This window comes from Hydra vulgaris, chromosome 15 (genome assembly GCF_038396675.1).
Source record: "Hydra vulgaris chromosome 15, alternate assembly HydraT2T_AEP".
Classification (NCBI taxonomy): Eukaryota; Metazoa; Cnidaria; class Hydrozoa; order Anthoathecata; family Hydridae; genus Hydra; species Hydra vulgaris.
The window spans coordinates 671,459-735,000 of record NC_088934.1 but is presented as its reverse complement, the minus strand read 5'-3'; the positions used below and the strand labels follow the sequence as shown (position 1 = coordinate 735,000).

General features: G+C 27.9%; 4 protein-coding genes across 5 annotated transcripts; 2 read left to right on the top strand and 2 right to left on the bottom strand.

The window, feature by feature from the left end:
* Positions 1-6,349: 6,349 nt before the first annotated feature.
* LOC136092358 (uncharacterized) lies at positions 6,350-33,377 on the bottom strand. Its single transcript, XM_065820418.1, has 3 exons — positions 33,263-33,377; positions 33,096-33,157; positions 6,350-9,799 (listed from the first exon to the last, which is right to left on the bottom strand). The coding sequence occupies exon 3, from the start codon at positions 9,419-9,421 to the stop codon at positions 6,473-6,475; it is 2,949 nt and encodes a 982-aa protein (XP_065676490.1). The 5' UTR covers positions 9,422-9,799; positions 33,096-33,157; positions 33,263-33,377; the 3' UTR covers positions 6,350-6,472.
* On the top strand, positions 11,048-14,044 carry LOC136092458 (zinc finger MYM-type protein 1-like). Its single transcript, XM_065820718.1, has one exon. The coding sequence runs from the start codon at positions 11,048-11,050 to the stop codon at positions 14,042-14,044; it is 2,997 nt and encodes a 998-aa protein (XP_065676790.1).
* On the top strand, positions 16,611-31,284 carry LOC136092359 (uncharacterized). Of its 2 annotated transcripts, XM_065820419.1 has the most exons (10): positions 16,612-16,712; positions 16,875-16,948; positions 27,622-27,849; positions 28,020-28,118; positions 28,323-28,499; positions 28,804-28,878; positions 29,181-29,380; positions 29,696-29,760; positions 30,719-30,813; positions 31,065-31,284. In XM_065820419.1, exons 3-10 carry the CDS (start codon positions 27,657-27,659, stop codon positions 31,196-31,198), a joined length of 1,038 nt encoding a protein of 345 aa, XP_065676491.1. In that variant the 5' UTR covers positions 16,612-16,712; positions 16,875-16,948; positions 27,622-27,656; the 3' UTR covers positions 31,199-31,284. The 2 variants fall into 2 exon arrangements, with proteins under 2 accessions (XP_065676492.1, XP_065676491.1); XM_065820420.1 differs by lacking the exons at positions 28,323-28,499; positions 28,804-28,878 and having other exon boundaries at positions 16,611-16,712.
* A 26,686-nt stretch (positions 33,378-60,063) lies between the features above and the next one.
* On the bottom strand, positions 60,064-60,985 carry LOC136092457 (uncharacterized). Its single transcript, XM_065820717.1, has 2 exons — positions 60,838-60,985; positions 60,064-60,554 (listed from the first exon to the last, which is right to left on the bottom strand). The coding sequence occupies exons 1-2, from the start codon at positions 60,983-60,985 to the stop codon at positions 60,064-60,066; spliced, it is 639 nt and encodes a 212-aa protein (XP_065676789.1).
* Positions 60,986-63,542: the final 2,557 nt, after the last annotated feature.

The window sequence follows — 63,542 nt, the reverse complement described above, 5'->3', positions numbered from 1 at the left end:
GGCAGTCTATCATTATTAAAAAAAAAAAATTCCGGTCTTGCATTTTAATTTTTACTTTTTGTCAACAAAATATATAAAAAACTTTCTGACAAAATCTAATGGTTATATATATATATATATATATATATATATATATATATATATAAATTAGTAAAAAACACTCATCTAACTTTTTTCTTCAACTTTAAGTTTCACCATTGCTGGATCATCAGGAAGAGTTACTAAATCTCAAAAAAAATTCAAATTATAAAAAAAAATTTTTTACAGGATGTTATAAATTATATATATATATATATATATATATATATATATATATATATATATATATATATATATATATATATATATATATATATATATATATATATTTATATATATATATACATATATGTATATATATATATATATATATATTTATATATATATATATATATATATATATATATATATATATATATATATATATATATATATATATATATATATATATATATATATATATATAAAGTTTATATATCATAACACTCGTATTAACTTATTTTTTATTTAAAAATAACTATTTTTGTCATGTTTCTGTTTTGTATTATATCTCAGTGAACGTGATAAAGATTTTAACTACCGTAATAAAACAACTACTGTGATAAAAAAGCAATCAATTATACCATCAGTTCTGTATTATCGGCACACCCAGCACCGGGTGCGCAATTTTATTATGGGGCCCCTTATGTTTGGTTGCCCTAAAGATATTAATTTATATTTATAGAATTTTGAAATTTGAAATATAATAAATATTCTTGACTTAAACAATGTTATTTCCCAAAATATACAAAGTGTTTGTTTTTTTGTTATAAATACAAAACGTATTAATATATATTCCTCTTGCTTTTTAAAATAAAATTATATTTAGAGCGTGTGTAACTCGCAGAAGGTATCGTAAAAATATTTTGAGTTTTAACATTTCACTTCCAACATTTTGAGTTTTAACATTTCACTTCCATAAAATATTTTGTTTTCACTTCCAACATTTTGAGTTTTAACATTTCACTTTCATAAAATATAAAATATTCCAATATTTTGAGTTTTAACATTTCACTTCCATAAAATTATATTTAGAGCGTGTGTAACTCGCAGAAGGTATCGCAAAAATATTTTGAGTTTTAACATTTTACTTCCAACCGCAGATTGTCGTGCGTTATTTACTGAATGAAAATATATAGAAATTTTTTATTTTTTTAATGAAACTATTTTTACTTATACTATATTATTATTAACTTTTATATTTGTAACTAAATATAAAACTTAGTATATAAATATAATAGCAATAACTACAAATATGAAAATAAGGTAACAAAAATAAATGTAGGGGAGACCGGGGCACGTTGGCCCGCTTTTTTTTCCTTGATTTGTAACTTTTTAGGTTTTTGTTTTTTAGTTTATTTTTTTTTTGGAAAAAGGTTGACTAGTCCTTCGACTATCCGGAAAAATTAATAAAAGTTCATAATAGCTTTTTAACACATTAAAAACTGTTTTTGTTAGGTCATATCGGCCAACCTACCCCAGGGCAGGTTGGCCCAAAGATTGGGGCAGGTTGGCCCACATACAACTTATGGCAGACTTTGAAGTGAGAAAACGCTCATTGAGCAAATACAACTTTACAATTTGATGAAACAAACAACTTTATAACTTGATAAAACGAAATTGAAACAACTTTTAAACAATAAACTACAAAAAAAAGAAGTAAAAACAAAATACAACAATAACATATAGTTAACAACAGTATAAACATTTATAATCTAATCCCTTTGCATCTTTTTCTCACATGGGCCCAACGCTGACAGCTTGAACACTGTATCCACACAGCACCTGGAAGGCTGTTTGAGAACGGTTTGAAGCAACTAAGACACAAGACATCTTCCTCATTACCATCTTTGTTTTTCTTGTTGCGTTTTTCTTTTACAGGTTGACGGGCAAAAATCCTCCTAGTTTTAGAGTTACTTGGACCGGCTTCTTTGATAGAAAATAGTTTTTTATTTTTTGAGCCCTTCTGTTTTGTTTTTTTTGCTGCTTTCTGTGCCTGTTGCAAGGCTTTTTTAACTGGCGTATCAGTTAATATAGCAGAAATTCGTTTCCGATTTCTGAGCTTATTTAAATTGTATTTTATAGGCTGAGCTTTTTCAAAAGGCCTCACTTCTTCAGGAGATGGTATAAGTGAAGAGTTTAGAGTAGCACCTGATGTGCTGTCTAAATCTGGTAAATTTCCTTTCTTAGATTTTGATTCACTTGAATTAAATTTTTTGAATTTTTGTTTACAATCCACAGATGAAACTTCGTTGCTAGGTGTTTGTTTACATTCCCCAGCTGAAACTTTGTTTCTAGGTGTTTGTTTAGTGATGCTAAAATCCACAGATGACATTTTAGTGCTAGGGTCTGGTCTATCTTTTAAATATGATGGCAAAAAGTCACTTTCTGGAAAAATATCTTTGTTAAATGGATAAATACCTGTTGCTTGGAAACCACTAATTATGTTCCTTGGAGTTATAGCATTAGGAAGTGCTGTTTTTACTATATCAGGTATGTCATAGATAGTCATAGGTCGTTTGTTTACAGTAACCCATGCATCACATGCTGAGTTCACAAATTTTTTAAAAGGACCATAAACACTTCTATCTAATGGTTGTAATTTATGACTACAGTGTGCTGGAAAAGATAAAAGTGTGATACCATTTTCTTTAAAAAAATCAAGTAATGCTGCATCAAGATGAGAGCTGTGGTTGTCAATCAATACTAGGCAAGGGCGATCATTGGAACAACGTGCATGGATAGAAAAATGTTTGATATATTTAAGAAAATTTGTCTCTGTCATCCATCCTAAAGAATGGACTGATCCATCACATCCTATTGGTCCATCACGAATAAAGTGAAATTTAAAATTAACTCTGGGAAAGATAAAATATGGAGGTATGCTATTGGCAATTGCACTAACCGCCAAAGCCATAGTCACTAATGCTCCTCTTTATGCTGATGTTACACGACCTATCTGGGGAAAGCCTCTACGTGCAACAACACAATCAGGCCGCTGCACTGTTGTGATTCCAGTCTCATCAATGTTCCAAATGTCTGAAGCACTTAATTTTAACCTATGCAAAACATTGCTTAAGCTGTCAAAAAACAAATTTACATTATGTTTATTAAAACTTGTGCACCGAGCTAAACTTGTTACTTGAGGAGAGCGAATAGAAAGCTTTGGATGCCTTTTTAAGAATCCGGAGAACCAATCACTACCAGCAGATTGAAGTTCTATCCATGAGTGAGGAATTTTCCTGCTACAAGCAACAGTCGGAGACTGTTGCTTGTAGCAGGAAAATTTTTTTGTAGCAGGAAAAGTTTTTAGGAGAAAAACCAAAGTAAATATCACTTGCTTTCATTAGGTATTCTTCAAGCAAAACTTCCTGCTCAGGTTCAAATACCTAAGGAAATATAAAATATGTATTACAATTAGTCGTAAACATTAAAATCATATTAAGTATCTGACTAAAAATTCAAATATATTTAAAAAAATTCAAAATTTTAAATATATCAAAGCAGTATTTTATATTGAAGTATCTTATTAAATGTTTAAATAAATTACAGTACTAAACTATATTCAAACTTGTTGGAGAAAATATAAATACCTGAAATCTTTTGGCATAGCCAAACTTGTGCCAGGGTTTTTTTATCTAATTTAGGTGATAAATCTCCCCCTATAGCTGCGTTATCAGGCGTATGTTCTGCATTAGGTTTATGTACTGTTGCAGTAACATCAAACTCAAGTTTGTTATCATTGTTAGAATTTGAAAGAATAACTGGCAATCAAGTTCTAATTCAGTTTGAACTGAAGTATTAGATGTAGATGGCAACCTTTTAGATATGTAAAATCTTCCTAGAGTCTTACGTGGTATTTTAAATTCTCTACTAACTGCTCTAATTGATCTTTTATATTTTGTAACTTGTATCACTGCCAATAACATTGTTTCTTCTGACACTTTTCCACGTTGTGACTTGCAAATATAATTTCGTACCATTTTTAGGTAGATCTAAAAAAAATGCAAAAACCAAAAGTACATTACTTTATTTCATGTTTTATATTTAACTATTTCTTTTTTATTTAATTATTTATATACCTGCATACTTTTTTTTTTTTTCAATTTTTATTTTAGGTGCCCCAAGAAGTCCTAACGGTCTTGTCACAGAGCACCGCGGAAGTGCATTTAACCAGGAAGTTCACGCCTCCTTCATTATACTTATATATTTAAAAAATTACATTTTATATTTTTCTTTTTTAAAATACTTATTTACTTTTAATCATTAATAATTTACATAACTCATGCCATATTAAACTTACATCATATACAAATTTAAGTGTTAAGCATGAAAAGTTAAGTGTATTATGTATGAAGTATTAAATGTAAGTATAACTAGTATGTAAATGTTTAAATATTAATTAAATTTACATATATAAGTTATATTATATGTTAAATAATATATATAATAAAAGTATATAAATATATACAATATTTAAGTTTAGACATATGTAAATCTAAGATAAAATTATATTTTATATTAAGATAATTTATTTAAATTTAAATCTTATGTATTCCAGTGATATTTCCTTATAATCGACGTATAAAACCCAAAAAAACGTATAAAAATAAATGCCAATTTGTTTATGAGGCTAATTTCTGATCTAATATGTTTTACAAGTTTTAATACTTTTATAACAAAAACAGTTTTTCCGTCACAAATTTACCCGAATTATTTAAAAATCTACGGGGCAAGTTGGCCACAAGGCCAACGTGCCCCGGTTGCATCGGGCAAATCTGCCCCATTGTCATGTTTAGAGAATGAACAACTTTCGCCTTAAACTGTCAACTAATTTTGTATAACATTATATACTAAAATAATCCTTACACTATAACCTTTAAATATGGTATTTGAATAATGCTGTACTGTCAAACGTCAGTGAGTATAAACACGTTGAACAAGTTTTTCAAAATTTACTTTGATGTATGAAAAATTATTAAAACGACATTACACACTCAAATATGGTCCAATAAATATGATTTTTTTTTGAAAAGGGATTGAATTACTAACAACCTTCACTTAGATTCCCAGCTAGTTAAAGCGTCTAGCCTTTGAATAAACTCGAATGGGCCAACGTACCCCGGTCTCCCCTATAGCATTTAATGTGAAAATTATAACTACCCAATTCATGTTACATACGTTAGCTAATGTAACAGGATAAAGTGGAGAAGTTTTGATGTATAAAGCTATTTTATTGTTTATAGACATTAATTTCCTAATTATCTTTTCTCTTCGGGACGCCACAGGCCGCTAATTACTGCATTTTCGCTAAGTGTACTGATTTCTGTTATCATATGTATATATATATATATATATATATATATATATATATATATATATACATATATATATATATATATATATATATATATATATATATATATATATATATATATATATATATATATATGTATATGTATATATATATATATATATATATATGTATATATATATATATATATATATATATATATATATATATATATATATATATACGCATATACGAAATTAACATACTGCAACACTTATTCAGAATAAATATAAATGTCAGCAAAATATGTCCATAAAATAATGATATTTTTTAAACGAAATCAATCTCAAAACACGGCATGTTTAATAAAGACTCTTCCCGCTTTGTAGGGACTATCTTATTCGTGTAACCAATCTATTAAGATCACAATATTTTTATTGTTATTAATTTTTTAAACGATCATAAATTTTATTTAACATCTAATTTAAACTAATAAGAATAGAAGAATTAAATCATCATCACTTACGTAAAGAAAATTATTATCATGAGAGTGTTCAAATGTATCATATACCGTTTTAAACATTCTATACTATAATTCCTATGGGAATCAAACTCTTTGGTTCACCTATTAAATATACTTTTAACAAATATATATATATATATATATATATATATATATATATATATATATATATATATATATATATATATATATATATATATATATATATATATATATATATCGCAATAACAAAATTTTTGCTTTTAAAATACTTTAGACTTTTATAAATTAACTAAACTAATTTAAATACTTTAATTATTTGAGTAAATAACTAAAATTAGTTAAAACCTTAAATTAGTTTCATTTTTTAATTTATAATCAATAATAAATACAATTTATAACATGTAAATGAAGGATAAAGTAAATGAGCTTTCGTTTAATTTTAAAAAAAAGCGCTATACGAATGATAACAAAAATTAAGAAAATTTTTATAAGAATTAAGAACGGAGTTCTACAACTTTTATTGAAAAATGTTTGTCAATTATAAGTTAAGAATCACTTTACATATATTAAAACTAAAGTAATAATCAAATAATTAATCAACTTGTTTGCTGTTTTTCTTTATTTTTCAAACAGTTTGCGATATTATTTTTAGTTCCCATTGTATTTGGATGGTTGATACCTAAAATTTCAGTTTGTATTTTATCAACAGAATAATAAATTTCTAAAGCTTCGTTATATTTTCCCATGTCGTTCAAACAGCTTGCGATATTATTTTTTGTTGACATTGTATATGGATGGTTGATACCTAAAATTTCAGTTCGTATTTTCTCAACAGAATAATAAATTTCTAAAGCTTCGTTATATTTTCCCATATCGTTCAAACAGTTTGCGATATTATTTTTTGTTGTCATTGTATCTGGATGGTTGATACCTAAAATTTCAGTTTGTATTTTATTAACAGAATAATAAATTTCTAAAGCTTCGTTATATTTTCCCATATTCTTCAAACAGATTGCGATATTATTTTTTGTTGTCATTGTATCTGGATGGTTGATACCTAAAATTTCAGCTCGTATTTTATCAACAGAATAATAAATTTCTAAAGCTTCGTTATATTTTCCCATAGCGTTTAAACAGCTTGCGATATTATGTTTTGTTGTCATTGTATCTGGATGGTTGATACCTAAAATTTCAGTTTGTATTTTATTAACAGAATAATAAATTTCTAAAGCTTCGTTATATTTTCCCATATTCTTCAAACAGATTGCGATATTATTTTTTGTTGTCATTGTATCTGGATGGTTGATACCTAAAATTTCAGTTAGTATTTTATCAACAGAATAATAAATTTCTAAAGCTTCGTTATATTTTCCCATAGCGTTTAAACAGCTTGCGATATTATGTTTTGTTCTCATTGTATCTGGATGGTTGATACCTAAAATTTCAGTTTGTATTTTATCAACAGAATAATAAATTTCTAAAGCTTCGTTATATTTTCCCACAGCGTTCAAACAGCTTGCGATATTATGTTTTGTTCTCATTGTATCTGGATGGTTGATACCTAAAATTTCAGTTTGTATTTTATCAACAGAATAATAAATTTCTAAAGCTTCGTTATATTTTCCCATAGCGTTTAAACAGCTTGCGATATTATGTTTTGTTCTCATTGTATCTGGATGGTTGATACCTAAAATTTCAGTTTGTATTTTATCAACAGAATAATAAATTTCTAAAGCTTCGTTATATTTTCCCATAGCGTTCAAACAGCTTGCGATATTATGTTTTGTTCTCATTGTATCTGGATGGTTGATACCTAATATTTCAGTTTGTATTTTATCAACAGAATAATAAATTTCTAAAGCTTCGTTATATTTTCCCATAGCGTTCAAACAGCTTGCGATATTATGTTTTGTTCTCATTGTATCTGGATGGTTGATACCTAAAATTTCAGTTTGTATTTTATCAACAGAATAATAAATTTCTAAAGCTTCGTTATATTTTCCCATAGCGTACAAACAGCTTGCGATATTATGTTTTGTTGACATTGTATACGGATGGTTGATACCTAAAATTTCAGTTTGTATTTTATCAACAGAATAATAAATTTCTAAAGCTTCGTTATATTTTCCCATAAAGTACAAACAGTTTGCGATATTATTTTTTGTTAACATTGTTTCTGGATGGTTGATACCTAAAATTTCAGTTTGTATTTTATCAACAGAATAATAAATTTCTAAAGCTTCATTATATTTTCCCATAGCTTTCAAACAGCTTGCGATATTATGTTTTGTTAACATTGTTTCTGGATGGTTGATACCTAAAATTTCAGTTTGTATTTTATCAACAGAATAATAAATTTCTAAAGCTTCGTTATATTTTCCCATAGCGTTCAAACAGCTTGCGATATTATGTTTTGTTCTCATTGTATCTGGATGGTTGATACCTAAAATTTCAGTTTGTATTTTATCAACAGAATAATAAATTTCTAAAGCTTCGTTATATTTTCCCATAGCGTTCAAACAGCTTGCGATATTATGTTTTGTTGTCATTGTATTTGGATGGTTGATACCTAAAATTTCAGCTCGTATTTTATCAACAGAATAATAAATTTCTAAAGCTTCGTTATATTTTCCCATATCGCTCAAACAGTTTGCGATATTATGTTTTGTATCAAGCGTAAATTCATTATTTTCGCCATAAGTTTCTGTATTAAAACTTTGAATACTTTTTAATATTTCGATTGCTTCTTCAAATAAACCTTTACATACTAATAATTTGTTAACAGATGTCGTCATATTATGGAATGTTTTTAAAATTTTTATTCCATTAGTGCGAAACATATAGATAAAATGGAAAACAAAATAGTTTCCGTAATCCACGTGATCTTTTACTTCATTCAATTCAAATATAAATAAATTTTCAATTAAACTAAGATACGTATTTGTCGTTGAGTTTCTATTTTGAAAACATCTACACGTCAGCTGTGTCAGTTCGTGCATTGAATATTTGTTATCATCAAAATTTAGTAAAGAATAACTCATTAGTAACCCAACGGCTTCATCTATTACATGTTCTTCGTTTATTTCCATTTGTTTTGAAATTTGGATTATAAACTGTTTACTTATGTTTTGATAGTCGCAATGAGATAAACAGTTTAATATTTTAAATGGAAAAGGTTTACTTTTTTCTAATTTTGTTAAAACTACGTTAATTGCTTTTATTGCAGACTTTGGTTCTTCTTCGGTTGGAAAGTTATTGTCTAATATTTCTGGTTTCGATCTATATCGATCTACGTATTTTTCTATCGAAATTTTATGAATATTTATATATTTTATTGCCTGAGTAATAGCGAACGGATGATAACCAAGTTCTTTAATTAGGTTTCTTATACTTTCATCGGCGTTTTCTTTAATATTATTTTTTACATAAGCGAATGCTTCTTCTGAAGTAAAAACATCAACTAGCATTTTGTTTACGTTATTCGACCACGCTCTCCATTGGGAGGTAATCAACGTAAATGAATCCGGTTTTCTTGAAATATACATGGTCAGGTTTCTAACACTTTCATCGTCGACATTGTCAAAAATATACAATTTTTTTTTTATTTTTATAATGGTTGTGAATTTTTTCAACAATCACTTCTATATTCAAATAATCACCTTTTGAGTCATGAACTTCGAATCCTAATATTTGACATTGGTTTCTCATTGAGGTTTGTAACTTTCCAAATGCTGCGTCTATCCAAACAAAGTTTTTGTAGAAGTTATAATAAATTTCGCAATACTTTTTCGCAATTTGTGTCTTCCCAACACCGGACATTCCATATAATATTAAAGTTGACTTGTTTGCTCCATGTAAAAAACGTCGAATTTCACAAAGTAGTTTTTCGCGTGAAAATAAATTTTCTGAAAACGGTTGAATTTCTAAAAATGAACGCATGGTTAGTTTATAAAAACTTATTCTCTCAATTAAAATAAATTTAATATCATTTATTTTAGTAAAAATTTTTTCAAACGTGACGCGTTATTTATTAGCGTATTAAGTCCAGTTTTAAAAAGTTTTAATATAAAAAAATTACAAAATTATACTACTTTTAAAAACGTTTTTATATAAATCATGTTACAGTATTTTTATATATTAAGAGAACGTTTTTGTGAACAAAACTTTGTAAACTTAACAATTTGAAAAACATCAAGTATAATTACTTGATGTTTCTCTAGAGAATTCAACCAAAAGAACGATGTTTTTTTTTAATTCAAATTTTACTAAATTTAAATTTTAACTGAGTTTTGGAGTTTCAAATTCATAAAAAAACCCACATTTTTTAAAGCTTGTTCTCTACCAACCAGGGGCGTCGCCTTGGAGGGGGTAGGGGGGGGAGTCTCCCCCTCCCAGAATCTAGAAAAGAGAAAAGTTGGGAGTTTCCTTGCCACGAGTTGGGACAGTTGGGAAATCGGTGATAAAATCAAAAAATATTTTCCAGTTAAATAAAGTTAAAATGTTTGCGAAAATCCATCAAAGATCTAATTTTTTTTTGACTTGGACAAATAAACTTTACGTTTATTAAACGGCTTAAGGCTGTTTTCCACAAGACGAAATAAATTGCTAAGTCATAACGGAACGCCCTTTTGATTTCCACGTTGTTGTTTTTTTTCGCGCAACTTTTTTTTGTTATCAACAATAAAAATGGCAGCTGCAAGTTTATGCAATAAAAATAACAGCTGCAATTTTATGTGTGACTAAAAGCAGTTATTCATTTTTTTCATACTTTCTACTTTGAAACGTGAATATTTATTTCCATGAATTGATTTTAACATTTCTGTCTTTGTATAAAAGATATGATAGCATTTAAAATAATATGATTCATTTTTTAATATAATAATTTTATATAAAGCTTTTTATCAGAAAGTATAATAAAATAAATGCTAAACTCTGATATGAACGTTTTGCGCCTGTTATTACTTCCAATTATCAGTATACTAAAGTAGGATCAGAATTAGGTTTGTAGGAGTAATAGGCCTAATTAGAATATATAATAGAATTATTAGTCTTATTCTATTATTTTAAGACTCTTATATCTTATCACATTTATTAAGATTGATAACTTTTATAAACATTGATTCCTTTAAAAATTACGGTAAATTATCTGCGTTTGTTTTCCAGCACTAAATATGAATAGCAAAAGATATAAATTACAATGTTGCGTATGCAAAGCAGTATTTAATAACGACTATAAAACCAGTCATGAAAGATCCGTTCATGGTGGTAGAAAGGTTCGTATACAAACAGTGGGAGCCCCAGAGAATCCTTTTGTAGCCTCCTTAGCTTCAAAAAAACAAAAAATGGAACCTCAGAATGCTGGTATTTATATCGAAGTGGATGATGAAACACAAAGTAGTGAACATACAAAGTTAGACTTGATAATAATTGAAACATCGACTTCAACATGTGGTATATCCATAGAAGAAGAAACAACATCTTTTAATAAAAAATTTGAAGAGGACGCAAGTTCAAAAATTCATAATAATGATGCAAAAGGGGAAAACCCGGGTTATGTTGTAGTCCAGGAACAAGCAGAGAAATTTACAGAATTAAATCCTAAATCAGATGATTTAACCCAGTTTCATGACCGAGATAAAAAGGATGACACGAATATTATTAACTTGGATACTACTGAAGTAAGCAGTGAAACAACAAATTGGACTTCGCTCATGGGGAATTTGGGTGTTTTAATAGATAATCTTAAAGATTGTAATGACATTTATAAAAAATATTGTAAAGAAGAATTAGTAAATGAAAAATTCGCTGCAATTGAAATTGTGAATGCAACAAGTTCTGTGGTGGAAATGTCAAAAAATGTTTTGAAAATGGGAAACGCTTTTATAAAAAAACTCGATACCAAAGCTCAAAATATTATAATTGACAAATCAGATTCATCAGCATTGATAAGCCATGACCCAGGTTTACGTCCACATACAATTACGGATAATCAAAAACTGTATTTAATCCAGTTAGGGCCACACCAACCAAAACTTGCTAGTTTCCCAAGTGACGGTAAAAATAGATTTAATCCCCAGTGGTACAAAGAGTTTGAACATTTAGAATACAGCACCCAGAAGGATGCCACATTTTGTTTTGTCTGCCGCCTTTTTCCCAAGGGTGTTGGAAAGAAGGGAAAAACTGAAGATGCTTGGATAAATGTTGGGGTGAGATCTTGGTCTAAGATGAAAAGCTATGGGAAAGACAAACTTGGAAAGCTTCAGGCGCACTTTACTTCTCAAGCACATAAAGTTGCATTAAGTGAATATTGTCACTTTCTTATGAAAAAAGGGCATATAGATCACTTTATAGATAAATCCAATAGAATTGCTTTAATAGAAGAGCAAAAAATAGAGGTGCAGAATAGAAAAATTGTCGAAATTCTTATCGATACATGCAAGACTTTGGGAAGCCAAGGGCTAGCGTTTAGAGAATCGGACAGTGCTAATCAAGGTAACTTTGTTGCAGTTGTTAATCTTATCTCTCGCCACAATCCCACATTAAAAGCCTGGATTGAAGATAGAGCCCTTCGTCCATATAGAGTTACATACACGAGTCCATCGTCTCAAAATGAAATGATTAGTTTAATTGCAACTGAATTAAAGAGTAAGATCATTGATGAAATTAACAGCTCCAATTTTTTTTCCGTGATGGCCGACACTACTCCCGATATGTCACATAAGGACATAATGAGTATAGTTGTGAGAACAGCCAGTGAAAATGGTGAGATTCGGGAAAGGCTTTTGAAATCCGTTGAATGCACTGATAAGACTGGAAAAGGGATGGCTGAGCTAATTTTATCTTCTTTACATAAAGAAGGCATTGACACATCAAAGATGGCTTTTCAGTCTTATGACTACGCGAGTTCAATGTCTGGACAATTTAAAGGAGTACAAAAGTATATAACAGAAGAAGTTGGCCATAATGTACCTTACATACCTTGTCAAGACCACAGAACAAACACTGCTCTTGAACATGCCTGCAATGTTAATGCTTTAATACGAGAATTGTTTAATGTCCTCGAACAGTTGCATGTTTTCTTCACATCAAGCACAAAAAGATTTAGTCATTTAAAAGAAAAACTTGAAGACATTGACATTGCAAAACAGCTTGTAAACCTGTCTAGAACAAGATGGACCGCACGAGCAAAATCTGTTAAGGCTTTAAATCAGTGTTTGGAGAAGGTTATTGATCTTCTTCAGAGCATCTCAAATAATAAGATTTTTGATACTAACACGAGAACTAAGGCAATGGGACTTTTGAAAAAAGTAACAACTTTTGATTTCATTATTACTCTTTTCTTCATGAAGAATATCATTGAGAAGATAAAAATATTAACTGAAATCTTAGAAAGTCCAAACTTCAATGTCATTGACAGTATTAATGTAATTGAAAGTACTGCCAAGAACATACAAAATATCAGTAACGATACAGATGCTATGAACAATTTGATTGAAAGTGCAGTAATATTTTCTAGGAAATTACACATTGATGCAGAAAACGATTATGAACGACACCATAGATTAATAGCAATGGAGATGAAAGCTTTTTACCGGAAAGAATTCAAAGAGGTCATTGACTCTCTAGCCATAGGTTTAACCGAAAACTCGGCAGCATTAAAGGAAATATTTGCCCCTATCACCAAAATTTTTAGTTTTCCGTTAAATAAGGATAATTTGAGTATTGAAAACTTAACAAAAGCAAGCAAACTTTTTCCTCCTGGATACAAGGATCATATTCCAGACGTTCATGTGCTGAAAGGCCAGATGGAAATTTTGATAGATATCTGTTTAGAAGTAGGTGATGGAGATTTTAACTCATCAAGAACACCAGCCAAGACGCTGCAAGACATTTTGTACCATGTTGTGAAGTTAAAGGGTATACTGAAACAAGCCCATAAACTATGCATTTTTGTAATCACAGCTGCTTATGGTGTAGCATCAAATGAGCGTTCTTTCAGTCAACTCAAGATTGTAAAATCACATCTGAGAACAACAATGAGTGACGAGAGATTGGATAGTCTCATGCTACTGAAGTGCGAAAAAGAACTTTGTAAAGGAGTTAACCCCGAACATCTTGTTAAACGATGGGTTCAGTTGAAGAAACGTCATATTAAAATCAAACAGTAGACAAAAAATGATAGGCTGATGATAAAATATTTTGCGTATAAGTTTTGTAATAAAATAATATTTTCCATATTCCTTTGTACTAACTCATTTCCGTTAAATTTTAAACTGCTATATATGCTGCCAGAATGGTTTGTAAAGTTTATTGAATTTGTAAATTGTAATATTTTTTTGGACTAATACAATTTCACTATGAATGGGTAAAACTTTTAGACGTTTTTTGAATTGAATACTTTGTATATATGTAAAGGAAGCTATGTTTTGTTAATAGAAGTTAATAAATACTGATAATTGGCAATTCATGAGAGTGAGTGCAGTGTAGTATAACAATCAGTAGATTTTGTAAATAGGACAGAAATTGATTTCTTGAATTCTTGAATTATAAAAAACAGTTGTGAAAACTATGTTAAGCAGTTGGGAAAAACAAGATCTCTTCCCCTCCCTCCCCCCCCTGGAATTTTCTCACGCAACGCCCCTGCTACCAACCCGTAATGCAAATGTTTGGACTTTCATAAAATTTCTATTTCTATTTTATGTTTGCTTGTTTATTTCATTTTCGAGTTCTAAAATTTTGTACAAATTAGTTAATTAATAAATGTAATATTTATTTTTGAATTAAATTAAGGAAAAATAACCAAAGTAGTAGTAGATTTAATTATCAGGTTAAAAGATTGCTTGCGCAGATTATGATAAATAACCTATAAGCTATAGTCAATATTTCTATAAAACTGCAGGTATAATACCCAAAAAAGGTTTCTCGATTTACTTTTTGATCATTGTTTATAATCATTTGGAAAATGAAGTACAGATAGCTGATGTATTAGAATGATATCTATTAGTTTCTTCTTTGAGACTCTAAATAGAGAACTTCGCAAATCAAAGTTGAATTATATATCCAACATATCTAGATAAATTTTTTTTGATGAACCTATTTCTTATAGTCATAAGTGATCACATACCCAACAAGCATTTTCCGTTTTTTCAATGTTAAAATTAGGTCAATATTTTGAAGCCATTTTTTTTAAAGTTCTACGTATTTTTCACGTCAAACCTCAGATGTTGATTAATTAACCTGATTTCAACCCAGGGCCGTGCACAGGATTTAGGGGCCCCGAGTATCCTTCAATTTGGTCCCCCTTCTTTTCAAAAAAAAAAAAATAAAAAAAAAAGCCTGCTAAAATATTTTGATTATACTGCTGGTATATAAGTATAATTAAGTAGTCCAGCTTTTGTGTCTGACAATGTTATTTTTCTTGCTTATTTTTAACAAATTTTTTTATCACATCATGAAGTCAATATTTTGAGCTAATTGAGACCTATTACTTAAAATAGCAAGATCATTAGTTCGTTCTTGCGCAAAAAGTTCTTGAAGAGCTTCAATTTATTGAATTAAAGAAACGCAGTCCAATCTCTACATTTTTTGAAAATTTCCCCCAGCCTTATTTCAGAAATTTCGTTTAAAAAGCCGAATGAGACAAGAGGTTTCTCTCCAAAGTTTGCCGAATGAATTTGCTTCATATGAAGCAATTCTTAAGTCAGTTCATTTTCAGTCTCGTCACATGAATATTTCTGCAAAAAATGGGAGCAGGCACTCTTGATTTCTGCTTCAAACAGTTTTTAATATTCCCACAAAAAAAAAGAATTTAGCAAAAATTTCTTGAATGGCTACGAGCAGTGAGTCCACCAATCACAGAATCAAAAATTTGAAAAACGAATCCTCGAAATGTTGCCTCCTCTCCTCATTCTGTCTCTGTTGATTATATTTTAAATTTTTTATATAAACTTTATATTTTAAATTTTTTATATAAACTTTATATTTTAAATTTTTTATATAAACTTTATATTTTAAATTTTTTATATAAACTTTATATTTTAAATTTTTTATATAAACTTTATATTTTAAATTTTTTATATAAACTTTATATTTTAAATTTTTTATATAAACTTTATATTTTAAATTTTTTATATAAACTTTATATTTTAAATTTTTTATATAAACTTTATATTTTAAATTTTTTATATAAACTTTATATTTTAAATTTTTTATATAAACTTTATATTTTAAATTTTTTATATAAACTTTATATTTTAAATTTTTTATATTAACTTTATATTTTAAATTTTTTATATAAACTTTATATTTTAAATTTTTTATATAAACTTTATATTTTAAATTTTTTATATAAACTTTATATTTTAAATTTTTTATATAAACTTTATATTTTAAATTTTTTATATAAACTTTATATTTTAAATTTTTTATATAAACTTTATATTTTAAATTTTTTATATAAACTTTATATTTTAAATTTTTTATATTAACTTTATATTTTAAATTTTTTATATAAACTTTATATTTTAAATTTTTTATATAAACTTTATATTTTAAATTTTTTATATAAACTTTATATTTTAAATTTTTTATATAAACTTTATATTTTAAATTTTTTATATAAACTTTATATTTTAAATTTTTTATATAAACTTTATATTTTAAATTTTTTATATAAACTTTATATTTTAAATTTTTTATATAAACTTTATATTTTAAATTTTTTATATAAACTTTATATAGAAAATTTAAAATAAGTTTAACAACCTTCAAAATTACAAATAACGGAGTGTAACTTAAACTGTATTTATCCATTTGCTTTATATGATAAACTAAGGGGTTAGTTCAACAATTGTTTCTATAATATAACCTATATGACTTGTATATATTCTTGTATATTCTTCTATTTTAAACGTGAAATGTTGTAGTTTAGGATATAAATTTAAATCAGTTGTAAAATTTAAAATATTAACATATCTTTTGATGGTTATCATTATTTAGGTTAGTTGCAGCTATGTTTACATAGAGCTAGATTTAGATATTAATTTTAGACACGTGGCATGCAATATCACACTGTAAGTTTCATCAGTTGTAAAATAAATCAGTTGTAAAATGTTTACTTGCATTTTTTTTATGTGTACTTATTTATGCTAGTTAGAGCAAAGTTTATATATTGATTATTATAATTTGTATATTTAAGTTTTATAATTTGCTGTTTCAGACACGTTTTTTTTTTTTTTTTTGAAATTATTTATTTTGCCGTTTAAAAATGTTTACATTGCAAATACATTTATATAAACTATTGGCTGGGGCGAGAAGGAAGCGTATTCAGCCTTATCGCCGAGCTCCATTTAAAAAAAATAATAACAATAAATTCTACATTACCGTAACGTAAAAATATATATAAAATAACAAATAGAAATGAAAACCGAAAATAACTAATATAATTAGAAATAAAATATATATATATTTTTTTAAGAAGCGTTGAAAACAATTGCTAAAATGTTTAACAAATATATTAATAAAAAAATAAAAAAGTCAAAAAAATAAAATTACTTGAGGATAAGAAACAACAAGAAATGAAACTTCATAATTAATATAATCAATAGATAAATTATTAACATCATCAGTGATATTTTCTATCCATATATTTTTTTTATTTTAAATATTTTGTATTAATTTATATTAATCACTGATACAATTAAATCTATTTTTTATATGATTGTTTTTAGTTTAAAATAAACATTTAAAGTTGGATATATCCATGAATAATAAGAATCGTTTTGATTCGTACTTAAATTGCTCTAATGTAGTCTGTTTATTGTTAACAATATTTGGAAACTTTTTCCACAGATTAGGTCCGCGGTATTTAATTGAATAGGAAGTTAATTTTAATTTATATTGTGGAGCAATAAAATTGTTATCTGAAAACTTCGTTGAGTATTTATGGTTAATTTTATTAAAATAAGATTATAATATTTTTGGAGATGATCCATTTTTTGTTATAAACATAAATAATAAAACTTGGTGTAAATTAAGTTTATACACATTTAAAATATTGAGCCCACGCAGAAGTGGTTCGCAAGGAACACTTCTGTCGGCTCTAAATACTATTCTGCACGCATGTTTTTGTTTGTTGTAGAGTTTCTTTAGCTTTGTATGCTTAGTACAACCCCACACAATATTACAATAAGACAAATAACTATGGATAAAGGGATAATACAATTTTTTCAAGGATGATATATTTAGAAAAGGTTTAGCCCTAAACATCATTGCAATATTTTTTGAGATTTTTTTTCAATACTATTTATATGTGAATACCACTGTAAATTTTCATCCAATTTTACTCCTAAAAAATTTATGAATGATTCTCTTTTAATAAAATTGTTATTAATTTTAAGATCTGGTAATTTAAGAGGAATATTTTCAGATTTACTTACTTTATGAAAAAGTATATATTTTGTTTTATACGCATTTATTGAAAGTTTATTACTTTCAAACCGCTTACTAACTTTACATAGCTGTTTGTTAACTATTTTAAAAAGTAATTTAACATCTCTGTGAGAAAAAAAAGATTAGAATCATCAGCAAACAAAGTTAGGTCTAAAAGATTTGTTGATAAGTATAAATCGTTTATGTACAACAGGAATAAAGGGGGTCCTAAGATAGATCCCAGAGGAACCCCGCAAGTTATGGAGTATGGAATAGTATTTGTTTGATCATAGTACAAAAATTGCTTTCTGTTTGTCAGATAACCTTTGAACCAAAGTAAGTTTTTATTTTTCACTCCGTAGTTTTCGAGTTTTATTATTAGAATATAGTGATTTACGGTATCAAAAGCTTTGGGCAAATCAATGAGAACTCCTAATGTAAAACAGTCATTACCTAAGGCGTTAGATATTTGATTGGAAATTTTATTGCGTGTTCAGTAGAATGTTTATTTTTAAAGCCAAATTGTTTGCAATACAACATATTATTCTCAGTTAGATGATTATAAAGTCTGTGATACATTTTTCTCTCTAGCAATTTTGAGAAACATAGTAATATTGATATAGGCCTGTAATTTAAAATATTTGACTTATCTCCAGATTTAAAAATTGGTGTAATAGGGGCAATTTTTAACTTATCAGGAACAATACCTGACTTTAATGAGAGATTGAAAATGTGAAATAAAGAAGGTTCAATGACGTCAAATACTGATTTTACAATACCGACACTAATTTTATCAAAACCTTCACTTTTTTTACTTTTGAGACTGCTAAAAGCAGTTCTCAACTCACTCAGTTTTAAATCAGTTTCATTCATCGTAAATTTATCATAAGTTTTTTAGTATGAATCGAATGGAATGGAATTATTAAGAGTTTTAGAGGCCAAATTTGTGCCAATATTAACAAAGTAGTTGTTTAGTTCTTCAGCTATAATTGATTTTTCATAAACTAACTTTCCATTAATTAAACAATTTTTTGTAATTATTTAAGTGCTTTTGTTGTAATTATTTTTTCCAATTAAATCCTTAATTACATTCCACATATTTTTTGGTTTTTTCAAATATATTTTTATAATTTTTTTTTGAGGATTTTAGTAAACTTTTAGACATCCAGGGAGTTTGGAGCGACTTATTATTTATACTTTTTTTTATTTCTGGAAACGCTATTTCATATTGTTTGCAAAATTGATTAAGAAACAATTCATATGCATTATTAGCATCATTTGATTGCAGTATTAGATCCCAATCAACGCAATTTTGTAAACAATTTTTAATTTTTTTTAAAAAGTTTTCATTGATCTGTTGCCAAATTAAGGTGGATTTTGTGGAAATATTGTTTATTAAAAGGTTATTTGTAGCTAAGAATGTAGGAAAATGATCCGAAATATCGGTCTGTATTATACCTGTGTAAAGAAGATTATTATGAAAGTTGTTAGTTATGATGTTATCAAGAAGAGTAGAAGACCTATTTGTTATTCTTGTAGATTTGTTTATTGTTGGGATAAGGTTATTTTTTAGAAGAGTGTTTATAAAGTTCTTAGCATTAATATTTGAGGCATAGTTAATCAGGTTGATGTTAAAATCTCCGACCATATAAATATGTTTTTTTTTATTTATAATTTTGTATAGAAATGTTTTAAGATGAGTTTTAAATTTTTTTAAGTTTCCAGTTGGCAGTCTATAAGTAGTATTTATAGTTGTGTTTCATTGATGCAGAGATCGTTACGTAAGACAAAATTTATTGAATTGTGGATATAAATACAAACGCCCCCACCTGCATTTACTTTACGTGCTTGATGAATTGATGTGTAATTAATTAGTTCAAATTCAAAATTTGTTTACACAAAGTTTTCTGTCAGACAGATAATTTTAGAACCGTGTTTGATTGTATCCAATAATATTTTTAAATTTTCAAAGTTTTTATTTAAACTTCGAATATTGATATTTAAAATTGAAAAAGTGTTTTTAGTTTTTCATAGATATTGTGATGATTCAGAATCTGAATAGTATTGACTTTCTAGCATTTTGTGACTAAAATAATTTAAATCAGTGCCGTTATCATCGATGATGTCATTTTCATTTGAAGATTTAAATATGAAATTTTCCTCCATTTTTAAAAACAGTTTAAATTAAATATGCATAGTAATAATGAAAATTAAATTTCGTTAATTAATGACAAATATTATAAAACTTATTGCTTTTTTTTTGCATCCCAATCGCGAATTATCAATTGATCGTAAGATAAGTTGGCAAGTATCGTAAGATAAATTGGCAATTTATCGTAAGATAAATTGGCAATTTATCGTAAGATAAATTGGCAATTTATCGTAAGATAAATTGGTAATTTATCGTAAGATAAATTGGCAAGATAAGAAGGCAAACTTACCAGGCGCACTTTCGATTTTCATTTTTTCCGTTAAATCTTTTCGGATTTGTGTCGTTTCAAAACAGAAGTCTTCGTTTATATAAACATTTTTCCTTTTAGGTTACTCGACTTCCTCAAAATTTCGACTTTATCTTTATAATCTAAAGGTTTTATTACTATTGTTCTTGGCTTTTTAAATTCTTTGCTGCCAGTTCTATGGGCCCGTTCAATTTGACATTAGTAAAAGATAATATATCTTCAAAAACTTTTTTACCTTTATTTTGCTTTCCTCCCAGCTTTCACCTTCATATTCATGAATTCCATCTACTATTAAATTATTACGTCTCGACCGATCTTCTATCTCCCTTAACTTTTTTGGTATGCTTATACTTTCTAAATTGTTTTCTTTGCTGCAAACTTTTGCTTTCATAACTTTTTCATCAATTAGTTGTTCTTAAAAATTCAAACTAAGTTTTAAATCGTCAATGTCTTTTTCTACTTTTTCTAATCTGTCATTAAATATTTTTAAGCTTCCACTAATAATACTAATAAAAACTTTTTCTTGTTGCTTTAACATCAGTTCAAAATCTTTTTTGTAATCTTCAAACAATTTTGTTATTTCTAATATGGTAACTGCCATATTATATAAAAAATTATTTATTTTCTTTAGAAAAATAAATATAAACAAATTTAGCTTTAACAAAGTCGTTTGAAAAAAAACGTCCGTTCGCGATGATAATAAAACGGTAAATGATAATAAAGCGGTAAATGACACGTGTCATGCTATATCACGTGTCATGCTATATCACACTGTAAGTTGAAATTAGTTTTTACTATTTTTTTTTATTTGCAATTTTTTTATTTAGATTTTATTTGCAATTTTTTTATGTTAGTTACAAATAAGTTTGTATATTGCTTGTTTATATTTGTATCCTCGCAGTCGGAGAGTCACGTGGTTAAGCAAAATAACAATAGGGCAAGTTGTTGCCATCTTGGATGGGGGAAAACAAATGATTACTTGAGATAATAAAGCAGGAGAATTCGTACAAAAACGTGGTTTAAAGAGTTTAAAAAAAGAAATATTGGTTTGTAAATACATTGAAAGATTAGAATTTAACGCCGCCGAAAGGTATATAAATAAACTGTCAGTACTTGGAGTCAACCGGTGTATATACAAGTTCCTTGCAAATACTTGGAAAGATGATCAAACTGAATGGTCATGAGTTCAATACCATGATGTTTATAACTATTTAATAAAAAGTCCTCGAATTCTCTTGAGACTATAGATAACTAAGAAGCATTAGATGCTTATAAATATTTTGTCTTTGGCTAGATGCAGGAAGTTTTTCAAACGACGTTAAGCTCTGGTTTTTTTGTTTTGAAAACACAAGTTGTTTGACTTGTGTGTTTAAAACTAGAGAACCATCTTAGTCACCAGAGTTGGCTCAAAACAACAAAACCATCTTACAAAACATATATACATATATATACATATATATATATATATATATATATATATATATATATATATATATATATATATATATATATATATATATATATATATATGTATATATATGTATATATATATATATATATATATATATATATATATATATATATATATATATATATATATATATATATATATTGTTATTATTATTATTATTATTATATATATATATATATATATATATATATTACTAGTCGTTTCGCTCGGTTGAGAGAATTTTTTATTTTATAATCAACTGTAGGGTATAAAACAGCTAAAATTATTTCAAATCTTTTAATACGAGGTGGCCCTAGGTACGCACATTTTTATTGTACGTATAGCTCAGGTCCGGATTAATAAAGTGGCCAACGGGTATAAACATTGTATAATTATTCTAATTATCTTTTGTTATTCAATACAATTTTTGACATTTGTTTTAAGTTCAATAAACGCGCACATGCCTCTAACTCAAAATCAAACAACCACATTGCGCAAAGCTCTGTCTATTCTAAGCCTGTATATATACAGGCTCAGAATAGACAGAACTTTGCGCAATGGGGTATGTGTGGTAAATTGTGTGTTTTATTTGCACAATCAAAACAAAAGAATTTTTAGATGCTATATTATGTTATAACATTTATGATAACGGATTGCACCTCATTGATTTTTAGGCTTCACCTTCATCTTGAAGGTGATCAGTTCACTTTGCTTATAACTGTGACACACAGTTAAAAAATCTTTTGAGAATTCCTTTGTGCGAAATTTATCTCTAAGAAAGTCATAGTTGTGATTGTGCAAATAAAACATACAAACATTAATAGCTGTTCAAAAGTAACTGTTTTGTAGCATTTATTACTATCACGAAAGTAATACTTTTTAAAAATAAATTTCTTAGTAATTGAAAAATAAAATAAAAATATTTCCAAAAAAGTTTAAATTTAACTTAAAAAAATATTATAGTTATTTAACTATTATGCTTTAGTTTTTTCCCTACATAATATAAAATTCAGTACTCAAATAGAGTACTGAATGTTCTAAAAGAACAGAGAAAATATTAGTTTAGTAAAAACACTTATAAAGATATCTTCTACGGTCTGTTTCCTTTCAACAGGTTTAGCAGCTTCCTGATGAACATGCTGATGGGGAAACCGACTGTTGAAGATATTTAGATAAATATTTTTACTTATCTAAGTATTAGGATCTGAAAGACAATTATAAGATCTTGAGCTTTATAAATATAAAAATTCGAACCTTATATAAGCAAACGAAATAAAGAGAAGTATATTAAAAAATAAATTACTAAAACCCTAGTTGTATAACAACTTTCATAATACTAGAAGTGTCTGAGTCTATATAAAATTAAAGAATTCTTTTTTTTTTAAGGTTGAGTTTAAAAACGTGAAAGGTATTTAGATCAAAATTCCGCAAAACAGTATTATTTCATAGATGGGGCCCACTTTAAGCATTGAATAATTGAATAATATTTATTTGACTAAATGGCTCAAAATGGCAAAAAGTAATGTTTCTAATATCGTATTTGTTGTAATGTTTCAGGTATTATAAAAAAATGATAGGGGAAAGTTTTTTTTTCTGTACATATATATATACAACACACCATGAAAATCTGGAACTTAATGCTGAAAAAATATCCCATCAAAATCCTTTTTACTAATGATTGTGTATGTTATAAGGTTCTCATAACCACAAAAATTGAAATTAAAGTTTGAAATCCAACAGTGTTATTTTAATTTTAATATTTCGTACAGAAAGTTAAACTTGACCGTTATTTAATGATAGGTACACCTCTTAAAAATGCATTTTACAAGTTTTTAATTATCAAATTGATAATTAATCACACTAAATTTTGTATTGGTACTTATAAAAAGCTTATCAAGAATTTCAATCGATTTTTTTGAGCTTAGAAAATCCACTCAGCACATCCCTATTATATACAAACTTATTGTTTAGGTCAACCCAAAAAATATGTTTTTTTCGTGCGCCAAAATTTTTTTTTCCATCATGCTTATTTTTGCAAAATACCATAAACACTGCAGAAATTCTGTTTGTTTAATTTATATAAAAAAAGCAGACAGGCACCCTGAAAATTTGAGAACCTAACGCTGATGGAAAATCTCCCCAAAATCCTTTGAAGTGGTGATACTGTATACCATAAAGTATCCATAATAAAATTTCAAAAATTTGTATTAAAATCCAATAGAGTTATTAACGTTTTTTTACAACTGATATTTATCTAAAGTCATAACAACTTACAACTTCTCCAAAAAAAAGTTATTTCACTCAAAAAAGTCAACAGAAATTTCTTTACTAAACACACATATTAAATAGAAATACACAGAATTGATTTCTGAATTATTTTATTATTCTTTTTTCTTATTAACAAACATTTTCGCAAAAAAAAAAGCACTTCTCAATAAAGTATTCTAACAACCCAACGTTTGTCAGAATATTCTTATTTGACTTTTTTGCATCTTGCTGCAGTTCCGCGCAGTTAGTTCATACTTTTTGACTATTATACACTTATATATATATACAACAACACAGTTTAAGAACTGATGAGAGTAATTGGGATGAGAAGCATCTCTTTTTTATCTTTTCCAATTACTTTTGAAACAAGAATATAAAGCTTTTGTGGCTTTTTACTATACAGTCCCAGGCTAATTTTTTTCACCTTGAAAAATTGTTGAACATGATGAAAAACAGCATAATCCTTTGGAGTGATAGAAATTTGAAGCTTCAGAAAACTGGGTTTGAAACCTTTGATTTTCAAAACATAATCAAATGAAAGAGAACGAAAAACAACGAGCTTTGATTGCAATAACCAAGTCGCTGAGAGAGCAATTGATTTGGAAAAAGTAAGATTTTTCCACACCAACTGACTATCTTCTGAGCTAGCAACAAGTTCTTATGGTGAAGTATTCTCTTAATGCCTTTTGATGAAAGTTGGTTTCAACTGGCCTTACTAGGCTAATCTGGTTGAGAGCAAATCCAATTTTCCTCATTCCGGTATTTGAAAGCCCCCCCAGCCGGCACTCGACGCATAATCGACGTCGAATTTAGGTCGATATTAAGTCGCAACGTCGTGCGACTTAATTTCGACTCGGTTTAGATCAAGTTGAAGTTTTTTAAAGCCCAGAAATCGTTGCGGCAAAAAAGTTTTTTTATAACGATATAAAAACATGAATTCCAACGAAAGAGTTAGAAAGCATAGACAAAGAAAAGCATTTTTACAATCAGCTGTGGAAAGTATTATAACGTCCTCTTCTTCTGAAAATGAATCTATTTCATTTCAGTTCAATAATTCGCATGAGGTTTTTACTGACGATAGGAGTGAATTAAATGAATCACTGAATGATGATAATTATGATCATCATTCAAACTTTTTGGAAAATTCGGAGTCTGATTCTGTTATCAGTGTTGAGCTCCAAGAAGATCATAACGATGAAGATGTTGTAGACCTACAGACTGAACTTGCAGTTTGGAGTACTTCAAGTATGCGTACACGAGATTCTTTAAACCAACTTCTTGCAATTCTTCGCAGAAACGGGCATCCAGAACTTCCAAAAGATTCGCGAACATTGTTAAAAACACCAAGGTCTGTAACTTCATATTCTAAGTGTGGTGGAGATTTTTTTCATTTGGGTATTGAATCTGGTATTAAAAGGATTTTTGATAGTATAGTTATAACTAACGAAGTAACTCAAAATGTTGAATTAATTGTAAACATTGATGGACTTCCATTGTTCAAATCTTCAAGTCTAGAATTATGGCCAATTCTTTGTCGTTTTAAAGGTTTGAAACCTTTTATTGTTTCAGTATACTGTGGCACCAAGAAGCCTAATTCCATCAATGAATTTTTGAAAGACTTTTTAATGGAATACCAGCTATTGAAGACTGAAGGATTTCTTTACAAAAACAATAGATACACAGTCTCTATTAAAGCATTTGTATGTGACGCACCTGCTAGAGCATTCATTAAGTGTATCAAAAGTCATACAGGATATTATTCTTGTGAGCGATGTATAATTAAAGGCTCATATGATGGACGAGTTGTCTTTCACAAAAATAATTGTGTTACAAGAAATGACCTAGATTTTAGTCTATTGAAATATGAAGTTAAACACCAAAAAGCTAAATCTCCTCTCATTGATTATAATTTCCCTTGTGTTACTGGATTTGTCTTAGACTATATGCATTTGGTTTGTTTGGGTGTTATGAGACGAATTTTGAACTTTCTGACCGATGGTCCAAGATTGTGTAAAATATCAATTCAGCAAATTAATTGTTTATCAGAGAGTATGACATCATTAAATAATCAAATGCCTAGTGAATTTGCTCGTCAACCTCGATCTTTAGAGTATTTAAAACGGTGGAAAGCAACTGAATTCAGGGAATTTCTTTTATATAATGGTCTTGTTGTACTTCGAAGAGTTGTAAAAAAAGAAGTCTACACCCATTTCCTTTGTCTTTCAATAGCTATTAGAATAATGCTGAGTTCAAATAATGAGTATCGAAATTCTCTGTTGGAATATGCTCATCATTTGCTTGTATACTTTGTTTCTACAGCAAAAAATATTTATGGTAATAAATTTAATACATATAATGTTCATAATCTAATTCATCTCCAAGATGATGTAGCAAATTATCAATTACCACTTGATTCAATTTCTGGATTTGCTTTTGAAAATCACCTCCAAATCTTAAAGAAACTTGTTCGTAATGCCACAAATCCTGTAAGTCAAATTATCAAGCGAACACATGAGTTGGAAAGTTGTGGAGCTAGATATTCTGAAAAAACTTTGTACACTAAAATAAGTATAAAGCATAAAGATAGTTGGTTTTTACTGAAGTGTGGAAATTACGCTAATATAAAAGAAATAAATGACAACAATATTTATATATGTGAGATTTACAGAAGAGATAGCATGGAAAGTTTCTTTCTTGAACCCTGTGATTCCAAGAATTTTAATATTGCACTTCTAAAGGAAAGATCACTTAATCTTACACGTAAACTGATTGAAAGAGATGATATTTTGTGTAAAGTTGTTGTTATGCCATATGGTGATCATGGTCTAGTGTTTATTCCTCTTGTTCATGATGTCAACTGGAATTAAAAAATATATTTTTGTTTTCCTTTTCTTTTTTTTAAGAACTGCATTACATGAGTATTTTTAGTTTTAGTAAAATCTGTTTTTTTTCTGCTAATTTTTCACTACAAAAATTATTTGATAAGCCTTTTTTGAAATTATTAAAGAGTAAGACCTAAAAAAAAGTTTAATTATTTTCAAATTTAAATAAAATTGACTTTTGCAAAAATCGTATTTTTATGTCTTTTTTTTAATGGAAAAATAACTTTGTATAATTAAGATTTTATTAACCTATTTAGTTTTTGCAATAGCAATTAAAACTTATTACCTAATAATGTCTTATGCTCGTGGTGTTTGGATAGAAGATGGTATTGAAACAGAAGGTGTTGTTCCATTTAACTGGATAATTAATAATAAATTGTATTGGCCCAATGGCGTATCTGTAGTAAGACACTTCCAACTTTTAAGTAAGCCGGATATCACAAAATGGATACAGTACAAATATTTGTCAACAAAGTGCGTAGGAGGTTGGTAGTTTATTACTTTCTTGAAAACTACTTTTAATATAATCTCTATATAAACAAGAAAACTCACAAATAATTTGTAAGTTAACTATGAAGAATTAAAATAAATTCTTTGTAAATTCTGAATTAAAAGTTGCAGAGTTTTTACAATTATTTTTTTGATTAACTTCTAGATGAACAAACATGTCATGATTATGAGTTCATAACAACACAGGAGGAAAAAAGTGCTTCCGAAGAATCTTTGCAAGAAAGTTCTAATGAAGAAGACAATAGTATGTTATAAACAATATGTGAAAACTTAACTTTTCAATGTTTTATTGTTATTAAAAATATTATTTATATTATATATTATTTATATTATGTATTAAATATTAAATTATTAAGAAACTATATTTGCAATAATAAAGGGTAGCTTTAAAATATTTAAAATAGTTGTCACAAATAATTTTGCAACTGGTTTTGGTATATTTTTTTAGTTGTTGTACCCATATTTCCAAGTGTTGTGTCTCCACAATTAACTCTAAAATCTAAACCCCAACTATCAACATTAAAAAAATCCTGTAGCATTAAAAAATTAGGAATGAAAAAATCAATTCAATGTGATAGAAGTGTATCACCAAGTTTTAAAAGCATGAGGAAGATTGCAATACCATGTTAGTAATGAAACTTTTTTTTTTTTTTTATAGATTTTTTAGTTTTTGAAACTCCTGATAGTTCTTTTATGACATTTAATTTTAACTACCTCTATTATAATTATCCCCAACATGCAATTATATCAAATATTTCTTTGAGTTTTGTTGTTGGTATTGTTGTTCTTTATTTATTATCTTTGTTATAAATATCATCTTTTATACTTCTTAAATTGTTTGTTTTTATAAATCAATAAAACTCTCTGCATCAAACAATAAGTTTTTTTGTATATTTTATTACATTCTTTTTATTAAAGAATGTAATAAGCACGGAAACTAAATCAAATCACACACCCAGAGGTGAAACGTAGACATGGCTATAACTATCCCTTAACAAATGAGAGTAAGTTTTATATTGTTTTAATTGTTTAGGAATATAACATTAGTGTCAGTGTTAAACTAAGTATATGTAGCAGCATTTTTTTATTTAAGGAAGTAATTTGAATTCATTAATGATTTAGTTGAACTTGAACTCGAGTTTATGCTTTTGTTAGAATATCATCTTTATTTTATATATAATACAAATATTATAATTTGTTGTTTGTAATCATAACATTTTGCTTCTTTTTTTTTTTTTTTTTTTTCTTCTTTGCTTTTTTCATCTTTACACCGTCACAGTCAGCCAATCTTTTGAATTCTTTTTAGTATTTCAAAAAACTGTGATTAATCTTTTAACACAAATTTCAAACAAACTTGAAGATGTCACAATTTGTGGTTGTAGCAGCTTAACTCAAACACAGATGCCATCAAATGATGAAACCTTCAAATTTTGCCATATTAATTCTATGGAAGAACTTCATAAGTTAAATAGCGATTTAAATGATGATGCAAATTTTACTTCTTTTGTAAGTAATATTGATTTTTAAGTTTACAAATGTAATATTATATTATTATAAGAAACGGTGTATAAGGATTGAGCTGTTTATTTTGAAAGTTATTGATAACAATGATTACAATGTAACGGTATCTCCTCATTTGTGAAATTTTCACAAATGAGGAGATACTGTTTATTGTATAAATGCTATAAAGGAAATGGTAAAAACAACAATTCAACTTAATGCAACAAATCCAAAAAGATTTTAGTAAAATTAATCATAGATTAGTCATCATAGACTAATCATCATTAAGCGTAGTGTGTAACTTATGTTTTATTTTTTTAGAAAACACAACTATCACGAATTGGTGGAAAGTCCATAAAAATAAACATTAAAAATATTTTGCAAAGGTATGCTACCAGGGTTAATTTAAGCGATCATGATTTGCAAAATCTGGAAAAATATCTGGTCTTCAAAATTATAGTTTATGCAAAGCTGTGTACTTTGATTTCAAGGGGCAAATTATTATAAATTTGTTAGCGAATAGACAAATTAATTGTTATAAAAAACAAAACAACTACAAAAGTAATAATACTCTAGTCACTTCATTGTAAAAGTAATAAAACTATAATAGCGTTATTACTGGCATTACTAATGTTGTTTGAACAAATAATGAGTTATAAAAGTTATAAGTGCGTTATAAAAGTAATAACACTATCATGGTGTTATTACTTTTATAATGTAGTTAATTACTAGAGTGTTATTACTTTTGTAGTCATAAGTTTTATTGTTTTATCTTTTATAACTTTTTCGCTAACAAGTTTAAGTTGATTCGCCCCTTGGAAACAAAGAACACGGTTTTGCATAAACTAAAATTTTGAAGACCAGATATTTTTCCAGATTTTTCATTTCACGATCGCTTAATTTAACCCTTGTGCTAAGACTTTTCTAAAATATTTTAATATATATTAAAATATTTTAGAAAAATCTTAGCTCAAGGGTCGTCATTTTTTTCCAGCTATTTCTAAACAATATTGTTTAGAAACAATAGTTTTTTATATTTATACATTTTTGCCCAAGCTGGAAACAAGTGACATCACTTGTAACGTTTTTGAGAATAAGTTTCACAAGAAAATCAAATAATGTACATTATTGATAATATTACTTGTGAGCATTACTACCAAACTATGTTTTAATGAAGCACATAATTTTTTATATAATCAAGTATTTGTCAAAATGTTTTAAGTCTTAAATTTAATACTATTTAATAATACATGGTATTAAATTTAAAATATGAAAGTAATATTTATAGTTTTTGGTCTTTTTCTTCTGTCTGTCTTAATAAATAAACCTGTTTTTATATTTCAGTTTTTTACCAAATGCTACACAAGCATTATGTAATATGCATGGATCAGGTGCGAAGTTTGGGTTAATAAAATCTAACATCTACAAAGCAATAGTTGGTGAGCTATAATCTTTTTTATTAATATCAAATTTATTGTTGATATTACTATTTACACTATTTTTAGTTTTATTATTATTTGGACTCCTATATTTCTAAGGCCTAGTTAAATACCTAATTAGGTAATCTGTAGGCAAATCAGATTAAGAGATTTTTTTAAAAGTAATTATGTTGTATGTGTTGCTCAACATCGCTCGATAATTCAATTATTTTTTGTGCTTTAAAATATATAAAAAAATAATTATTTCTTAGATGCTGTTCTTTTAAATAACAAAGAGGCGACTAAGTCAGAAATATGCGAAGCAATTATGCTTCAACTTAAACATGCACCTCGAAGATCCCATGGTGGAGGATCGATTGTTCGCAAAGTTCCCACTGAAGAGTAAGCGTTGTGGGGATGCTTTTTAATAGTTATTGTACAACTTTGCTTATTTAAGCAACTTAGAATATTTTTGAAAGAAAAAATCTTAAATATATTTTGTTATTTTTGCTTTTTCCAAATAGCTTTGTTATTACTAGTTAAAACAACCTTGGTTGGTTTTTTAGCACGACATGCAATAAAATAATAAAACAGCAAAAAATATAAGTTAAAAACCAACACAGTTGTGTTGGTTTTGATCTTGGACATTGTTTCGTGAATATTATATAGAATCATGATTTTTTGTTACGTCGAATCAACGTTGTTCTATTACGTCGAAACGACGTCGTTTGTTTCGACGTCGGCATTTTTTACATTTTCGACATGATTTCGACGTCGTTCGACGTTACCGTTTGACGTCGTATCAACGTCGATTAGACGTCGATGTGCCGGCTGGGCCATGTTCTCTTGGATTGAAGTCATATTTTGAACACTTAAAGGACCAAAATTACATTGTAAGTTAAAATTATCTTATTTACATTTTAATCCGAACTGTTTCTCTAGGTGATGCATCTTTGCCTGAAACCACCGTTGATGAAATCTGCTCGGCAACTATTGGGTCTGCCAACACAAGTTCTCTGAGGTTTACATGACGATTTCCTTGTTTACAATGATAAGGATGTCCACGAGCAAACACGAATAAGCAATTGTGCTTATCTGTGCTTGTTTGTAATTAAAAAGTAAATCATATCTGGGGCTTGGATCAGATTTATTTTTTGAACTAAACCCAGCTATTTTATTTTCTAAACCTCAAATTACGTAAATACAGCCATAAAGTTTTTTACAATAAAAATTTATTATTTTTAAATTTTATAAATGTTTATAAAAACATTTTGTTGTTTTTCTTATTTTTTTGTTTGTTTTTGTTCTATCTCCATAAATAATTGTTTGGAGTAAATCAATTTGTAAAATTAATCAAGCGGTTTGCATGTTTCTGACGGCGGTAAAAGTAAATTTACGTTAAGTTTTTGTTACTTTTTTTGGTGGTTTTCAAAAATATACCTTGATAGTTTATATAACTGCTAATAAATAAGAAATATAGTTGAGTTAAGGATTTTTTATTAAGATATGATATGGATTTGTAAAAGACTCCGTTATAATTAAATTTTTTGAGCAAATATTGTCAATGTATGGTTTCCATTTATTGTTCTTATCGAGAAACCACTCCTAAATGCTTAATTATACAACATTAATTATACAATTATACAAATACAACATCTCTTTTTATTTCAATTTCATCAATAAAAAATTTGGCTGAATTTTGAGGTAAATAGCGTATTTAAGAGACCATACGGATATAGATCCATTTGGTTTTATTAATGTCAAGAGTTTAAATCTACAAAAGTTAATATAATTAATATCTTCCAGGTAAAACAAAATTGATCCCTAAAATAAAGTAGGTAGACAGCTGCACGCTTTTAAGAGTTTTTTAAAATCTAAATTTGATTAAAAATGAATTTCCAAGCTCCAAAATAATGCTACATTTACTGATATATCCACATAAATGTTTGTATTAATATTACTACTAACTTTTTTTAAGTGATTTGTAAAGTTTTATAAATGTCAGATCTACTCGAATATACCGAAGATTCTTCTGCAAGTTGTTTACTACTACTACTACTACTACTACTACTACTACTACTACTACTACTACTACTACTACTACTACTACTACTACTACTACTACTACTACTACTACTACTTCTACTACTACTACTACTACTACTACTACTACTACTACTACTACTACTACTACTACTACTACTACTACTACTACTACTACTACTAATGCTACTACTAATACTACTTTCACTAAGTATCATTGAAAGAAAGAATTTAAAAATGGGTATTTATATAAAAATTACCTTTAAATAAGCTAATTTTATCTCCTTGATTTGGTTCCATTTAAATTTGTACAGTCGTTATTCTAAAAGGTTATAATAAAGTATTAATGAGTATTTTAAAATTAGATAAAAAAACAACAACTTATAAATAATAAAAATTGTATATATATATCAAATCTGAACATTACATAGTATTAAACAAAATGATAGTTCCTCCGTTTTTAATCTTGACAAACAATAACGAGTGAAAAAAACTTTATATCTTTATTTAATATATAATATATTATATATTATGTATCAATATTATACATATTATGTATTTATATAATATATATTATACATATTATGTTCATAAAATTTCTATATATATACATAAAATTCTCAACATTTGAAATTATTTGAAATAAACGTTCTCAACTTTGAAAAATGAAACTATATGAAGTATTTAATAACTGAAAACAAACCTTTGTTTATTTAGATGTTTTTATTTGTCGAAAATACAAAGTATGTTTGATTTTTCATTAAATAACAATGAACATTTTTACTATTAAAGGTAAAAAACTCATCATATGAAATATGACACTTCAATTAAAAGTTGGTTCATTTCACCTACTCACGTGAAAATGGTTTACTATATTGGGGCTTTGAATTTTTTATGACTTAATCTAAAAGAATATAATACAAATTGTTTATACATATTGTTTTTTTTTAATTACCCAACTAGTGATTACAATATATGCTTTCAGTCAGGGTTAGGGTTACAATACAGGTTAGACTACAATATATGCTTTGAATCACGTGAAGTCAAAAACAGAGAATAAGAGAGTAAGAAAAAACTTCTGCAAAATCCTTTGTGGTTTAAATACACTAAAAAAGAATCTTGAACAAAAAAAAACCTAACTGGCTGCTGCATTGTTGATTTAATGTAAAACTGGGCTAGGGACTTTATTGTTATTAGTTAGTACGCTTTCCACTTTAAATAACTTTACTTTAATTCTTTAATAAAATTTTAAACGTTTTTTTAGTAAGTTAAATACTTGTTTTATTAATTTTATGATGTTTTTATTCTTTTTTTGTTGATAAAAAACATTTTTATTCATAGAGTAAGTATTTAAGGAAAATATTTATGGTTATAAATTATATGTTTAGAGTATACATATTTTATTTACATATAACAAAATAAATCTTTAGAGCTAGAAAAAGGCAAATTTAGTTTTATTATCGTTCACTACTTAAAACATCTTTCACAAAAACGAAACATATAAATATATATCATGACAACATTTGTGATAACTTAGGTAAAAAAAACTTAAATTAAAAAAGGTTTAATACCGCCAAACTGTTTATGAAATAAATAGTATTTAACAACATTGCAAATTGATATTAAAACAGCAGATAACGCTGTTGAAATGGCATAGAAAGCTGATGTGATGGCATTTAAAAGGCAAGCAAAGTTGAAACAGCGTGAGAAGTTTGCTTGATTACGAAACGGTATCTTAAGTTATGGCAGATGATGGTGACGATATGGTAAATATTTTATCGTTTTGCGTCGAAGTAATCATAGAAATTGCTAGAAGCTTTAAGTTACTTTATTTATGATATAATGACATTTTAATAGTTTTAAATTTATTAAACTATTAAACTATAAAACTTTAAAACATTTTTATTTATATCTTATGACATTTTATTAGTTTTTTAAACAGAAGTAAAAGTTAGTTTTATTTCGTCAATTAACACACATTTTACAATGTTATCCTTTAGATCTAATAAATATATAAAAATACAATCTGACTTGGGCAAGTAGAAGACAAATTGTCTTGTCATCAAGCCCCTTCGTGAAATAGAGAAATATTTAATTTGACAAGTTCTAATATTATACAAAAGAGTGAATCTAAAAAGTTTAAAAAGAAATAAAAAAACTTAAAAGTTAAAAAGTTTGAAAAAAAGTTGTAAAGTTAATAAATTAAATCGTTTAAAGTTTAAAATCTAAAAATCGTTATTTAAACTTACCGTAATATAAATTAAATATAAAAATGACGTATTGTATAACGTAAATATAAAAGATTACAAATCGATATATTCAATTTACAAATCGATATATACGTATACATATTCAATTCAAAATGGAATGTAGTAATTACTTATTGAGTGTCTTGTTTCGTATTTATGATTAATTAGAGAAAATTTTTAATAAAGTTTTATATATGTAAGGTAAATATATATAACTTCTCGGTTGGCAATTTTTTGGATCTAACACCTATTGTTCATCAAATATATTGAACACAGCACCCGGTCTTCGCCATTTTTTAACCAATGTAAACTTTTTATAACATAAATTTAGTAAGCAAAATTTTGTAAATTTTTTTTCATAAATTATCAATCGCTTAGTCCTAACCATAGAAAGTTGAGCTTTATGATGCTTTAAGTATAAATGAGTTTTTTTTTTTTATCTTTTGGCTTGTTTACATTTGTCATCATTACAAAAACAAATAAACAAGGCTTCTGAAATAAGATCATAATGGTCTTATCATCAGAATCTTTTACCAGTTTAAAACTTTTTTACATGAGAACATAAACAAGAATAAAAATTGCAATAAATCATTTTTCGAATTAAAAGTATAAACCTTAAGAGGATACCAAATGTTATATGTAATTAAAAAGTAGGATCTTATTGTTAGAACCTATAAACGCGCAAATATCATATAAATTAAATATATAAATACATACAAAAATTAAATAAAGTAAACAGGGCCATCCCAAAGAGAGGGATGGGTTTTAGGGGGTGGGGTGAGGCGGGTGAGGTGACGTATCTGTTTTTTGCCGACTAAAGCCAAAAAAAAAAATTTTCGACTAACTTATCTGAAAAAAAAAAAAAAAGGTCCTCGTTGGCCGACATTTTTGTTCTCGTTGACCGACAATTTTGCAGACTCCAGTGTCCAATTTGCCGACTAAAGAACTAAAGAAATTTGTAGGGGGGCTAGACACCCCCTACGCCCCCTCCTCGGGACAGCCCTGAAAGTAAATATAGTTAACACAGACAAAGATTTATAATGAGAATGAGAAAAATGCAATAAAAGAGTTACAATTAAAATATCAAAAAAGTATTAGATATATCAAAATTAGATTTAACAATTTTATTTCTGAGATGTGGTTCATGAAATATGATGCAAAATCTGTTGAACTTTGATCTGCAAACTTTTCATAAAAAAATCTGTTATTTCCAAGTGTATATTTGTTAACTGGGTTTAGAGAAAAAAGATCTTTAAAGATTGGTAAAGTTAGCTTGTTTGTACACATGTATATAAAGCATAAAACGTTATAAATATTGAGTTCGTAAATACTAAGTATTTTCGTCTCCATTAATAATGGTTTGGAAAGAGTAAAACGATCTGCAAAATAAATCAAGCGAATCGCATGCTTTTAACGGCAGTAGAGGCATTTAGTACTTTAGTTTTTTCAGTGCTTCGCCATGCTATATTTGCATAATTTATATGGCTGTGAATAAATGAGCGATAAATTTAGGTTAAGATTTTTTTGTTTAATTATAATCTGGAATTAATAATCACTCCATTAACTTTAGATGTTTTTGAACATATCATTTGAACCACATTTTGAATATAATCAAAATGTGGTTTCCATGTAATGTTCTTGTCGAGAACCACTCCTAAAAATTTTGTAACAAAATATTTTTTTATTTCAATTTCATCGATAAATTTTTGGGTGCAAATTTTGGGGTAAATAGCGTTTTTTACAGGCCATAAATGTTCTTCATAAAAATCTTAAACCTAAAGTGTTTCTCTTTCCTGAAAACTTAATTTAAATCCGGTTTTTACAAAAAGTCTACTCTTTTCAACCCATTAGAATAAGTAGCCGGTCTCGAATCTAATCTCATTTCTGTACCAGATTGGGACTTGTAGTGCCTTGTGAATTGTTACTCTAACAAAACTCTTCTTAGATTATTATTCGCTACTGACCTCTCATAAAAACCATTAATACAATAAATTGAAAAGTTAGAACTTGCTGATTTTGTTTTTACTTACCGTCCGTTCTCCACCTTTTGATTTATTAACGTTCATTCTCTGAGTCTCTACCTCTACAAATTTTTTATTCTTCTTTTTGTAAAATACTAGTGTATAATTTTTGAAAGTCCTTCATTAGAAGGAATTTCAATAAACTGCATCTTGCATTTAACAAATATTTAATATCCATTATATTTTCAAAATCCAAAGAGTTAAATTTTTTTTTCGCTTTTTTTAGTTTTAATTGAGAGCAAAACCTATTTTCAGTTTTTTTTGGATGTTTTTAAAATATTTCATTTTTGTTAAACATTTTTTATTACCATATTTTCAGCTAAACCCTAAAACTTTTTAATGTATGGGATATGTTAAGGATTCCGAGCTTATATCCATTGTTCAGAGCTTTAATTTATTATCTAGAGCTCTGGTGTTTTGAAAATCTCTGGCTCCCCTCACAATAAATATGATTTTTTTTTTAATTTCGTTAATATTGCATTTTTCCATCTCTAAACGGATATATCCTCTATAGGGTATTTTTTATTCTGTTTTATTTTTCAAATTTTGAATTTTTGCTTTAGTGCCCCAAGAAGACCTAACGGTCTTCCCACAGAGCACGGAGGAGCATTTAACTAGGGCGTTCACACCTGCTTCTCTTACCAATAACGCAAAAGTATGCCCGGAGCTCGCTTCGAACTCTTGATTTTGTTGCTTTAGACCACTTACTTTAACCACTACGGCACGATTATTACTTAGTTATAATACCTTTTGCTTTGCTATTTATTCTTTTTTTATTTTTATAATAATTATCTTTATGGTTTTATTTAATAATTTTATGTTAATTTCCTATTTTCTACAAGTGACAAACCTTGAGTTTACTTGGGTATACCATTTTTACATAGATTGCAGCAAAAGGGTGGTCCGGCATTTCAGTTTTATTTCAGAAGCTCTGAAATATTATCTAGTAAAAGGCATTTTTGGGGATAGATTTACATTACATAATATTTTATGAACAACGATGTTTTGAAATAACATGAATTTTTACACCTTATATGCACAAATTTCTCAAAATACATAAGGTTACATTTTTTATTTACTCTAAAAGAAAACTATTGAAACTTGAGAATTTAATATTTAGATATATTAAAATCCGAAATTCACGTTTTACGAATGATTTTATGTATAAAAAAATAATTTTGATTTGATTTAAGTTTAATAGTAATATTAGTTTGGTTGAGAATCCAAACTAATGTTTTGTTAGTAACCAAACTAACGCTGGGTTAGTTACATAACTAACGTTCACGTAACAACGTTCTAACAAACTAACGTTTAACAATGAAACACTTTTTATGTAGTCACAGCATGAAATTGTTTTTCTAATGTGTTATCGAAATAACGCATTTTTTATTTGTATTTTCATTAAGAAAATACAAATAGAAACTCAGGATTGGTGTAGTTTTTTTTATATTACTTTCAAAATAAAAACGTAAGCGTACACTATTTACAATTATTTAAAAAAAAACATTGAAATTTGAGAATTTAATCTTTAGATAAAATAAAATACAAAATACCAAACTGTTTTACAAATAACTTTAATTAAACAAAATTAAACTTAAATCAAGATTTTGGTTTAAATTTGTTAAAAATGTTAGCTTCGTTCAGAAACCAAATTAAAATTCTGTTAGTAACCAAACTAATGTTCGTTTAGTAACCAAAATAACGTTCGATCATTAACCAAACTAACCCAGTGGGCACATGTACGTTTTGGAAATGTTTAGTAAACGTTTAATAGTCGCTTAACGACGATTGTTTAAATATGGAGTATTTATTAGTCATAATAACAGATTGAATTTTATGGCTACGGCACAGATTGTGTATTTTCAAGTTTCTCTACGAATCTACGAACCTATACGACTGTAAAGAATCTTTTTCAAAGTAAAATATACATTTATAAATTCTATTACAGCTTTTGCTAATATCATACATAAATACAATGTTTAAACTTACTCACAAAAAATTTCAGCACCATTGAACCACTCTTTCCTTGCGCTCAAATCACACGTTTGGAAAAAAAAGTTGTTAATCCAATAGCTAAAACAGGAAATTAAAAAGACTCAAAATTATCACTAAGTACTTACATAAAATTGTTGTTAACACAATTCAATTTTTTTACCGCTTCTTAGTGAGGGTGTCTCCGTTAACGTTGTCATCCACTCTTTTCTGTGCAAAAGTAAATTTTTTGTATTTTTTGAAACTTCTTTAATGGGCATACCGGCTGTTTCGAGACATTAGATAGTGGTTGAAAATTTATTAATAAGCAATGCAGTTTTTAGAACAAAGTATTTTACATGCATAAACCACGTACTTATTGCACATTTAATATTTTAATCTAGTTGCACAGCTTGGAGAGGAATGAGCCATTCCTTCGCCGGTAGGATTGAACCGCGGGTCACTAATACTTCACGTTAAAAAAGTTTTGACTTCAGCGTAAAAACATACTTACGTTTTATATCTTAGTAAATCATTAGAAAACTCGTGTGCAACATTACATTTATTTTTACCTTATGTTATAACGCCTCGAGTCTTTAAAAGAACCACTTCGAAAGCAAAAACTTCCAGTAAAGATATGAAAGTGCATTACATTTAATCCAAAAAGGAAAAAGTATTAGAGAAACTGCAATAACTTCCAAAATACCATATCCAACGCTTCGTCGTTATTGGAAAATTTTTTTGCTTGATGAAAATACAAGACTTATCCGAATTATTATGTTAAAAGAATATTTACAGACAAGCAGGAATTAGAATTAAAGGAATATATTCCAATTAAAGAATGTCGATGTATAGTTTTTGAAATGGCAACCATTAAAATTAGCAAAAATTTGAAAAAATTTTTGAAATGGCAACCAATAAAATTAGTATTCCACAGAGGTGGCACAAAGACTCAATGGCAGGTATTGATTAGATGAATAATTTTAGAAAACGACATCCAGATTTGTCTCTTAGAACACCTGAAGGATGTTGTCTCTCTTGGGCAACATCATTTAATGCTCATAATGTAAATATATTTTTTGATAAATTAAAAGAACTTTTTGCTAGATCACCAGCATTTGCAAATGGAACTCGGATTTTTAACCTTGATGAAACTGGAACTATTACCGTACAGAACCCACAAAAGGTATGTTAATCTTCAATAATAAGTATATTTTTCATGACATATTTATTTCTTACATAAAATATCTAAATATTTAGGTTCTTGCAAAGAAAGGTGTAAAGAGTGTCTACAAAGTCACAAGTGCTGAAAGTAAAGAGTGTCTACAAAGTCACAAGTGCTGAAAGAGGAACCCTTGTCACAACTTGTATAATAATCAGTGCTTCTAGACAATATCTTCCACCACTAATTATTTTTCTAAGAGTGCATTTCAAGAAGCATATGTTGTGAGGAGCTTCTTCTGGATTTACAATTTACCAAGTGGCTTCATCTGTATGGCTTGCTTTTCTGAAAGCCATAACACCTTCTTACATTGTAGCTGCTTCTAAAAAGACAAGTATATTTCCTTATAACAGGAATGTGTTTACAGATATCGATTTTATGTGCAGCTCTGTGACAAAAAGAATTTTTGATGTCAACAATACTTGCATGAAAAATCACGTAAGCATTACTTCTGATAATTTTTTTAACTCTTATGTTTCATCAAATGCAGACCCCACTAACTCCACAACTATAGATATAATAGTAATGCCATCTCCGCTAACTATAGATACAAACAAACTAGTTACCAACGTTACCAATGATACAATGGATGATCTGTCTACATCATCAGATTCTTTTATCAGCCCTAAACAATTCAGAGGTTTTCCTAAATCTGGAGAAAAAAAAGTACTTACAAAAGAATTAAAAGCAAATTTACAAAATATTAACAAAAAATTACTTAAAAAAGACGATTCTGTATTGGAACATTTGACAATCGCAAATGAGAAAGGTTTAATAATCCTAGAAGATGATTTGGGTGCTTGTGATATATATTTTAAAGAAGACTTTGTATTGGTTAAATTTGGAACAGCAAAAAAAAAATGTTTTATGTTGGAAAGGTATTATGAATAAACTCTGTAAAATAAGAAGTTACAATTAGTTTCCTTCGGAAAAAAGGTGATATTTTTAAGTTGCCTAATTCACCAGATATTGCGACTATCCCTAAAATGGATGTTAAATTATTGCTACCTCGGGCAACTTTTTCTGGAGCAAGAAAAAGGCAGCATTGCCATTACAAATTTGAGGTTGTGTTTTACTATATCAGTATTTGCTAAATATTATTTTTATTGCCAATATACTATATCCTAATATACTACTTTCATTACATACAGATACTTTTATTATATCTTAATATTTGGAAATAATCATTTTTCATGGCATAATTTATTGTTATTTATGTTACATTATTACTTAATTATGTTATGTTTAATTATAAAGTATTTGTTACTTACCTAAATTTTAATAAATTAGTTAAAGAAAATATCTAATTTTAGTTTTCTAGTTATCAAAGATAATGGCTCATTCCTACCATTTGCTTGATTCACTCCTACCCATTCATGGGTAGGAGTGAACCAGAAACTCACCTGCGTTATTGTTCAAGTTATTAAAAATCTGAAGATATTTTGATATTTCATGTATTACTATTAGAAACCTAATACATTAGGCTACCTTAGACTCCTTATTCTATACTTTTTCCACTTTTGGTTTTCTTGATATAATCGATTTTAAAAAAAGTGGCTCACTCCTACCCATCCTCCCCTACATTTTAAATCGGCTAAAAAACGTTTATTACGTGGTGCGGCGTTGTTTTTATAACCTACTCAACAATTAAATTTAATCTTTGTTATTTAGATTCATAATATAGTTTGCAAGTAAATATATTCAAAGTAAGAATAGAATTACTCATTTTATGTATGTGTACCATTACCAAACAAAAGAATATATTCTTAACTTATAACTACAATATGTGTAATTTTATAAATAACAATATGAAACACAAATTAAGGTAAAATGTGTTGTAATATATCATTTAACAAGTGAAATAAAACTATGTAAAATATAGCAAATATTTAAATAATATATTAAGTTTTTTTCATGCTTTTATAATATTTACAAATATATTCATGGTTATTTAGATTAATGATAATGATAAATACTAAGCATGCAATAAATATGTATAAAGGAAACGAAAAGTGCGAGTTTGAAAACAAATTTAAGTTAAGATAAAAAAAAAAAAATTGTTTATTATTGAAGCATCTAAACCAGAAGTTACTGGTAATTTCAAATTTGTAAGAAACTTGAGCAACTTAATATATATTATATATTTAAGATAGAGAGTGATCTAAAACTATTATCAAAAAGAACCATCTCAATCTAACTGTACAGTAACTGCAGAAATTCCAATAGATACGAATGCCAGGAACGTTGCCCTAACGGCTACGTTAAGTGATGTTTTGCCAAATGTTTTGCAAAATGTGACAAGTGGCATTTTAACTTACGCTGGTGTTGAACTTACAGGTATACATTGCATTAAGTTAACAGCCTTTTGAAAAATAAAATTAGCAAATAAAAATATGTAAACCTTAGCAAAAGAGGATGTCAAAAATGCAATAGAAGCTTTACCTTATCCATGTGTTATACATTTTGATGGAAAAACTCTTTAAGAAATTAATGCAGGAAAAAAGTTCAAAATTGACAGGCTGGCAGTTCTTGTGAACATTGAGATTGAGGTGCACCCACTAGGTGTTCCTCCTTTAACTTCCTCTTCTGGTGAGGATCAATATACAAGTAATATGAACCTACTAAAGAAATATAAACTTGAAACAAAAGTAAGAGATCTTTGTTTTGATACAACTGCAAGCAATACTGGGATCAAAAATGGTTCAATTATAAAGATATCTAACAATTTAAATAAATATCTTTTAATTAGCATGCAGGCATCACATAACAGAATTAAGAACGGTGCATTTTTGGAAACATACAACAATTGAGTTGGCTAAAGGACCAGAAAACTTATTGCTTCAAAAATTTAAGAGCCTACTTGAACATCTTAATTTTAGTTATGCCCCAAGTGATCTGTGCAAGTTTAACTAGAAGAGGTGATTGGCAGTATATGTAAAAAGGCTGCTGAAAATTCTATGAATTTTTGCAAAGTGTATATAGAAAGAAAGGGAATAGCAGGAGAAGATAAACGTGGAGACAGAAGAGAGCTGGGTAAATTAGTTGTGACTATCTATCACCTTCTGCTTATAAAATTAGGAAAACTGGAGCTATTCATGATGCCCGTTTTCTTGGTAAAGCTATTTACTATCTAAAAATACAACTTGTTTTCTCAACTTGACTTCGTTCAAAAAAAAAACGATCTCAAAAAAGAAATCAAGCTTATCGCGGAGTTTATGGTCTGTTTTTATGCCATGTGGTATTTAGTATCGAGTAATGTGTCAAAGGCCCCCAACTTAGATATTAAAGCTATCCATCAGATGCTTCAATTTAAAAATATTCGTTGGAATCCAAAAGCAGTTGATGCTGTGCTTGATTCGCTTTACAAGCACACTTGGCATTTGGTAACCATGATTCCACTAGCTCTATTGGATAAGGATTTGCCTTCATATGAAAAACAAAAAATTGCAGCTGCAATTCTTTTATTTAAAATGTCAAAGACTGAACACTTTAAAAATGAAAGCAAATAAAAAAAAAACAACAGAAAAGAGATGCTAGTACTGAGAAAGTTCCAACAAGCTTAGCCCCTTTGATAGATGAGTTTTCTTACCTTATATTTAGTTTTAGTAGTTTAACTGAAGAAAGAATGAAAGACTGCCTTTTACTTCCACCGCAATACTGGCACAGTTTTCGTTAAAATTTTTTGAAGTTATGCCAATAGCTTTATTGTTGTCAATGACCATTCGGAAAGAGCCGTCAGCATGATTCAGCAATATGCCCATTGTTACAACAACGAAGAGGAAAAGCAGAACAGATTGATATCAGTTGACAGAGTTTGCCCTGCTTTCAGGATTTCTGGAAAATGCTCCACCAGTCTTACCGAAAAAAGATTTTCTGATAGTCTTTCCTCCTTATCGAAGAAACAAAACACGAACAAAAAAAAAAGATTAATTAAATAAACTATAGAAGAAACTTCTATAAAATCTTTTTAAATATTAAAAATTTTTTTATTTTGATTAGCATTATTGAATCGTGATAAGCAAAAGCCACATATGTTACAAAATTAACATTTTCGGTAAATTTGAAAAAATCTTTTTATTTCTTAAGTGTTAATGATTTAACTTTAAAGACCACTTGAAAACCACGTATTTACTAATGATGTAAGGTCACTTGTTTGATTCTTTCAGAATATCATTCATACTGCACATAAGGAATATTTTTCGCAATAAAATCTCTAAATTTTGGAAAAAAGTAAAAAGAAAAATGCGAAGTGTGGTTTTTAAAGACAAATTAAAGAATTGTAGTCATAACTTAAGGAGTATTTTATTTTATTCTGATTAAAATATTATAAATAATAAAGATACGTAAAATGAGTAATTCTATTCTTATTTTGAATATATTCACTTGCAAACTATATTATAAATCTAAATAACAAAGATTGAATTTAATTGTTGAATTGGTTATAAAAACAACGCCGCACCACGTAATAAACGTTTTTTAGCCGATTTAAAGTGTAAGTTATACTGATTTATTGAAAAGAAAGAAAAAAACCATCTTCTTTAATCATAAATATAGATACTAATCTAAACCCTGAAAAAAAATTTATTATAAATATATATTCTAACCTTGCCCTCAAGACACTTAAAGTAATTTGTTTTTGGTCAATTTTGGGTCCTTTTTTATCCAAACGTGTGCTTCGAGGGCAAGGAAAGAGTGGTAAGTTTAAATATATTTGCTTCAAATCTAGACGGTTTGGTTTTTCAAATTCTAAAATTTTTTTTCTTAACACCCCTAATATATATATATATATATATATATATATATATACATATATATATATATATATATATAAATATATATATATATATATATTATATATATATATATATGTATATATATATATATATATATATATATATATATATATATATATATATATATATATATATATATATATATATATATATATATATATGTATATATATATATATATATATATATATATATATATATATATATATATATATATATATATATATATATATATATATGGATGTATATATTTTGTTTATAATTCCTTTTTTGTTTATGTATGTAAAATTACTTTTTATATATACCAAAAAAAAGTTAAACTACCATTCTCAATTATGAGAAACAAAGATGCAAGTATAGTTACATTGAAATGATCATAACCTAAAACAAATTAAGTTTAGGTTAGAATCATTTAATAAGTAAATCTTTTTATAAATGTATAAAGCGATTTCTATCTAGATTATTTTTACTCCAGCTAGCATTTGCTCTACATTTATTATGCAAGTAGAACTTCTGGTAGAAATAACTTTGTATACATAATATTGAGCAATGATTTTTTTAGCTTAACTGAAAGACTTTATTCAGTAGTAACAATCATCGATTATAATAAAGATTAGGAAAGCGACTGTACGTTAAGTAAAAAAATACAAAAACATTAATTTCAACTTATAAAGAGTAGAAATCACAAATATTGACAAACCTAAATCTTGACTAAAGAACTAAAGAGATAAAGTGATTCAGAGTCTTCAAGATCTAAACTTCAAGAATGAGGTTGTTTTTTAAATTTTTTCAAAACTGGTGTTATATTTAATATTCTTAACTAAATACTTCAATGTAAGTCTATATAAAAGATTGGAGTGTGTAGTCTTTTGTATTTGTTTTTGAATACCAATTTTAGAACGATAAGTGCAATATATCACAATTGTTTGCGCATTAGAGAAGCATGTCCTGATATTACACTGCAAAAATTTCTAATATGTAAGTTCATCTGTTTTTATTTTAAATTTTTGTTTAAAAGTGTGTATGTATTTTTAACAAGTTAATAAATAATACACAAAACATTTTTTTAACAAGTTAAATAAGACTTCCAGAGAAGCATCGCTGCAGTTTATTGTTATGATGAACTGCCATCAAATTTTAAACCTTTTAGTGGAACAAGTATGTTTAAAAATATTGTCTTTTTATTTTTCAAAAGATGTTATGGTATATAATTCAATTTTTGGTTTTCCACAACAGTTTTTCATTGATATTTATTCTGTTCTAATTTTTTTTTTTTAATATAATAGGTTTTCAATGTTTTTGTCTGAAATCTAAAATTCTTTATCTGTAGTGGATATCCTGGAGGAAAAGACTGCGCTTGAAAATTTATTATTTTTTTATGATGAAATAAATAATATAGCAAGGTTTGATGAAAGTGAAATAATTTAAATAATAAAGTAAAGTTTTATTTGCTATTATATTCTTGTTTACATTTATGTATAAAAATTTCCTAAATAGAGTGTGCGATCAAACTAAATATATTCTATGATTTTTTCAGCTCTTTTTCAGCTTCTGCTAATAATGTTTTGGATAAAATTATGTCAAAATATGTTAAAGCATTGTTTAAGAATGCTGGAACTTATGGAAATAAATCAGTAAAAAAAAAACTTTATTGTATAGAGTAATTTTTAAATAAATGTGGCGTGTATGTCTTTATAATGTTACTTTTATATACCGTGTGAAATTTTACATTTCCTTTTTCTTATTATTGTTTACATTTTGTTGCATTTTTTTACATGCAATGCATGAAAGATGGTATTTTTCTTTTTAGGAGCATTAGTGTCTCATACAGCAAATTACGATTTGTTAATTGGCGAGCGTTTGAAAAGAGCTCTAATAAAATAACTTGAAAATTATTTTATTATGTTTTTGTGTGCTAAATTTGTAAATAAGTGCAATATGTTAAAAATTTTATTTATTTATACGGATCGAGGCTGTTAGACCTAAGTTTTCATTTGTAAAAAAGTTTTTTTTTCCGTATAACATAAATCATTTACTTAAATAACTTACACGTAAAAAAAGATTTTTGGGAACAACGTTAAAAGCAATAAAACGTTTTATTTAGACTTAACAAAAATCAATATAAAATGTTTTTAGAAAAACGACCGTTTACCGCTTCATATGGACGTTCAAAAACCCATTACAAAACGTTTTTACGGGACTATTAAAAACGTTTGCAAAACGTTCTTGTGCCCACTATCAACGCTCGGTTAGTAACTAAACTAACGCTCGGTAAGTAACCAAACTAACATTGTGTTAGTAACAAAATAATATTTTTTAAATAGTTACACCATAAATTATTAAAAAATCTCGCAAAACAAAATAGAAAACTAATTATGCACTATGTATTGCATTTAAAACAGAATTTTTTAAAATATTATTGTTAAAAGAAAAAGTAGCAAACCTTTTTTCGGTGCTTTTTTGTGTACTCATTGGACTCCGACATTCCCAAAACGTGTCTGGGTTCGTCTATTCTTTTTTTTTTTTTAATGAACTCTTTTATTTTACTTTGAAGCACAAGCTATGGATATAGAAGATGAAGTATTAACAGCTCACGCCAATCAAGACTTGGATAAAATTGAAGGTTTATTGTAAAACGCTCTAAATTTGCTTAAAATAAACAGAATGAAACCAAATCCAATGCTTTATTATAATCTCATCTACTCAGCAAAACTTGAACTATTTTTTTAATCAGTTTTTATTTTTAACTGTGTTTCTGCTGCGAGTGTAATTGAATACATATTGAATATATTAATACTTTTATAAATGTTTTAAATATTATTTTTGCACAATTAAATTATTGGTCAAACAATTCATTAAGCTCCATTAAATAATTTTAGAGTGTTATTGCAGTAAGCAATTATGGTGTTGGTAGTTGGCGTCTTTGGAGTAAAAAAATGTGTTTTTGTTGATTTTACACGTTATAATTAAAAACTAGCTTTAATATCTAATGCATTTAAGCAAATTTTCAATTCAATGTATTGCTAGCAGGATTACTTTTTGTAATTATTGACTGTTTAATTACCCCTTCAAAATCCAAAAGCGATTATGACACAGAGTAGAAAGTATTTTGATTACTAAAGTAAGTTTTCAAGTGTTTATATCATTAATCATTTGTTAAAGTATTTAAAACATATAAGTTTTTTATTCACTTTCACTCCCAACAAAACATGCAAGCAGCCACTATTACTTAAAAAAAAAAAAGAGTTAAAGAGAAAGAAAAGGGTTGACAGAAGACTTGAAAAGTGACAGATACAGTAAAAAATGAGACTTTACTAAAACGAGTCTAGAGAGAATAAGTTTTGGCTGATAAAACTAGAGATGATATCTCCTTTGAGACGACCATGATAGTATCTGTAGAAAAGAGAAAGAGATGCAACTTTACGACGATTGGAAAGAGACTAAACCTTGGCAGATGTAGCAGGTCCAACTACATTTAGGTCCATATACGTTTTTGGAAATTGTCTAGAAAAGAAAGAGTATTATTAGAAAAATCGACCCAAATATGACAACGGTGTAATAAAGGTTAATCCAATGCCTGACCTTCGTATCTTTCCAGCTTCTGTACCTAAAGTGATTTCCTCCTTAGACTCTTCTACAACTTGTGGTGGGAAAACATCACTGTTATAGTCTTGCAGAAGTATTCTCAAGAGCTGTCGTCTATACTTTCAAAACTATTTAACAAGAGCTTATCAGAGTATTATTTTCCAGCCTGCTGGAAAGTGGCATCTGTTATTCCTATTTTTAAATATTCTGGAGAGCGACTATCATAACTAATAGACCAAGGTTTTTTAGTCAAAAGCAAAGTTTTTGAGTCTTTAATTACCAAACACTTAACCTCTCATCGAGAACCTAATAACTTACTTTCTGATCATTATTACAAATTTCGACTATCCCGTCCTACTGCTGATTTGTTGACGGTTGTAACTGATATGTTTTACCCTTTCATTAGATAGATGTGGAGAGGCTAAGGCTATTGCTCTTGACATTTCAAAAGTTTTTGATAAAGTTTGGCATGCTAGTCTTCTCCATAAGCTGTCTTCTTTTGGTGTGTCAAGTAACATCTTTAAGATGCTTTCTCTAATTCGTTACTATGTTCTTATCCAAACTCTTCGAATGATTTATTCTTCTTTATTCTCTTCTCACCTTTGTTATTTTTGTATTGCTTGGGGTCATAAAACTTTTTACTTAATGGTACTTGATGCTAGTTTACAACGCGCATCTAATAGAATAATGGCGTTTTCACCAATGAGATCTGATATCGAAAAAAATTTTCTGAACTAAAAATCCCAAAACTCCATGATCTAGCAAAATTTTACAATTGTCTTTTTGTATTTGACTATCTCCAAAATAAACTACCAAACTCTTTTTTAGATTTAAAAAAAAAAAAAATAAAATTCACAATTATCACAATAATCACACGATTTTACTATAATCTTTATCTCTGGCTATAATTAATACCAAAGTACAAGGATAATAAATACGTTTTCAGAATATATTCGTTTTTAAAATTTGGATAACTGGTTCCAAATTATGACAATTTATGTCGGACTCAATAACATATTCCCATTCTGGGGCAAATTGGGCCAAGAGTACAAAAAGCTCTGTTAAAGCCATAAAAAATATTTATAGTTCAAAAAAAAGAGATTTTTCGAACTGCCAGAGTGAACAAATTTATTTACATTTATAAATATTTTAAAAAATATATATGTAAAAAATTCAGGTCTAATTCCCCGATCGAGGCGATTGGCGGGAACAATTAAAGCTCTGTAAAAATAATAAAAATTAACTTTAGTTAAAAAACAAGTGCTTTTTCATATTGTCAGAGTAAACAAGTTCATACCCATTTAAAAAAAACCAAAATACATGTAAGAATCTCAGTGCTCGTTTGCCCCATTTGGGGCTATTGGGTCAAAGGCAATGAAATTTCTGTAAACACAAAAAAAGTAAACTTTATTTTAAAAAAGGGGAATTTTTTTATATTGTAAGAGTAAAAAAATTCAAATGAATTTTTAAAAATCCAAATTTTCCGGAAAGAGATGTCTTTGTAAACCATAGAAATGCAATACCTTGCTTTGCCCAACCACTGTCTGAAACACTCCATGTACTTTCTTTTGAGGCATTTTCAAATTAAATACTTGAGAGAGGCTTAGTGGTTTTTCCTTTAAATATGAAGTGTGGTGGAAAAGCGTTACGAATTGCATTGACACAAGCTATTACTCTGATTGTTTCCCTGATGTCCAGGTTTGGCTCCCGTTTCTGTTACACTAGAAAGTCAAATTTGTAACAAACATGTTAGAATGTTAAAAACTTTTCATGCTGCTCTCTGTGAAACTCGATTTTTAACAGCTGTAATTGCCGATATCATCGATTCATCATTCCATAAATGATATTTTCTGCGTGTGCTTCTATTTTTCAATTTTCGTTGAATTTTCTATTTTTTTAGTTTCATTTTTTTTTTCCATTCACCACCAGCCACCCTGAAAAAAAATTCGTGCTGAACACAATTTTTAAATATAGCTTACCTAGTAAATGTTACTGTATTAGACCAAAAACTATCAAGTAAATGTGATTATAATAAACTAATGCGAAGAATAAGCAAGGGACAATCAGATCTTTGTATTTTACATATATTTAACACAATTTAGTTGGGTAAATTGAAACATAGACATCACTAAATATGTATTCCCTAAGGTTTTCACTGTTTTCATTTAGGTTTTATTATTAAGTTATTGAGTAGATGAATTAAGTAGCAAAATAATCAGTCTTATCTTCAACGATGATTTCTTTTAGAAATAACATTTTCAATCTAAATAACGGCTAGAGCGAACAGGTGTTTCTGTCTACTATTAGATCTAAAGTTTTTTTTTAAAGTTGAAAAAAACCTTTCTTCGGCATATTTTTAAAAGCAGCATCAAGAAACATCCTTAAAATAACATTGACATTAGGGAACGTAAATTCAAGTTTTTTTTATCAGATAACCAATAGTAAATCCAGATGATTTGGTTTTCTGGTTTCACCGGTATTAATTTTAATCAAAGTGGGAACGAAGTAGTAGCTGAATTGCAGACATTAGGAAATGTTGACATTTGGAAAATAAATGCTTGTAGCGTTTTAGTAGATTTATAAAAGTGTTTGGGAGTGGTAAGTAAGTGGGAGTGTAATGCGATTGCAACAAAATCCATATTTGGAAGACAGAAAAAAAATTTAAACGAAAGAAAAGTAGAACTTAAACTGGCCTTCGCCTTTCAAGTTCAGCTAGAAGTCCTCTCCCAGTCTGATTCCTCAATAAACACCAATTTGTCTAGTTGGCGTTTGCTCGTTCTTTTTATTTCTAATCATCAGAATATTTGTGGGTGCTCACTAATATCATTGCTTTTTTTTCAAGTTTTTCAAAACTTAATATGTTTTTTTCAAGTTTTTCAAAACTATATATAAACCTTCTGTGGAAATAGACAGAGAGCTATACAGTTTATTTGCCATTTTTATATTAGTTTTACTGATATAAAAATGGCGACTTGAAGCATTTTGTTCACTTTGTTGAACCTTATATAATTGTTATCTACTTTTAAGTCTACTAGCTTCTATCTTTTTTGAAAGTCTACAATTGTGTTCCGTTTATGCCTTTTGTCATTATTCAGCCCTTTTTGTGCTACCTTGAAGTTTAAGCGCATTACTTATATATAAAATATATATAGCTTATATACACAAATATATAAACACTATTTTCTTACCATGTTACACAAGTTACACAAGTTACACAAGTTTCTTACCATGCACATTCACTTTTTTACCATACACAAGTTTCTTATCATGCACATTCACTTTTTTAAAGTTGCTCAACTTGCCCTGCTCTAGTTGTCTAGCCTGCCTTTTCTTTTTTAGTTTTTATAATTAAAAAATTATATCATTAATACGATTTAACAATAAACAATATCATTAAATATAAGCATACTAATATTATAAACAAATCTGCTGTTGTTTGATTCTTCACTTTGTAGTTTCTAACAAAGTTTCTCAACACTCTAATAGATGTTTTTAATAACATGTGGCTTCGAAAAAAGCCGTTTCTTCATTTAAATTCAACGCAGAGCAGCTAGTCAGTATATCATTTTTGTTCATCATATCTTTTGTTCATCGATCTTTCTAGATTAATTACCAGATCTTTCTAGATTAGTTACCAGATCTTTCTAGATTAGATACCAGATCTTTCTAGATTAGTTAATTGCTAGTTAAAGTTAATTAAATTATTTAAAAATTTTTTTAAAAACAAAAAACAACAATACTTTGAATTGTTATTATAAACTTTATTGAGATTTCTGTACCAAAAAAAAAATTAAAATAAAAAAGACAAAAACAGTCTAACAAAAATAGTCAAAACTTTTAACAATAGCATAACATTCAAAAAAACACTCAATAGAGGTACATATCAAAAGATACAAACACATAATTAGCTGTATCCCTTGTATTTCTCCCAAGAAAGTTAGACGTGCATGACAAACTCGTGCAGTTTTGCTTCCCTTGTTTCTGGCTTCAATAGCACTCTCAGAAAAAGAACTTATTTGAGAATACTTAAAATATCTAATTAAAGAAGCTCCATGAGTTATCGTTTTATGTTTGTTACAAATATTGTTACAAATGTTTGTTATAAAGATTGTTACAAAGGTATGGTTTTTTTAAATGCGTTATTAGTAATGAGTACAAATAGATGTTCAGATTTCTGATTGAAAATCTATATATCCGGTCTTGAAGTCGTGCTGCTCATATCAATGAGTTAGCCTTGAAACAACTTATTTTTCTCACTTTGGTGCTCTTCATGGCACACTATAAATGATAAAAAATACATTAAAACATATACAATATAATACAAAGAGTTTCAAACTTAGAAGTGTATACACGCTTTCGTATGCTATTTTTTACGATTAAAGCGATAAAAAAAAGCGCAGCAAAAAATTGATAAAAAAAAGCGCAGCAAAAAATATTGACACAAAAATATAAACATAAAAATACTTTGATTCTTTAAAACATACATATCACATCTGTGTTTTTTTTTTTTTTTTATAATTTTACTTAGTTGCCCCAAGAAGTCCTTACGTTCTTATTACAGACCACCACGGATAAACATTTAATTGGAAGTTCACACCTCGTTCCTTACCGATGTCGCAAAACTTGCCCAAAGGTGGGGTTTGAACTACGGATCCTTTGTTTCTGAGGCAAGTGCGCAACCGCTGCGCCACAGCTGCTAAAGCTGCATTAATTGTTAAAAAAAAATAATCATAACATCAATATTACGCATAACTTGTAAAATATGGACTCTTCACCAATGTAACTTGTTATATGCTAAATGATCATCTATGCTGATAAAATAGTAAATAGCTTGCTAACAAATATGTTTAAGAATTTTCAGCAAATTTAATACCTTTTTACTAATAACTCGCGCAGTGTTTCAATTTCTGAATCATGTTTTCTTTTTCTATCCCATTCATTGAGTTTTAAATGAAGCTGACTCTAATCTTAATTGTTTTCTAGCATTTATTACTAAATACAGTAAAGGAAACAGATATGGATTAGAATCGCTATAGGTTAGTTATGACAAGCACTCTTCACCCAAACTATTCACTGCTTCAAAGTCTTTAAAATTCTTGCTTGTTACGATTGCTTCACAGATTGTTGGTATAATCGCTTCCTTATTCGCCTCAGGTTTTTTCTGCAACTGAAAAGCTTGGAAGCTACTAGAAAAAAAGAATATTGTTTAAGCAATGAAACGGTTGACAGAGGACTTTTTTTTTTTTTTTTTTTTTTTTTTATTATTGTATTTGCCGATTGAAAATAATTTACACTCGTAATTTATAAAAACAAATATTTACATGACTGGGGCTTGAAGAAGACAAAATTCATCTTATCATTAAGCCCCCAGACTTGAAAAGTTGTCGTTAGTAAAAGTCTGGAAAACATTAAGATGGTAGAAAATTTCAAAGCATTGATGTGCGAGGAAAGAAACTAGATAAATAAAAATTTTTTAGAGCATGAAGAAACAGATAGAGTAAAAGAATGCTACTTTGCTGAATGAGGAGTCAAGCAAGAGTTGAGGAAATTAGAGATATACTTATGTAAGGAGCAACCATTGTTGCTATAAAAAAAGGGATGCAATATTACCACAATGAGACAGTGGGTAATAAGCCCCAATCTTAGCCTCAAGCTGTTATATAAGAGATTATAAGATTATATTATAAGAGATCTGTAACAAAGTAAGCTTATTCACGGGTAAAGTGTTTAAAAACAAACCAATTAAGTGAAGCGTTTGGATATATGAACCATAAAGCGATTTTGAGGAATATATATAGACAGGAAAGAATAAACAAAGATTTAGATGACTGAGAGATAGTTGAGTTATACAAATACATATATACAGAAGAGGAAGATAAGGAGAGTGTAGTATGAATGTTGGTTAATAAACAAATAATAAACAAAAAAACATTTATAGACGAGTATTGAGTAAGATTGATTGTTGTATTGGATATCATCCAATACAACAATCAGATCGTTAATTTAGGTAAAAAAACAACACAGGAACAAAGACTGAGCCTTGCAGCACTACAGAAGTAACTAGAAATGAAGATTGCAAGCCTTCAAGAATGACTTTGATACAACGGTTAACAAGAAATGATTTAATCATCTTTTCCAGCTACACCATGTTAGGCATGGTGACGGAGTAGATCCTCATGCTACACTTTATAAAAATACAAGTAGAAGTAATAAATGTTTCTACAACTGCCTGGATTTACAAAGTAGTTTAGAGTTTATAGCCGCACACATATGCTGAGAGACAAAAATCAGCCCGTGAAGCAGAGCCACTAAAGACATTGGCCTTAGAAAAAAAAGAATGATAAAAAATAAATAAAAGCTAGGTGATTAATTAAAGAGGTACTTTACGCAATCATAGGTATAACTAGATACCCTAAAAAATTGAGCACAGCATCCCAAGCAATTAGATATGCATTTGCCTTAGTCCTGCTAAATAACCGAAGGTTGTAACCAAGGGTTAACTCCTTACTTCTTATGTAGCCAAAACAATGGAATTTCAAAAGCACTACCAGGGACACCATTTCATGGCACCATTAATACTCTGATATTTTACAGAAGATTCATCATCCTAGGCATGAAATAATATAATAATACAGGCTTACACCTAGACCAGCCTAATAGATAAAGAAAAGGGCGCAAGGCTTTAGGAGTAAGCAGATTTTCCTTACTCCTAAAGTCTTTGCTTTGGAAGCCTTCTGCGAAACAGTAGCTGGATGGAGTTAACATTTGCCCAAAAAGAGTATTTTTTTGAGACACCATCTCTAGCCTTAACTCAACCAAGAGCCAAAGACAGGGCCATTTTAAAGAAATTCAATAGGAAGTAGTAAAAAGACATGGGAAATAATTAAAGAAGTTACAGGAAAAAAACAATAACAAAAAAACGCCATTGTTCCAAATAGATTAAAACTAAACTTGAACAAACAAATATCTGATAAAAAAAAAATAGGTGAAAAATTCAACAAATTTTTTATAAACATAGGAAAAAAATTAGCAGCAGGTATAACTTCTGAAAATAAAACATTCCAATCCTATTTAAAAAAATTCACTATCTAATGGATGAGTCAGAACTGTCTCTAAATGAACTTCAAGCATCTTTTAATGCGCTTAAAATAAATAAAAGTACCGGGTTTGATGATATTAATGTTAAAGCTGTTTTTGATGTTATTAAATTACCTCTTTTAATTATCTTCAATCTCTCAATAACAACTGATATTTTTCCTTGTCAATTAAAAATAGCAAGAGTAGTCCTGTATACAAAAATGGCGACGATTCTATAACATCTAACTACAAACCTATATCTATCTTTTCTTGTTTTTCAGAGTTGCATGAGCGTATTATGTATAACAGGCTGTATATTTATTTTAAAAAACACAATATCTTATTCAGCAAACAGTTTGGTTTTCAAAAAAGAGTATTTAACACATCATGCAGTAACTGATTTAGCCAATCAAGTTCTGGATGGGTTTGCTAAAAAAAGTTGTACTCTTGGCTTGTTCATCGATTTGGCAAAAGCTTTTGACACTGTTGATCATAAAATTCTCTTGTACAAACTAGAAACTTATGGAGTTATAAATAGCAACTTAAAATGGCTGCAAAGTTAACTTAAAATAGAAATCAAGGTGTATCTCATGATTCAACGTGTACAAAGTTAAAAACAATAAGTTGCAGAGCTCCTCAAGGCTCAATTCTTGGACCCTTACTATTTCTGTAAATGATATCTACCTATCTTCAAACATGCTTAATTTTGTTCTTTTTGCTGATGACACTAATTTTTTTATATCCATTTCAATACAAAAACAATTTTCTTTACAGTAAATCGTGAGCTGGAAAACCTTAACGACTGGTTTAAATCAAACAAACTCTCTTTGAATATCAGTAAAACTAAGTACATTTTATTTCATCACCAATCTAAATCCGATGACTTGTCTCTGCAACTTCCTCCGTTAATAATAAATAACAGTATAGTAAAGTAAGAGTTTCACCACTTAAAATCTTAGGAATAATATTTGATGAACATCTTTATTAGAAAAATCATATTACACTAGTTGAAAGCAAAATTTCATAAATTAAAGGCATTATGCATAAAACAAAACTACTAAATAAGAAATGTTTAATAGATTTATATTACTCTTTTATCCATAGCTACATAAGCTATTGTAACATTGCTTTGGCAAGTACTTGCCATTCAGCATTGAAAAATATATATATTAAACAAAAACAAGCCAGTAGAATTATATGTAATGTGCATCAATACGCCCCGTCCAAGCCGTTACTCCGGGAAATTAAAACTCTTAATGTCTATGAGTTAAACGTGTTCCAAAATTTGTTATTCATGTTTAATTATTAAAATGAAATGCTTCCAAAATCCTTTAATAACCGATTTCTAAAAATTAATCATAAATACTTAACGAGGTACTCTCTCCATAATTTTAATTTAGCCAACTCTTAAAACATCTGATTACTCAATTTCATATAGAGGACCTCGTCTGTGGAACATAGTTCTTGATGAAAATGTGAAAAGTATAACTTCAATAAACTGTTTTAAAATATAGTTAGACTGTATTTACTTGAATTAACAGACACAAACATATTTTTGTATTTTTAAGTAAAAAAAAAATCTTTTTAATATTTCTTACTGGATGTATTTATTTAATTTTTGCAATTTATCGTATTCTTGTTGTAATAATGCATTTCTTACTCCTAGTTTTAGCCCAGAAAATGGGTTCTTACAAAGCAGCAGGACACGGGGCGTGTTGTATTAACTTACGTGATACTAGTAATATGATAATCCAAGTATTCCAAATACTGTGTTTTGTTAAAATAGTGTTTTGATAAATGTTCAAAGTTAGAAAATTTTTTACATGACAACTAAAAAAGTAATTTATCAGATATACTTACAGAAAAAAAAATTTAGAAGTTTATATAAAATTTATATTTACATAATATTTAGGGGATCTGGTTCCTACTGTTTGTTGATTAGAAACAGAGCACTTGGCAAATTTGGAAATTTAAATAATGCTGATATTATGAAACTATTAATAAAGTATTTTTTATCTTATATTGTATAAAATAAAAATAGTTAATAACATATATTGATTTACTTTGTGAATAAAAATAGTTAAAAATTGTAATAATAAATCATAAAAAAGGTTTTCAAAATCATCGAGAACTTCGGTTTTGGTGATTTTGAAAATCTGAAATATCAAGGCACAAGCAAAACAAACATAATTAATGTATCTTTAATTGGGTTTATTGAAGGCCATCCACAAAGTACATACGCAGGTGTGGGGGAGTGGGGGTTACCCAAAAGCTTACGAACGCGTACAAGGGGTGAGGGGTGTTAAAGACAGTGATCACGTACGCGGTTTGACTATCATTCCTAAACTTGATTTCACTTTTTATATTTATTACAACATTGAATTTCACGTGTGTAAGGAATCAGTATTGTAAATTTTTTTTCTGACTTTATTCAAAAAGATTTTTATAAATAATGAGAGAAAAAAGAAATCGTGCGACAAATAATACTGTTTATTATTCGCAACGTAATTTGATTGGTAGTGAGATAAGAAGCAAAAAGACGTCAAATAAAAGCCAACTTTTTTTGAATGCTTTTTTTTTAGTTGCTGTACGGAAAACTGTTTTTTATCATTTCTTTTAAAATGTTAAAATGTATTGTAACGTTTTAAGATTTAAATAAGTACATTAAGTAACATTTTAAGTTTAAATTAAGTACAGAGAAATGTCAAATAAACTAAAGTTTTTTTTTTTGTTTTCAATGCTTTGAAATTTTTACGCGTTGGGGAAAGGGAAGAAGGGTGGACTTTATTTTGAAGAAAAAATAATGCGTACTTGTGCGGAGGGGGAAGAGGGTCTTCGATAGCGTACAGGTTTGTACAAGGGTAACGTTAATTCATCAAAATGGTTGAAATAAGTATGGTTAAGTATATATATTAAATATAAAATATACATAATAAATATAAATAATATAAAACAATGATATAAATAATAAATATAAAATATATATCGCTTTTCTAAGATCAAGTGTTTTCTAATATCAAGTATCTGTTCATGTTTTGGCTCTGGACCATCTCTCAACTGGTTACGGTGTTGTTGGAAAGCAGAAACAGCATTAGATCAAAAAGGTGACAGTCGAAAGAGGTTCTTAGCGTAGTCGGTTTTCGTTGACTCCTTATACGTTCGGAAATCTCAAAGCGATCCGTCCACTCCGTACGTTAAATGGAGATCAACCATTAAGTTGACGCTGCTTGGCTTCGACTTTAGTGGGCCATACGCGGTGTTTCGGCTCCCTAATAGTACCGCCTTCTAGGGCCCTGTATAAGCCCGGTTTCAGCAGCAGGTGTCTCTTGTCGGCAAAAAAAAAATAATAATAATAAAAATAATAAATGAGTATATATTAACAATTACATATGCGCATAAATATGTAAAATTTAATGTGTTTATATTTATACTAAGATATTAAACAAATAATTTTAACTGCAATAAAAGTTAAATATAACGTCGTGCAAACGTAAAATATAACGTGTTGCACACGTAAAATACAACGTTCAATCAACGTAAAATATTATGCAAAGCTGATTAATAGTCATTAAAAAATTATTCACTCTTTGCAAAGAATCACCAAGTGTTCCTCAATTTTTATACAACAGCATTTTCTTTTGAATTGTCACCGACAGCGTCTCACCCTGAGAGATTAAAAACAGGATGGAGATTGTTTCGGATCTCCACCCTGTTTTTAATCTCTTTTTATCTGGTTCCTATTTTTATAATTATCTGCTTATTTTTGTTGTTAATTTATTTTGTAATAAAAAATAAGTTAACAGCAAAAATAAAAACAAAACTTGAAAATAAAATTTTTTTATTTTAAAGTTAGATATTACATTGTATGTTAAGAGAGGTTGTCTCTATGTTGTCAATCGTTAGAGTTGTTTAATTATTGTCAATGTCTTTTTATATGTATACAATATGTAAAGTGATTTAAAGAGAGTAGAGCAAACAAAAATAGAAAAAATATAACAATAAGTTTATTAAAATACAAATAAGTAGTACAGATACATGTGTAGTCATAATAATAAAGAAGAAGTTGTTGGCTCCAAGCATCTTCTCCCCCAGAGTGTGTAGTCATAAAATATATGTGTAATGAGGATGTTCAAACAAAGCCTCTTTATCCGATGTGCAAGTTGAGCCCGTTCAGCCTCAGAGAAGGAAGAAATTTAATACATTATCACTAGTATAATATGAGAGTTCTGGCACATTTTGATTTCGACCATTTTACTATCCACATTTTTTTCATATAAAATTTTTTTTATTTTATAAAAAAAATTATTCTATATTATAATTTTCTCAATTTTTTATTATCAACCCAAGAGTTAAACGAATCAGGATATCCATACCACTTTACAAATGATTTGTTTTTGAGTTTACGAATCACTTTTTCGATTCTAAATATTTCCTGATTTGATTTTTGAAGTTCTGGCTCATAAAAAGTACCATGTATTTCTTCACCATTATAGTCAGTTATTTTATAAGTTGGAGGATCTGTGTACTGAATCTTTGATATAGTAAAAACTTCTTCAGTCCATCTTGGTGTGTATCCTTTTTCAAATGTTGACTTCTTTTTAGTTATCCTGATTCTATCATTTATCAAAAACTTGGGATGTACTTTCTCAGATCGTGCATTTCCGTTTAGATTGAGCCAAACAATATTTTTATTCTTTTTATCACTAGCTTCAACTGGTGTCATTTTAATTGAAGAATGTCTTGTGTTGTTGTATTTATTTACCATTTCATCTAAAATATCAATATATCTTCTAGTTGAATTAGCTGAAAAGTATTTAAACATTTTCTCTTTCATTGTCCTATTCCAACGTTCAACTACACAACTTTTTTCTTCATTTTCGGTTGAATATATCCCTATCTATCCCTAACGATTTTACATGCTTATTATAAAATTCTTTACCTTTATCTACCCACAATTTTTCACACTTTCTCTTTTCAAATATTTTATTTAAAGCATGAGTAACATCAACTCCAGTTTTGTTATTCAATGGAATAATCCATCCATACTTTGAAAATACATCTATAACCATGAGTAATTATTTTATACCGTCATTGAATTTGGAGAAAGATTGCATGTCAACTAAATCAGCAGCCCATATTTCATCGATTCCATTGACAATTACTTTTCGTTTTCTAAAATGCTTTATAACTGGTCTATGAAGTTCGTTTGCAAGTTCGTCATGGTAGTTCGCCATGGTAGTTTTATTTTACGTGTTGCTGAATTAATCGAACTCACTAAATCTCCTCCTTTTTTTGAGGATACAAATTGAGTTTTTAATCTTCCACAAATAGCGCAATTTCCACGTTGCATATTTTTATTGTTTTTACTCACGACATTTTGCAAGTTTAGTGTATTTGTTTTTTTTTTCTACATTTAACGCAGTACATCATTTTATATATATAAAAAATTTTTTATATAAAAATCTTGATGTATAAAAAATGGATATTATAGATTTGTCATGGAATGCGAATAACAATAAAAGAAATAATAATAAGTTGCTTCCTAGGAGTATAAGAGGAATTATTGTTGGAAAGTCGGGTTGTGGAAAAACTACTTTATTATTGAATTTACTTTTAAGACCTGGTTGGTTAGATTATAATAATTTACAAGTTTTTGGAAAGTCTCTTTTTCAACCAGAATACAAAATATTACAACAATCTTTTGAAAAAAAATTGCCAAAAGAAGTTATTCTAGAACTATTTAATCTACAAGATGAAATAAAAAAGTCAAATGCAAATCCTGCGCTTGTAATTGAAGATATTTCAAAAAATTTAAATGAGAAAACAGATATAGAGTGTAAGTTTTTTGAAACGGAAGATGTACCAGATCCTAAAGATCTAGATATTCGTAAGAATAATTTGATGATATTTGATGATTTACAATTAACAAAGCAAAATAAGTGTGAAAAATATTATATACGAGGAAGACATAGTAATGTAGATTGTTTCTATCTTGCACAAAATTATTTTATGTTACCTAGGCAAACTATACGAGAAAATACAAATTTTATTTGCTTATTTCCGCAAGATTCAAAAAATTTAAATCATATATATAATGATCATGTTTCAAGTGATATGGAAAAAGATGAGTTTAAAGATTTTTGTAATAAAGCATGGACAGATCCTCATGGATTTGTTGTTATAGATCTATCCTCTAAGAAAGATTATGGAAAATATAGAAATGGATTAAATTGTTTTTAAATACCTAATTTTTGAAAAAAATATAATCTTATATAAAAATGACATGTTTATTAGTGAGCGGAAATAGTAGTTTATTAAATACTACTTTTAGCCCTATTATTGAATTTAGAGAAGACAGAGAATATGAAATGGCTCTATTTCGTGTAGATACATCTTACAGTTTTCCTAATATTAATTCTTCAAACAATAATTTTAGATATAGCACAGATAATGGATTAACTTGGAAGAATATAAACATTCCAGTTGGATCTTATGAAGTTGTTGATATAAATAATTACATACAATCGACTATGATATTAAACGGTGATGCAACTTCAGCAGTTGCAAATATTACAATTGTAGCAAATAAGAATACATTAAATGCAAATTTAACTATTGCAAGTGGTTATAAAGTTGATTTTACAACTTCAAATTCAATTAGAAGTATTTTTGGTTTTGACAGTGGAATATATTCAGCTGGATACTATATATCAACTAATATATTAAACATATTAAGTGTTAATAGTATACTAGTAACAAGCAGTATAATATCAACATCGTATGTAAATGGAGCAACTAGTAACGTTATATATTCATTTTTCCCAAATGTAGGTCCTGAATATAAAATTATTGAAAAGCCGAATTACGTAACTTATTCACCACTAATACTAAAAAAAATCGCAAAAATGCAAACTACATTGGTTGATTAAGCTGGAAATCTTTTGGATTTACGAGGAGAAAAAGTAACTATTAGATTTCATATAAGAGAAGTAGATAAGTCGTAAAATAATTTTCGTAGTTTTTGAAAAAAATTATTTTACATATAAAAATGAGTAATTATACTAATATTAAAGTAAATATTTCAGAAGGGCAATTGAAAAAAATTAAAAAAGTAATTGATGAAGGTGGTTATGGAGCTAGTACTAAATTAGCTCATTCGGATCTTAATGGTGATCATGTATTAGCAGTAACAAAAAGGCAATTGAATAAAATTATGAAAGCATATGAACATGGTACTGGTGTGATAATTAATTTAAGTAAAGCACAACTCATTCACAATTCTAAAATAGAGGGTGGATTTCTAGGAGCACTATTACCTTTCCTTGCTAGTGCTGGAAGATTTTTAGTATCAAGCGTTGCTCCAGCTCTTACATCAGGTTTATTAGCAGAAGTAGGTTCAGCAGCTGGATCAGCTATGGTTGATAAAATTGCTGGAAGGGGTGTTGTGTACTTAAAAAAAAATGGAAAAGGAATTAAAATGACTGCTGCAGGAAATGGTTTATATTTGAGACCATGGAGTAAAGGTAGTTCTATAGGTGATGGATTGTACTTACGTAGTGGAAATGGATATACATCAACAGGATCAGGTTTATTATTAGGACCAAATTCACCATTTGCTAATATTCCATTTTTGAATATACTTTTATGATTTATAAAATTTATTTTCATTATATAATAAAATGCCATTACATATTTTAGGTAATATACCACGTGAGCCTCCAAAACAATTTAATTATTCTAAAGTATACGCAAAGATATTCAAAGATTTAGAGCATCCTTCAGTATTAATAG

Excerpts from the sequence above, each read along its gene's own strand:
- LOC136092458 (XM_065820718.1), top strand. The coding sequence starts at position 11,048 with ATGAATAGCAAAAGATATAAATTACAATGTTGCGTATGCAAAGCAGTA.
- LOC136092457 (XM_065820717.1), bottom strand. The coding sequence starts at position 60,985 with ATGGCGAACTACCATGACGAACTTGCAAACGAACTTCATAGACCAGTT. Across the intron at positions 60,555-60,837 it reads TTTCTCCAAATTCAATGACG|CTAATTCAACTAGAAGATAT; the intron begins GTATAAAATAAT and ends AATACTTTTCAG.
- LOC136092359 (XM_065820419.1), top strand. The coding sequence starts at position 27,657 with ATGTCTTATGCTCGTGGTGTTTGGATAGAAGATGGTATTGAAACAGAA. Across the intron at positions 29,381-29,695 it reads ATGCAAATTTTACTTCTTTT|AAAACACAACTATCACGAAT; the intron begins GTAAGTAATATT and ends TTATTTTTTTAG. Across the intron at positions 30,814-31,064 it reads CATCTACAAAGCAATAGTTG|ATGCTGTTCTTTTAAATAAC; the intron begins GTGAGCTATAAT and ends ATTATTTCTTAG.
- LOC136092358 (XM_065820418.1), bottom strand. The coding sequence starts at position 9,421 with ATGTATATTTCAAGAAAACCGGATTCATTTACGTTGATTACCTCCCAA.